This window comes from Carya illinoinensis, chromosome 8 (genome assembly GCF_018687715.1).
Source record: "Carya illinoinensis cultivar Pawnee chromosome 8, C.illinoinensisPawnee_v1, whole genome shotgun sequence".
Taxonomy (NCBI): Eukaryota; Viridiplantae; Streptophyta; class Magnoliopsida; order Fagales; family Juglandaceae; genus Carya; species Carya illinoinensis.
In genome coordinates, this window is record NC_056759.1 from 31,251,745 (window position 1) to 31,323,172 (window position 71,428).

Genomic DNA, 71,428 nt, shown 5'->3' on the forward strand with positions numbered 1-71,428 from the left:
GGGTGGAGATACCTCTGTGTAAAGCGATTGCAAGGGGAAGATTTATAAAGTTTAAGGGGCAGAAGGTTTGGGTCCATTTTAGATATGAAAAACTGCCAAAAATCTGTTTTTTGTGTGGATGGTTAGTACACAAAGAAGGGGGGTGTACGGGGGAGAAAGGGGACCAATCCCTTGAGTCAAACCAACTACCTCAGTTTGGTTCTTGGCTTCGGGCCGAGGGATACACAAGGCGAGGAGGGGATTCTGGTTATCCAGGAAATGGAATCGGGGGTAGATGGGATTGGAGGAAGGATCTAGGGGGAAACAATGAGGGAGGAATGGAGGAGGAGTCGGCCGGGAGCAAGGTGCAGGGGTGGCGATGTCCAAAATCTAACCAGAGGCAGGTTGGGGACCAACCAGCGTTGTCGACCGAAGAGGAGGGAGGGAAGGGAGCTACACTTCTCAAGGGCGGACTAGGTGGACTAGTTGGAATAGGTCAAAGAAGCTACTATCAGGGGACACGGAGGGGGCTGGGAAAGGACTGATGGGTGATGGTGTGGCAGCAGGGGTCTCATCAAAAGAGTCGAAGGATAGTAAGGGGCGGGAAGAAGATTTTAGTTCGAAAGAGGTTTTTAGCTTGAAAGAGGCTATTGGGCTAAGGAGAGAGTCAGCCTCGGGCCGAATTCAAAAGACAGGTCACGGGCCGAGTATGTTTTTAAGCCCATCAAAAGGCACTCGGGATACCTTGCTAGGGGAGGTGGATAGTGGGGGATGTATGAATCTGGGTCCCTCACCGAAACCAACCAAGCAAAAGGAAGAAGGCCGGTGGAAACGCAGAGCTCATAACAAAGGCCTGATCTCCCCGGTTTCAAAAGCCATATTGAGTAAGAAAAGGAGATATGCAGGAGATGAAAATGAAGCCTTTTCACAGAGGCGAGTCAAGAAGGGACGTGGTGGAGAAGTGCCAAGTAAGGTGTACACAAGGCTGGACATGGCAGAGGCTTCGAGTCAGCCCCGCCATGAGTCATGAAAATTCTAAGCTGGAACTGTCGGGGGCTTGGGAAACCCCGAACAGTTCAAAGCCTTTGCATGTTAGTAAAGGAACAAGTGCCTGACATGGTTTTTTTAATGGAAACGAAATTATTTTATGGTAGAGCTCTTAAAGTGGAAGAAAGATTTCGGTTTGAAGGGGTGATAGTGGTTGAGTCAGTTGGGAGAAGCGGGGCTCTTATGATCATGTGGAGACAGAAGGAACGTATTGTGTTGGTCAACTATTCTCAGCGACATATTAACGTCCTGGTGCAAGAGGAGGGACGCAGGGGGAAGTGGTTGTTGACATGCTTTTATGGCCAACCCGAGGCCAGGTATAGAGGGGAAGCATGGAGATTATTATCATCGTTTAGGCCTGCTGAAGGGGGGTGGGGAGTAATAGGCGATTTCAATGAAGTGCTAACCAATGATGAAAAGGAGGGGGGGAACCTAAGGAATGAGAAGCAAATGGGGATGTTTAGGCGAGTCTTGGAAGATGGAAACCTATCAGACTTAGGCTGGAAGGGGGACAAGTTCACTTGGTGTAATCAACATGAGGATGATACCTTTATAAAGGAAAGACTCGACAGGGTGGTAGCAAACCCAGAATGGAGAGCTATGTTTGATGCGTATAGGGTCGAAACTCTACCTGTTGTTTGTTCAGATCACAGGCCAATTTTATTAGAGTGTCTTTGGAGCAGGTGCACAGTTCGAAGCCACCATGTTTTTTTCAAATATGAGATTAACTCGGTTAAGGAAGAGGGGTGCAGTGAAATAGTGAAGACTGAATGACAGAGGAGCAAAACACGAGGAAGCTGGCTGGCACGGGTACAAGGGAAGCTGGAAGGATGCAGAAGGGGCCTTCAAAAATGGAGTAGATGGTTGGTAAAGAAAAGAACCGAGGACATCAAAGAGAAAACACAGCTTTTGGGAGTTTTGGAAAGAAATGAATGTAGTGAAAATATGGCCGAACAGAAAAGGGTGCAAAAAGATTTGGGATTCCTTTTAGACCAAGAGGTCCTCAGATGGAAGCAGCATGATCAAAGCCACTGGTTAAAAGGGGGGGACAGAAATACCAAGTTTTATCATGCATGTGTCAACCAACGTAGGAAAAAGAACAAGATTGAAAGGGTAGTTACAGCTGAAGGGGTGGAGCTTTCAAACAATGAGGCTATAGCATCTGGTTTCTGGGACCACTTCTCAAAGGTGTACGAGTCATCCCACCCGCCTCCTTTGGGCATTACAGAGTGTATATATGGGGTACATGCAAGAGTAACCGATGATATGAGAAGCAAGTTGGATAGATAATTCACCAGGGAGGAGGTGTACGTAGCCCTCAAACAAATGTCTCCGTTCAAGTCACCAAGACCTGACGGCTTTGGGGCGGGTTTCTTCCAAGATCACTGGGGTTCGATTGGAGATGAAGTATCAAAAGCAGTGATGGATTTTCTGAAGAATTCTAGCATGCCGAGAGGGCTAAACCACACTTACCTAACGTTGATCCCTAAGGTAAACTCTCGAAAATCAGTTCATGACTATCGTCCTATTAGCTTGTGTAACGTTATTTACAAGTTGATTTTGAAAGTAATGGCAAATAGAATGAAACAAATCCTGTCCTCAGTTATTTCTTGGAACCAAAATGCCTTTATTCCTGGTAGAATCATAACATATAGCATTATGGTAGCTTATGAACTTCTTCATACCATGCATTCGAGACAAAGGGGAAGGGAGGGTAGTATGGTTGTGAAGTTGGACATGTCAAAGGCATATGATAGGGTTGAATGAGATTATCTAGAGGCCATGTTACTCAAGCTCGGATTTGGGCAGAAATGGACAAGTTTAGTAATGATGTGTGTGAGGTCAGTGAGTTATGCTGCTTTAGTCAATGGAGTACTGGGGGAAACCATCATCCCTTCAAGAGGATTGAGGCAGGGTGACCCCTATCACCATATTTGTTCTTGATTTGTGCTGAAGGATTGAGTGCGATGCTACAAAACGCTGAAAACAGTGGGGCCATTAAGGGAGTAGCAGTGGCGAGGGGAGGCACAAGGATTAGCCATTTATTTTTTGCTGATGATTGTGTTATTTTTTGTAGAGCAAAGCAAGTAAAATGGTTTGTAATATCCAGCATATTGCTGCAGTTTGAAAGGGCATCGGGGCAAACTTTAAACAAGCAGGAAACAAACATCTGTTTCAGCTCAAATACAAGGGCCGAAAACAGGAGTACTATTATTCAACAAGTAGGAGGTCTGATGTGCAACAACTACAATAAGTATTTGGGGCTTCCTACAATTATTGGAAGATCAAAGTACAAGTCTTTTAGAGAACTGAAAGAGAAGATATGGAAGAGAATTAGTAGTTGGAAAACTGGCTTCCTCTCCACTGCAGGTAAAGAAATTCTGATCAAGAGTGTTTTACAGGCGATACCAGCATACACGATGAGTGTTTTCAAGTTACCTGGCACCTTAGTAAAAGAAATAGAAGCCTTGCTAGCTTGATTCTGGTGGAGACATGGAAACTTAGAGAAAGGAATTCACTGAAGAAGTTGAGATAAGCTGGGAAGGGCCAAAGGAAGGGGAGGATTGGGGGTTTAGGGACCTTAGTAGTTTTAATAGAGCTTTGCTTGCTAAGCAAGGGTGGCGGATCATCAAGGAGCCCAATTCTCTGGCGTCTAGGATCTTCAAAGAAAATTATTTTCATGACAGTGGGCTGCTGGAGGCGAAACTGGGGTCGGGGCCATCATTCGTATGGAGGAGCATCTGGTCCAGCCTCGGTCTAGTGAAATGTGGTCTGGTTTGGAGGGTGGGCAACGGGGAGAGCATTAAAATTTGGACAGATAAATGGGTGCCGAGGCCAACAACCTACCAGGTTCAAACACCAGTCAACACTTTAGGTGATGAGGCAAGAGTAGCTGAGCTAATTGATGCAGGAAAGAAATGCTGGAAGCGTGAGGTGATTGAGGCAGTTTTCTCCAAGGAAGAGGCACAAGCTATATGTGCCATACCTATTAGTTCAAGGGGGTCGAAAGACAAACTAATATGGTCGAGAACAACAAGTTGTGTCTTCACGGTTAAAAGTGCCTATCATGCGGATCTTGAGCAGAGTAGACAGGTGCAAGGTCAAACATCCAACAGGTGGGAGGGTGAGGATCAGTGGAAAAGGCTATGGAACCTAGGAGTTCCAAGGAAGACCAAACAGTTTTTGTGGAAAGCTTTAAACGACATTTTGCCTACGAAAGGCAACCTGTTTAAGAAGAAAGCTATCGATAATAACACTTGCCCAATTTGTAAAAGGGAGAAAGAGACGGTGGTACATGCCCTATGGTCTTGTGCTACATCTACAGATGTTTTGGGAGGGGGTACAAGTCCGGTGAGGAAATGGAAGAGGGATTACACTGACTTTCAGAACTTATGGGGGGATTTATACTCACGGTTAGAACAGGATAGGCTCGAACTAATCTCAATGATCCTCCACCAAATCTGGTCTAGGTGAAATGGGTTGGTGTTTGAAAGCAAGTTTATAAGTCCTATGATGGTTCTGGAGTTGGCCAGTAACGCACTTTGTGATTTTCAACTAGCAAACCTAAGGGATCTGTGTATACTAGATACGAACCAGTTAAGAGAGGGGGGAGGTAAGTGGGTACCTGCCAGGAGACCTTTTGTCAAAGTCAATTTTGATGCCGCTTTTGATAAGGAGAATGAGAAAATGGGCATGGGTGTTGTTATCCGAGACTGCGAAGGGGATTTGCTAGTGTGTTTGGTTGCTCCTAAGGTAGGTGTAAATTCTGCTTTCCTAGCTGAATGTTATGCACTGCTAAGGGCTATGGAGCTGTGTCACGAGCTGGGTTTAAATCTGGTGGTCTTCGAAGGTGATGCAAAGATGGTGGTTGATGCTGTCAATTCTGGTGGGGAGGATAACTCGTGGAGAGGACAAGTAACAGATGACATCCAGCAAATGATGGAGGGACGTAGACACTAGATGTGACGCCCCCAAAATCCTCACGCCCGAACACGGAGAAATTGAGACGTCCGGATGGTGACATCCCGGGTCACCATCCCATTGACGGGTGCCGAGTGTGTGCAAGGCAACAGATGTGTACAGAGAAAACACGCAGCGGATAACGAAAGTCATAACTGAGTACCAGAATTTTTCTTAACGTAATACAAGCTGTTTAAAACATACATAGATAAAATATTACAAAACACAAATACAGTTTTAAACAAATAAAAAAAGATAACATCAGCAACCCGGCGGAGCCGCATCCTCGGGCTCAGCCTCCTCCTCTTCGTCCTCTAACTCTGCACCAAAAGCTACGGAACCACGAATGGTACCGCAGGTAAGTAAAACCCAAACACTACCAGATAAAAACACATAAAACTCAAACAAGATGCATGAACCATGCCCAATGCACAAAGCCCAAAAACACCAGTTTTCCACACACGCCAAAAACCCTTTTTGGCCCAAAAACACATCATTTCTGAAAAACACGCCAAAAGTCACATTTGGCCGCCAAAAGTCCATTTGGCCCAATATCTCGCCAGAAGTCCATCCGGCCCAATATCTCGCCAGAAGTCCATCTGGCCCACGCCAAAAGTCCCATTTGGCCTCATAAACCATTATCCAATTTTTAACCGTATGCACTATGACCTCCCATAGGGGTCATCCGCACACCCTGGCTCCAGTGTCACACCGTAGAGTACCACCACGCATGTGACACCTAACGAGCGATGCCCAGTTCCGCGCCCCGCGCGTGCGTAGCCAAGCATCCTCTAACCCTCGCCAGCGAAGGGCCACGGAGTCGGTGAGTAGGGCGATGCCCGGTTCCGCGCCCGGCGCGTTCGTAGCCAAGCATCCCCTAGCCCCGCTCCCGTCATCTCTCTCGACAACTCAGGGGACATCACTCAGTTTATTCCGCTCCCGAGTGACCAGAGGAGCTCCACCGAGATAATAACCCATCCCGGCTTGGGCTCGTGATACACACGCACCCGTAAAACTACTCACGCCAATACACAGGCTTTTCACACATGAACAAAAACACACGTGCATGCACCATGAAATGCCATATCAATGCATAATAAAAATAACCAACCAACATAAATCAATTAAACAGACAACTCCGTCCTCCATCCATCCGACCCCCGAAACTCCTCGGACTCAGTCCGGAATCAACAACCAACAACAGTAAAATAATTGAATGAGCAATATATATATTAAAATTTGAAAATAGGGTTTGGAAAATACTTACGGCGCTATACGGCAATTTTAGAAAACAAGCGGCGTTGCAAACGGCGGAAAAACAGCAACGTCACAGTGAAAATTCACTGTGGCCGTGGGTTTGAAAAACTCACTTTTGAACGGGGATAAACTAGGACACGAGATTGATAGGGAATGGTCTAGGGATGGTTGTGAAGCTACTGGAAGTGACGAACGGCCGTGGGTGGCGGCGGAATGGCCGGAAATGGCCGGATTACCCAAAACGGAAACTAAGCTCGTAGGAGCTGTTCCGGTGGTCGTTGGAGGCCGGAAATGGGTGGGTTAGGACGGCAAGGAGTCGGTGATGAAGTGGTGAAGAAATGGTGGCCGGAGGTGGAGCGACGGCGGCGGATCGGAGCAAAATCCGTGCGCCCTTCTTGGAGCTTTTCCGGCCAAACGGCCGGCCGGTTGGGGGTGGGTTTTGGAGGGGTGGTGCACCGGAGGGAGAGGAAGAAAATGGGACCGGTGGGAGGCCGAACGGTGGCCGGACGGCGGCGGTAGGGTAGAGAGAAGGTGACGCCGGCGTGAGGGAGAGGGAGGAGAGAGAGAGAGCACGGGTGGGTTCGGTCGAGCGGGAGAGGAAAAGAAAGAAAAAAAGAAAAAGAAGAAAAAAGAAAAAGGAAGGAAAAAGAAAAGAAGGGAAAAAGAAAAAGAAAAAAGAGAAAAATGAAAAAGATGTGAAAAGAGATGAGGTCCAATCCTCACTCCGGGAAAACGAAACAAACCGTCAAAAAGATTAAAACCACAAAACAACTTAAAGAAATAAAACACAACTTCAAATAAATTAAATTAAATTAAAAACCAATTTTAAAAATGCAAATAAATTAAAATAAAATAACTGATATATTAAATAAAATAAAAACAATTATTTCAGTAAAAATATACTTAAAAGTAGATCATCACACTAGAGAGTGGTCTTCACCCACAGGTATGGCAACAGAGCTGCCCATGAAGCAGCTCAATTGGCAAGGCATTCGAATAGTGAAAGGATTTGGATCGAGAAGGTCCTACTGAACTTGTACGTGTGGTTTGGAATCATAAACTTGCTGTAACTGGTAGCGTATGAATGAATGACCATTTCAAAAAAAAAAAAAAAAAAAGAAAATTAGGAATTACAAAAAAGGTAAATTTTATAAGCCTTTGTTCTTATAATGGGATCAAGTGTAAACAAAATTCAATGCGATTAATGCATCCAGACGGTTGAATAAATAAATATTATATGTATTTAAGTGAATTTTTATGACTATCAGTAAAAGACAATCTAGAACATGCTGTCTATGTACCGGTAAAAGACACAAAAGTACGAGGAGACTTGGAGGGTAGTTCCGGAACTAAATACCAATTTCGATTGGTGTAAGCAGAGCCAGATATCGATAGTTCATACTTTGCGGTAAACGTGTCGGGCTTACGTTGCTTGCCGTTTCCTACCATATCTATGCCCATGCTTCCGGTGTCCGACCAAATCAGTTTCTCCGAACAAAAGCGCCCGTTTATTTCGTTGTGAATTTTATAAATAATTATTATTATTATTTATTATTATATTTCAACAAAAAAGAAATGCTTAGATAAATATATTTCGTGAACTAATAACTAATAAGTAGTTAAAATGTATAAAAAATGATGATCCTTAAATAATAATAATAATAATAAAAGAAAAAGAAAAAAGGGGAGCGTAAGCTACGGTAGTTCGAGGAATAACGGAGTCGTAGGCTGTACCGTCGGAGTCTTGCTTCTCGTTTAACGGGGGTTTGGAAATTTGTATCGCTCATTTTGAGCTTGACCACCTGAGGAGTGAGAAGATTTAACCATGGTTGAAAATAAATAGCTCGGGTTAAACTCTGGTTAAGCATTGTGTTCTGGTGCCTTTAAAAGGTTCCTCACCCTCGTCCATTTTTCCTCCTATCACCTTCTCATTTTCTCTTCCTCCATCAAATCCTGCAACTTTCATGTTCACAACCCCCCCTTTGTATCTCATTCACCTTTTCTTTCAATCTTCCTCTTCCACCATTTCCTTTCGAGCTACAAATCTCTGGTCTCTCTCTCTCTCTCTCTCTCTCTCTCTCTTCAACCATGCAAACACGTACCGCTAGCTTTAAACAAAATTTGTAGACAAGAAAAATACCAAAACTTTTTTCTCGGGAAGATTTTCAAACCTTAAAACATGCTTACGATCCGATGAATCCGAGAGATTATAATTCCGCTAAAACATGTTGAGAACCATGACGTAAATGTTGCGCTGAACTGGTTTGTCTTTTTTTTATTTTTTTTTATTTTTTATTTCTTCCTGTGTGCAGGGAAAAGAGATGGCGGAGAACGGAGAGTTCAGTTTCGAGACGGGGGCGGCGCAGAAAGGGCTGCCGAAGATAGAGACGCAGAAGAAGGAGAACGAGATCTGCCATGATGACAGTACGCATACAGTCAGGGCTCAGACCATCGACGAGCTCCACTCTCTCCAGAAGAAGAAATCGTCACCCACCACCCCTATTAAGGGGGCCCGAGGCTCCTTCACCGCCATCTCCGATGAAGAGCGCCATAAACAGCAGCTCCAGTCCATCAGGTTACAAACATGAACTTGCCGATCATGATTAATGCCTCGTATTATATATGATCACTAATTAAATTAGCTTAAAATATAAAGATGATTGCTATATACATATATACATAAGGAGATGGTATAAAAATAATTTTATAATTGACAAATTATATGAATATATATTAATTTATAAGATTAATTTTAAATAATCTATAGTTAAAATATTTCTCAAATATAAATGCCGTCGTTAATAATGAATTACGAATTTATCGTGACTATAAAATACATTAATAGTAAAAAGTTCTCGAAGGAGAGAGAAAAATCATGAAAGCAACTGGGATACGCCCCGCCCTTTGCTTTTAACACTAAAAACACCTATAAAAGGAATACAATTTATTAAAAAAAAAATTATATATTGAATTTTTATAATAAGTTAGATCTAATTTATCATAAAAAAAAAAATTCTATACTCTTGAATTATGGAAACACATCAAATTTTAAATTTTGTATGATTTTTTTTTCTTTAATCAGACATTTCTCCTAATTCATATGCTATATTTTGCGGTAGAAGGAAAATTTGAGTACGTTCAGAATTGACAGTGAAACTTTGCCTGTTTTGGTAATCTCCACGTTTGTTGTTGTTGTTTAAAACAGTGCATCTTTGGCGTCACTGACGAGAGAAACGGGACCAAAGTTGGTGAAAGGAGACCCGACACGGAAGACACAAACATCAAAGGACATACCACATCACCATTTCACACCGACCATTAACGTTAGTGACAGTTCCTTGAAGTTCACACATGTCCTCTACAACCTCTCTCCCGCAGGTATAAGTCGCCTTTTTGCTTCCATGCTCTACTAATATTCCTAAAGCATGTTTACCTATGAATTTGAACATTTAAGGAGATTGAAATCGGAATTGGGAAGGTGTGGTTGCGGAGTTGCAGTTTTTTTGTGTGCTTAGTAAACTAACAAAGTTAGCTTTTGGGACTTGGGGTTTGGTGCAGAGCTATATGAGCAGGCCATAAAGTATGAGAAAGGGTCGTTCATCACAGAGACGGGCGCCTTAGCAACCCTTTCTGGAGCCAAGACCGGTCGTTCTCCCAGAGATAAGCGTGTTGTAAAGGATGAGACTACTGCGGATGAACTTTGGTGGGGAAAGTAAGTGCCCCCCAATCCCTTATCCATGGTCCTTTTCTCCAATCCCTGTCTGCAATTTTGTATACCTTAGAGCTGCTTTTATCTTCTATTGACATCTACAAGATTTTATTTACTCGTCTATGACAGGGGTTCACCCAACATTGAAATGGACGCGGAAACTTTCTTGGTGAACAGAGAAAGAGCTGTTGATTACTTGAACTCTTTGGATAAGGTTGTCTTCTAATTAGTTAGCATCTTAACGTTTATTTACTTTGCTATTGCCTATTTTTTCTTTTTTGTTCTTCAGTGTTTATATTTTTTTAGATTGTATCATTTTTCTCCTAATCAGTTTTGATTTTGTTACAGAAAAATGTACTTACTCTAAGAATAAATGGACCTTCCTACATGGGGTGCAAAAGAAAATATAAAACATAAAGTTGTGGTCTTTGAAGCTTTTCCCTTTTAGGCACGATGATGTCGATGCTGGTATCTATTTTGTCGTTTTTTTTTTCCAGTTGATCAAACGGCCACTGATCCATTTGAGGACAGCAATTTTATCCTTGAAATATTATTGATTTGTCAGCATTTTGGTGTTGCTCTTTGTTTATTGTACTTATGTGTTATTTAACCTCACAAATCAGCAACTGTAACCCAGTGAATTATGCAGAACATATCTAAGTTTATAACTAATAATTCGATGAATTTGTACGTTAGGACTTTCAGCTATCAATTACCAGGTGGGTTGCTCATCTGTAGGAATCTGTGTCCTCTGTTGTGATAACAGAGTATCTAAGGTTGTTGGACTTTGAAAGAAAGTATGGAGTAAGAATAAAAAGTATTGACAATAGTATGAAATTTAATCTATTTTCAGGTCTTTGTGAATGATCAATTCTTGAACTGGGACCCAGAGAATAGAATTAAAGTCCGGATTGTCTCTGCCAGAGCTTACCATTCCTTGTTCATGCACAACATGTAAGTAGAGCATATGAATAATTAACCACTTACAACACTATTTGTTTCTGTCTACAGAAGTCTAAGCCTGCCAGATAAGTCTCCTTTAACGTTGACGCTGCTAATTTATTCTGTATTGAGTAAATTATCATCCCTAAATAGAATTACATGGAGGAAACTCGGGTGAAATGTAATGTTCTGTTAGCTTAGTGTACAATTCGATAACTGGATGGGTCTGGCAGGTGTATCCGACCCACTCCTGAGGAGCTGGAGAATTTCGGTACCCCGGACTTCACTATATACAATGCTGGGCAGTTCCCATGTAATCGTTACACGCACTACATGACATCCTCTACTAGCATAGATCTTAATCTTGCTAGGAAGGAAATGGTCATCCTTGGCACCCAGTACGCCGGGGAAATGAAGAAGGGTCTGTTCAGTGTTATGCATTATCTCATGCCTAAGCGACAAATCCTCTCCTTACATTCTGGCAGCAACATGGGGAAAGATGGAGATGTTGCCCTCTTCTTCGGATTGTCAGGTATAGTATCCTCGGAGTAGGGCATGATGTGGCTCTAAATGCTGGTATATGATATGTGCCTTCTAACTCTATCTCGCAGTCCTTAAACCTTCGCATATTTCCTTTGCAAAGGCAAAAAAAGAAGAGATTTGGCATACTTCCTTTGCATACTCTTTTTTGCCACTCACGAATTCTACTTTTAAATGTCTTTATGTTAGGTACTGGGAAAACAACTCTGTCTACAGATCATAATAGATACCTGATTGGAGATGATGAACACTGTTGGAGTAGCAGTGGTGTGTCAAATATAGAAGGTGGTTGCTATGCTAAGTGCATTGACCTCTCGAGGGAGAAGGAGCCTGATATCTGGAATGCAATTAAATTTGGGACTGGTAATGGATAAAGTCAAAGATACCAAAAGGATAGAAGTGCTGAGTAATTCTTTGAATTTTCCTTTGTTTGGGTGTGTCATCATTAAAATAACCGAGTTGTTTGTCAATGTCAGTGCTGGAAAATGTGGTGTTTGATGAGCACACCAGAGAGGTGGATTATACTGACAAATCTGTTACAGGTAAATTTTTTTATCATTTCAATTCTACAATTGAATATGGTGATCATTTTACCATCACTGCTTGAAGTTGACAAAGAAACGGGAAAAAATTCACTACTGATTCGAATATGATGAATGATGAACCATCCCTCCTGCTTTTTGACTAAGAATGGGATAAAGCTATCACATAGTAAAGGCAATGAACAGCTGAAATGGGTAATTGAAAGGGATTAAAAAGTCTCACCTGCATATGCTTTATGCTTATGTTTGACTCGCTAAGTCATACAACTTCTCATGAGGTTGCTCTTCTTGTGGGAACAGAGAACACCCGTGCATCCTACCCTATCGAGTATATCCCCAACGCAAAGATACCATGTGTTGGTCCTCATCCAAAGAATGTCATACTTCTAGCATGCGATGCATTTGGGGTGCTCCCACCAGTGAGCAAGCTGAGCATGGCACAGACTATGTACCATTTCATCAGTGGCTATACGGCTCTGGTAAATGTTATTGACATACTGTTCTTCTTTAGTTGTAATTTTGGCAATAAATGGGGCTCCAACTAACGAGAAAGGTGCACTTTCTGCTCTGAATTGGGAAAGGAAAATATTATGGCATGCATATCAAACTATTGGGCTACTTTCTATGGGCGACTGAATCTCTTTGATCAAAATTTCAGGTGGCAGGCACAGAAGAGGGTGTGAAGGAGCCACAGGCAACATTCTCGGCTTGCTTTGGTGCAGCATTTATTATGTTGCACCCTACCAAGTATGCAGCCATGCTGGCTGAGAAGATGCAGAAGCATGGTGCCACAGGATGGCTTGTCAACACCGGCTGGTCAGGTGGAAGGTATGGATCTTGAACATTACTATGGAATGAGCTTTTTGAAGTAAAATTTAGTGAGAAAAGCTAATTCCTTTTCCATTGCTGCAGGTATGGTTCAGGGAATCGAATTAAGCTGCCATACACTCGGAAAATCATCGATGCCATACACTCTGGGAGCCTCCTCGAGGCAAATTACAAAAAGACTGAAGTGTTCGGGCTTGATATCCCTACTGAGATTGAGGGAGTGCCTTCTGAAATCCTGGACCCCGTGAACACTGTAAGTTGGCCTTTTACTACTGTGACCCTAATTCTGCATTCATGTGATTTCCATTTAGATGTTCTGATACATTTGATTTTGGGTTGCAGTGGTCAGACAAGGATGCTTATAATGATACGCTGTTGAAGCTGGCTGGCCTGTTCAAGAACAATTTTGAAACATTCACCAACCACCAGGTTGGCCAGGGCGAGCTGACTCAGGAGATCCTTGCAGCTGGTCCGAACTTCTAATCCTAAGCAGAAGAAAAGCAATAGGCCATCATAAACTCTTGGGAAATTATGGTTGATGGAAATAAGAAATGGTGAGAGTTGGTATCAACATGTGGTTCAATAACCAACATGTAGAATGGTTTTTGTTAAGTTCATCAGAATTTTATGATATTCTGATGAAGATTGAGTTTTCCTTTCCTTGCATACAAAACCCGTGTTCTTTTAGTTTTCAACTTGATGTGACTTTATTCTGAGAGGAGCTTCATCCGATATTTCAAGGAATTCACTAGTTTTTTCCAAATAATCCAAAGACATCAGAAACTCTTTGCAGTCCATTTAAAGCTGGAAACCATGAAAATACATCGACAATTCAATCAATGCACACATTCTATTGCGCAATGGGCAGCCTTCAACAACCTCTATGGAAACATACCCCTCATCTCAATCCTCCTTGGCTCTTGAATTTTCACAGTGGCAAAGATCCACCAACTGGTCTGTAATATAAACCTTTCGCACTCTCATGTTGGTAATTCTGTGTGCATGAAGTATGAATGAAGAATGAAGTTTCAGAAAAAATAAAAAAATAAAATAAAGAAATCATTCCATCCCTAACAAAAGTAGAGAATAAATTTGTTCTGAGCTTAATAAAACATATAATAAGTACATTGGCAATGAATAAAATAAATTGCTAGCAATTTTGTTTTGACAATTTAAAAATAGATTAGCACTACATGTACTTACAATTTTACGTATAAAACTCCATTTGCCAGTTTTATTTTGAATTTAAATTTCTAATTTCATAATTTTCAACGTATCAATAATTGACAATTGGATAAGTTTCTTTATTTTTTTAAAAAATATAGTTAGTATTTTTCTTTAAAAGAAGTAAGTTTTTCTTAAGTATAATTAGCATTTTTCTTTAAAATATTCCAGATAATTTAAGGCCATAAGAGTAGTTTCTGAAATGGAGTAATCTCCTAGAAGTAATACTTGAACATGCTATTGATGATGGTACCAACAGTACGAGAAGATGTCTTAAACAATTCTATTATACATAACAACTGTAATACCATTTTGAAAAATCACATTAAAAAGAAAAAATTAACTCAAATAGATAACCAAGTATTGAAAAATTTTAAAGGCTTTGCAAGAATACATTGCCTTGTTCCTGGCTGGTTGGTGAGCGGCTTTTGGTGGATTTGGAGGCGGGAAGACAAGTGGAGGGTCATATGTGTGGCCGAGCTGTGTAAGCTACGACAGATCAAGTTTACGTCTTTTGACCCAGGAAAAAATGGAAAGAGAGAGAGAGAGAGAAATGGGAAAAAAGATGACAAAGGAGGAGAGGAAAGGAGAAGTCCTCTTACCAGGAGGAGACACAGGAAAAAGAAAAAGATGACAGAGGAGGGGAGGAAATGGGAAAAAAAAGTTTTTTCTTTCTTTTTTTAATGCTTGTTAACTCCAAAACGATGTCATTCCGTAGTTCTCTTTTATAAAAATTAAATATGATATAAAAGCACGTCGTTTCGAGAAGTACTTTTCAAATTTTTTTATTTTTTTTATTTTTTATCAACGAATTATATATATAATTTTGAATTAGACTGGTGTGAGTGGGCAGGGATGTAGGGTGTGGTTAGGGACAGGCCTGGGCCCAGACCAACCCCCACCCCGCCCCCCACATGGTGTAGGCGGGGTTGCCCACACTTCCTAGGTGGGCTGGGGCAGTAGATGGCGGAGTGTCAAGGGTGGTGTCCTGTTGGCTAGCCCTAAGATTAAGGTAGGAAATTATTCCAAATAAGTGGTTACTTTGTTATTCTAAAAACAAAAACAAGAGTACACATCATGAGGGAACACCGAAAAGACTTTCATATTGAAATAATACACCCATTATTTTAAAATAAATAAAAATTTAAAAACAGAACAATATAATTTTTTATTCATCATTTTTTTTCAGCATTCTCTCATTATCCTATTATATGGTATTAGATTATAAGTTTACAATTGAAATATAATAAATAGTCTCTAATAATTTAATGTCATATTATGAGATGATGAGATGATAATGAAAATTGATATGAAGAGTAGCATTACTTATTTTTTTTAGGAGTAGTTTTTTTTTTTTTTTTTTTTTTTTTTTTTTTTCATTTGAATTCTTATCATTCTCGGTTACACATTTAACTTGTTGATAGAAGAAAATCACGACACCACTGAAGACAATATTTTAAAATGAAGAGTAGCATTATTTTTAAATAGACTAAATATTCAGAATAAAAACTTCTTGAAAATAAAAGCTACAAAAATAGAGATTAGGGGCCAAGGAAGGATGGAATTTCTGCCCTACACCTTTACTCTGCTGCATTGTCAACGCAACCCCCTCAATTAGATACTATTATGGGTTATGCAATCACATCACATTCATTTTAGAAAATAGTAGAGTTTATTATTAAAAAAATTATTTTTTTATATAAATTTTATATTTGTTTAAAAAAGAATAACACTTATACACTATAAATTTTTCTTTACTACTTAAAGGTCTAGAGCCCCCTCCCTGGAGAGGATGGATCCCTCTCAATCGTTTCCTCGTGGTTTGATCCCATGCACCCAAGGAGGAAGAGACCTAGTACCCAACCTCACCACCCAGGAGGGGGTGACAAAGTGGGCAAACTCTGCCCTACTCGTTTTTTAGATGTTATTTTGTTTACTCTTATTTTCAGTTCTGAAATACAAACTTTTGTATTTTAGTTTAGAGTTAATATTCAAGACTGATTTAAGAAATTTGATTGTAATACGATTCCATTGGCCAACATGTTCAATTCAATTTATGACTTTATGCTCCCCGATGATTTACCTACTTTGTTAACATCAAATTGGAAGGTGCATCATTCAATCTACACAACACACCCACAGAAGATAATGCCTAAATATTTGGTGCAAGTTTTTTATATCTGCGCAATAGAAAAGCTGTGGAATATAACATGCAGCATCTGCCCTGTAGAACATAGTGCAGTTGGCAAGCATTGAATTTTGATGCATGCAGCCAACAGATTCTATGTTTAGAATAAAAGATCTTTTATAAGAGACTCGAAATAAGGATTTTGCTCAAACAAAAAATACACATATATACACGTTTATAACATATATATATATATATGTTTATAACACCACCACAAAAAGCAAAACTATGATTTTGTGAAATAAATTCAGCTACGAGAATACAAATCTTTCAAAAAGGTACAATCAGGACTCAAAACTCAGAAATCTGTGATGGTCAAGGAATAAGTTTCCAAGCCTGATGCATAATTTCATCGTCTATAAAGGGCCGCAAAGACCACATTAGGCAGTAGCTCTCTAATTCTCCTGACGATGATTTTAAGTTTAGTGCAGAAACAATTTTTTCCTGCAACAAAATATGATATTATACTCAAAAATTTTCAGGCACCTAAAGATATTAGATGTTTGTAATGCTTATCTAGATTGGAGGTGTGGCATGAAGGGAGTAAGGGAGGTTATTACCTGCATTATATAGTCGTGTTTAACCATACTGTAAATGATCCCCATCAGTGCAGCAAAGTCAGTTACTTCAGGTCTTCGAAGTCGAGATGATGCCACTTCCTCCTAAAGAAGTAGAAGTGTCACTATACTAGAGCTTAAATCATAATAAACATATATTAAAAAAATATGGCGCAACAATCCTGCTAGTCATACGATTCTCTGTTAGGATCTAAAGGCTTTAAAATAACTAAGCATTCAGCCAAGAAGAAGAAGAAAGAAATTGAGAAAACAAAACAGTTATGCCAAACTTTTGTTTTGCTTCTTCAAAATAATGCTCAACTATAATGGTGACCCAAAAGATGATACCATAAATTTGCTTATAAAAAATATTGGCCAAGAATTTCTTAGTTTAGGGAAATATATATATTTTTTTTTATAATTAGGAAAATTTATTGATCCTCATAATTAGGCAAAGCACAGTACACAGGTAGTATACAAGAAAGAAATACCTAATTACAGCCTACGTACAAGAAAAAGAAGCATAGAAGTTTACCCCCTCTAATACAATAGCCTTAGGCCAAAGTAACAAAGAATGGAAAAATAAGTCTCTAATCACCCCGAAATGAGTTTTCTCTATTCTCAATGGCTATAAAGATGCAAATCAGTAATTATGGATTAAACTGAGTTATTCACGAGAAAAGACAAGAATATTCCTAACAACCAGGCTTCCCATGTAGGGGATAAAGCTTGCAGGCATGGAGAGAGAATCCAGAGTACCAATAAATGAGTCCAGTATAAGAGATATCTAGTCATAGATTACATTTTCTGGAGTATGGATTTACATGTCTCAAATATCCATCCTACATAAGATCAGGAGAAATTTCAAGGTCACAAATCATCTGCCAAAATACTTAGAATGGAGACAATGTGTACCTCTGAAGTTATTCCAAACCGAATCAGATGGAATTATCATCTGGTTTCAAAGGGTTGAAAAGAGATCTGAATCATCTGATCTTATCCCCCAAAAAACAAGAGTAGAAGATTATATTTGCAAAAGACAAATAGACGAGTGCATGACAACACTTTAAAATACATATGATTTAACCAAATTTTTGATAAGTGAGAAATATTTTTTGATTTAACCATATTATGAGAATATAAAGACAATGGATAAGCATGAGAAATATTTTTTGATCAGTAAGGATAAGCATGAGAAATATGAAAAATATAATGAGCATCAAGTATTGACAATGGAAAAATATCGTATAATATCTGAAACAAGAGGAGAAAGCAAAGTGTTGGGGGGGGGGGGGGGGGGGGGGGGGGGGGAGCTACCTTATTACAACTTGCTTGTCCATTCAACCCATCACTGAAATCTTCATATCCAAAGGGTGATAAAGTACCATTCACATTATGCACTGCTTCAGTTACTTCTTCCAAGAGGCATTCAAGTCCACTAAGTATGTTTTTCGCTGCAATCCCATTACAAATTTACACAAAAATTTAGAACTACAAAAAAGAACAGAAATCTGCAGGAAATGATGACCTCTGAATGAAAATGACAGGATAATTTACAGGAAGACTTGCAGAGAAGGAAAATCTCCATGATAAACTACTGTGGAAACATAAAACTAAAAGAAAGAAGGGAAAAACAATTAAAGAGGATAGATGAGATATGTTACTCCTGGATTGCTAGATAACATAATCAAATCTGGTACACTTATAAATGGTAATGAATTTATTTTTCCCTTTTTTCCCTGGATGCAAGAGACTCATACTCAACAGTACTTGAAACACCACCACCCCATTCTTGTGCTATGCCTGATATATCTCAATGTTTGCAATGCATAAATGGTCAAATCTGGTACGTATAAATGGTCAATGCCGGTTTTTATTCATGTTGGGAAGGCTGGAAGTTTTCTTGGAATATCTGCAGATGCTACCTCATCCTAGAGAAATGGCTGAAAAGCTCGATTCCATTGTGACAATGGCTCAGGATTTAACTTATATGTGCAAGGATTTTTAAAAAGACTGAAACATGTGGAATACCAGGTGTACCATGACAAAAGATGGCATTTTAATGGCGCATTCAGGTTCATAAAGGCTTTTGCCAATTTTTTTTGTAAGTAATCAAGAGTTTTATAGATGCAAGTAATAGACATAACCAGTATAAGCAGGGCTATACAGGAGAGATAAAAGGTTTCCTTTAAGATCAAGAATATGTACAAGAATAGACAATGGGAAGTTTTGGAAGTTCACCTTTACTTAAGTGATCACGAAGTCCAAGATGGCATGTATGCACTTCTCTATGCAGCGTCCACAAACAATTATTGGTAGGTGAAAAGTATCACATTGACAAAGGAAAATATTAATTCCATCCGAAAAAGAAAAAGAAAAAAGAAGCTGAACTAGGCTCTGTATTACTTAAATTGCACTTACACTTGCAAATAGTATGCACACCATCATCGATATTGATACATCTAGCTTCAAAGTAAGATCTGAGCCTCTTTGTCTCATTGATTTCAAAAATTTTCCCAACCAATTCAGATTTTCGGTCAATAGGATACTGCCGAAGATACTCTACATGAAAATTTAAGTATATATATTGAAAATTGTGAAAAGAAACCTCATTGGTAACCAAATACAGCCATAATTCTTGTGAAAACTTACCCAGCCCTTGCTGGAAACCAATAAGAAACCTGTCTCCTACAGCCACCAATTCCTCAAACTTTGTAACCCTACAACAGGATTGCCATTCGAAATTTTCAAGAAACATGGCATGGACATTGGACACCAATAAATAGCAATTATAGTATCAATAAAACAACAATATATGAATTCCCCATAGTTTTCGTTTTATTGGTAATTTAATCACTCTTTCAAAAATCATTCAGAAAAAAACATCAGGTGGATTACCTGGCCAAGAAATCCTTATACATTTGGTAAATTTTCTCTGATTCCCAATTCAACATACCTTCTTCAGTTTCCATTCTGTGAAAAAAAAATACAAAATCTAAAAGTCACCTTACATATTTGAAAAGCTTAAAAAAATAAAGAGGAATACACCCATCCACAATACTCTTTTTTCCATCCACAATACTCTTTTTGACGCATTCTAGTTGGAAAATCTGATGGAATAAGAAGAGGCTAAGAGGAAAAGCTACAACAAAGAAACGAATTTGAGAAGAACATGTAATAATATATGCTTCAGATTCGCCTTCACGCTGCTATGCTTTCGTCTGCATTGATTCTACCAGATACGTAGTCCATTGCCAGCAAAGTAAGGTCTTAGGGTTTAGGAAGAGACCACTAGGCAAAGATTACCTACAAGGCCAGTCCCAACCTCCCAATACAGGATTATACAGCACCCAAGTTTCCAAATGACTGCCGGCTTGATCTACAACAACTCTCCACCACCTAAAACTCAGCCCCTAAAAATTTAACTTAAAACTGGTCTAACTAGACCGTATTCAAAATCAGACACAAAATCACAGTCAACTCTAATTGAACTTCAACACATTAGCCACTTGATCGAATTTTGTACATTGGCAGAGAGAGAGCATTACCAAACTTAGGGCGATGGCTGGCTGGGTTTGGTGACGAGGCAGTGCAAAAACGGAGCGGTGAGGAGCAGCTGGGCGTGAGGTGCAGCGGACTCTACTGTCTCAGTACCGGCAGAGCGGGGACTAACAGGGTTAGAGATGGAAAAAGAGACACGAAGCTGAGAGATTTGGAGAGGACTAACCAATGTGGGGTGCTGCAGTGCGTCTGGACGGCTAGGTGACGTTATTGCGGTAGGATCACTGCGGAGCCGCGGTGGAGTGGCCCTGAACAAGAAAACAACCACGGACGCGAAGAGAGAGATTCGGGATGAGAGATGGAGAGAAAATAAAACCGGGAGAGAGAGGAAACCAAAGGGCTTACCGGCGGCACTGTGAAGTCGACGGCGTGCGGCAGGTTGTTGGCGCGGTTGTCCGGGGCCTGAGATGAGAGGGAGATGCGTCCAACAGATTGGGGAGGGTGGCCTGTGAAAGGGGGCTTGCGGAGGTAGAGAAAAGAAAGAGAGGTTTTAGGAAATATGCTCAAAATGGCGTCGTTTTCCATTGATTTTTTAAATGATCTGGGCTTGGGCTTTTCTCAATAGGTTGGGCCTGGCTAGGTAATGAGATATAAAGGTTTGGAATCCATCTCATCTAAAGATCCGGCAAGCCGAATCCCTTAAATTTCCATCTTTTCTTTTCCTCCACTATGGTACTCATTTTGATCAAACCAAAACCAAACTACAATTCTTTATCTCAAAGTCCAACCATATTGAGAATAAACTGCCACTTTAATTTCGAGAGCCACGTGTTTTTTTATTTTTTTTATTAATTTTTGTCAAAATTTTATTAAAAATAAATTTAAAGAGACCAACAAGAATGTAGATCCTCACAATTCCTGTGTTATTATTTATTATAAATATTAAAAAATATATATATAAATATCTTTGATACTAGTTACTATGTTTAATGGATAAATAGACGGTTTTTTTTTTAATTACTAGCATATTTAATGGGTATATAAATGATTTTATTTTCATATTTTATGTTAAAAAATTATAGTTGATGAAATATGTTGGGCACATAAGAGAGTAGCCATTGGATTCTACAACAGGATATTTCTAGTTATTTTTGCAATAGGAGGCAAGTCTCCTCAACTAATCTCATCTCATCTCCTTTCTAAATATTTTTCCATTTCAAATTTTTAATTTTTTCGTCTAGTCATTAGTTAATCATTACAACTTTTTCAAAATTTCAAACAAAACATAAAAAATAATTTAATTTTTTCAAATTCTAAAACAAAAGTAATATAAAAACATATATTTTAACCTTATAATATTTTATTTAACTTTTTTTCTCATTTTTCAAAACCCAATAAAACATCTTAAAAAAGTGTACTTCAAGCTATACCTGCATACACGATTAGCATTTTCAAACTACCTGGTTTGCTATTAAGAGAAATTGAAACAATACTAGCTACTTTCTGGTGGAGTCATAAGAGATGAGAGAAGGGAATTCATTGGCAGAATTGGAAGAAGTTGGGGTTGGTTAAAAGCAAGGGGGGATAGGCTTCAGAGATTTAGACTGTTTCAACATCGCTTTACTTGCAAAACAAATTTGGAGATTCATCAAAGAACCTTCATCTTTAGTTGCTCGAGTTTTCAAAGGCAAGTATTTTCAGAATTGTGATGTTTTGCATGCAAAGGTGGGATCTTCACCCTCTTTTATTTGGAGGAGTCTTTGGTTTAGTCTGAAGCTGGTAAAAGGTAGTGTGGTCTGGAGGATTGGTAGTGGTAGAAATATTAAAGTTTGGAATGATAAGTAGTTACCATGCTCGATAACATATCAAGTGCAGTCTCCGATAAATCTGTTGGATCCTAAAGCTACAGTGGATGCATTGATTGATGAGGAGAGAAAGTGTTGGAAGTATGATATGGTGGATTCCATGTTTAATGAGACAGAAGCAAAGATTATTTCTGCAATTCCTATTAGCCATAGGGGGTCTGCCAATAGATTAATATGGATGGAATCTACCAAAGGCCAATTTTCTGTCAAGAGTGCCTATTTCAAAGCTTCGATGCAGTATCATAACAATAAGGATGAATCATCTAGTGATGGACAGAATAATGAAATGTGGAAAGATTTATGGAAGTTGAGCATTCCAGGGAAAGTAAAATAGATGATATGGAAGGCACTTAGTAAAATACTACCCATTAAAGCAAATCTTTTTAAAAAGAAATGCTTAAAGAGTAAAATATGCCCTATTTGTGAATTAGAGGAAGAGTGTTATCCATGCTTTGTGGACTTGTCCAGTAGCAGCTGATGTTTGGGGGCATGTTAGAAGTCAGGTTAGAAAATGGAAAAGGAATTATGACAGGTTTGACATACTATGGGCTGAGATGATATCAAGATTACCAAAGGAAAGTCTGGAGCATATTTCTACTATTCTACATCAGCTTTGGCAAAGAAGGAATGAATTCATTTTTAATAACAAGCTTAGGAGTCCTACTAATGTTTTAGAGGTGGCTATTTCTGAATTACTTCTCTATTCCAACAGGTGCACCAAGGAGATGATAGGGTCTTAGAAAGGGTCTAATCTAGGAGAGTTCAACAAACTTGGGTTCCTCTAATGGGGCCTCGGTTTAAAGTCAATTTTGATGCAACTTTTGATAAGGAAAATGGAACAATGGGCATTGGAATTGTTATTAGAGATAATGATGGGGGCAATACATGCAATTCTTATTGCAGCAAAGGATCATATCTATTCAGCTGGTCAAGTAGAAGGTACTGCTATGGTGAGAGCAATGGAGTTATGCTTGGAGCTGAATTTGGTTCAAGTTGATTTTGAAGGGGATGCCAAACTGGTAATAGATGCTGTTAACTCCAGTTCGGTGGATAACTCATGGTGTGGTCAACTTATAGAAGATATTAAGCAAGTGTTGTAGAGTCATCAAGAGTGGAGTCTTTCTTTTATTCCTAAAATTTGTAATAATGCTGCTCATACGTATAGCAGCTAAATTGGGCTTAAGAGCTAAGAATGAGATGAATTGGTTAGAAGATGTGCCTGTGGAGGTGATGTGCAAGTTTTCTTGACAGTAGATGTAATTCTCAAGTTATATGAATGAAGGAATTCTTTTCAAAAAAATAAAAAATAAAAAAAATCAAACTATATCACTATTATTCACAAACTATTTCACTATTATTAAGGTCAAGTTTAGTTAGCCAGACGAGATAAATCTGGTGCTATACGGAAGAGAAGTTTTACCTATCCAAACACACTATATATATTTTATCTCAAAATTTTAAAAACATCAACTTTTATAAACAGTAATGAACAATGAAACTGATAGTAAATAGTGTATGAACAGTGCACAATTAGGCTACTCTATAATATTGTGGGACCCACACCTTTTTCAAATCTAAAAAATTTAAAACTAGCTCATCTGATCATCTCATTATATCCAAACACACTTTTTTTACAAACTATTTTATCTCATCTTAACTAAAAAATTTCACTATTATTTAAAATATCTCATATAAACTGCGTAACTAAACGTAAAGAGAACATGAGATCTGGACTACTCCGTTAGAACTAACTTCTCTTCTCTCTCTCTCTCTATATATATATATATATATATATTTTACATCTGTTTATCTGTTTAGCACAAATATTTAAATACCATATCATACTGGCCACTAATCCGATACAGGTATTATAAGAATCTATACTATTTAAGTAAACAAACTTAATAGTTATAAGAATCTTTTTTTTTTCTTTGATTGGCAGCAGTGTCTGGGACTAAATAGTATGTTATGATTTTAAGGGTTTAAATAAATTTACATATTAAAAATTAAAGGGTTTAACTAAATTAAAATCCAACAATTTTAGAAATCTTGAATTACTGATCGATTGGGTTTTTAACAATTAGTATTAAAATAGGGATCATGTCACGAATTCCAGCCGTGGAGAGAATCACCAATAGGCTAGGTGGATTAAAATGTATTGATATTAATTTTGTTAATCTTTTAACCCTTAATTTATATCATAACATGACAATGATAGAAAAAGTCTATTTGCACCCGGGAAAGGGGAATCCCCGCGTACACGCCCCTCCACGTGTACAAACAAAACGCTGCGTTTTATATTCACCATCTCAGAGAGTCTTTACTCTCCCTCCCTTCCTACATCGCAGATTCGAATCTGCTTCTCACAGACCACGAGCAATCCCCTTCGGACAACCCGCGAAGAGCTTCTCACAGGTTCTGCTTCTCTCTCAGACATCTTCTCATCCTGTTCTTCTCAACTTCGTCTTCGCATTTTTCCCAACCCAAACCCCCTAACCCTAACTTTAGGTTTGAATTCTTTGGATTTTCTTGGTCGGTTTGAGAGTTAAAAAAATAGTAACTTTGGGTTTGTATCTGAACGGCTGGGTTTCTTCAGCTTTGTTTACGATGTGTGCTTCTTTCAGCTGTTTTTTCGTTGCATAGCATGAATCGGGAGAAATATTTTACATCATGTTCATGTGTGTTTTGTTGATGTTTTCAGTGAAGAATTTATCTTTGCTGGTAATTAAATTGGGCTGGGTTGGTTGTAATTGTCAGTATCCGAAAACATTTTTGGTGAAAAGTCTTTGTTTTAATTCCACAAGCTTTTTGTTTGTTTTGGTGCTTCAATACTTCATCTTGAATCAAGAAGATGCTCCAGCTCGCCTAGCTCTGTTTTTTTCTCTAAGCTGAAAATACCGAAAGCCACGAACAGAAATAGAAATCCCTGAAATGCAAACCAAAATAATTTCTCCCATGGTGCAAAAAAAGTTCAAATCTGGGTAAATTTCAGCATTTTTAATAAACATACAATAATTAGTTTAGTATGCAAACTGAATAAAACTCGTAATTTTAGTCTGATTGAATTGGTGAACTGGTCAAACTTAAAGATGACAGGCCTAGAACTCAAAAATAAAATTTTCTTCATACGCTCTAGTATTTTATTTACAATTTCATATTCAGGAACAAAAAACTCATAGAAGTCAGATAAGATATTAGCACTTGATGATAAAAAACAGTCTGGTAAAATGGCAACAATAGTGACACGTGATAGAATTTTCTCAAACCTTTGTTGAATCTTGGAGCCCAGGAACTCTTGATATGTCAACCTAAATGCAAGAAACGCATCAGGAATTCACAAAGAATGCAAAAAATACTTAACAATACATGCTTCTCAAAGAGCCTGCTTCTCAAAGCATGAAAAGCCAGTACCTAACAGAAAAACGTGCTTATAAACAACTTACCCACGACAACGAGGAGACGACGACCACCGGCGGAGCTTCGGTTTGGTTTTACAACTACCACCGGTGCAGATTCGGTGGCTTTCTTCGGTTGGGTTTGAATTCTGCTTCAGGCGATCTACTTCTCCTGAACCAAAAAAAATCTTTGCTTTCTCAATTCTTCAGTTTCCTGTTTTGGTTTTACACTTTCTCAGTTTCCCTATCATTTTGTGCTTTCACGTGTTTCTGCCTTTTTTTTTTTTTTTTAATTGACGTGGCATTAAATAAATTAGTCGATTCCTCACCGTGTACGCATGCCGTGTGCATGTAGAAGATCTGGACAATGATAACACCAATGCACATCATAGCCACGTTGAGACCAAAAAGGAAAAAAAGAGCACCGGTAAGATAAAGCGCGTGAATAGTTATAACACTATTTATGTTTTTGTCTGCGCGCATCAGTTTTGAAAAGAAGAATATATTGCAAAATAGTTTGCCAAAAATTCTTGATTTTGTAGACGATATGTAGAATCATATTCCTCTCATGATCATGTACATCCCAGTATAAGGAGATAGGAAATTAAAGACTTGGTTTTGTGGGTGAGATTGGGCGCTTTATCAATTGGTCAAGACCCATGGAATTTTATTGTGCATGGTAACATAAGTCCTATTTGATTGGTATATATATCGTAGAAGAACAAAGCATATATATTACAAAAATAATTTTTTGCGTCACTTACATTAGATGTAAAAAATATAAAATAGTTGTCAAAATTTTTTTTGCATTCAATTTAAGTGACGCAAAATATTCTTCTTTTTTTGTATTCAATTTAAGAAATTAAATGGTCACAAATAAATAAATTTCTTATAGTAAATGAAAAATACTATTCCCACAAACAATTTTTATTGTTTGCCAAAATTTTTTAAAATTTGTTTTTGCTTAGTGATTAAGTAAGTATAAATGAATATGTGATTTTTTTTTTAAAAAAAATGTTTAAATAGCTTAAAAAAATGGTGAAAGAAAAAGTGAACCAACAAAAAAAAAAAAGAAAAAAGAGTTGCACTTATCGGTAGAGGATCGATACTGTGTGTACGTAGCAGGCTCCGGAATTAATACATATATGTGGGATTTGGGATCGGGCCAATTAAACACCATTTCGAACGTGTGTTAAAAATACCAACTCGATCCTGATTTAGCTCTCAAGATATTGATTCCTTCCCTGATTTGCTGCAAAAACAAAGGCATGCTGCATGCATGCAGCTACTAACCCAGCTAGCGCCTATGAATCTGGGTTTATCAATCACACGGACGTACGGTGGTTAATTTCAGCGTAGATTTCCATCAAAAGTGGGGTGCCGTGCATGGCCTCGCAGTCGCACACCAATAACATCAAAGAAAATTGAAATACAGCGCATGCGCATGAACAGTAAACTCATTTTGGCATGTTTCATCCGTGCAATTATCTGCACATGAACTCTAAAGCAAAACGGTCACTTCAAACGTAAACAAGCTCACAGCCACCCAAAGGTCCCAAACCAGACAAAATAGCACTACTCGGCTCAGCTTGCTCTCTCGTGTTTGCATAGTGTATATTTGCTTCGATGTCCTAAATTTTCTTATTGGATTCTCCAGGTTGGCCTGCCTGGCCGGCCTCAGACAACCTCAGTGCTCCATTCGTGGGGATTAGATCAAAGCCATCAACTCTTTTCCATCGATGTAATACAACAAAAACATAGATATAGAGATCTGAACAAGATCCTATTGGATCATGTTTTCAATTTCCATGACTCGTTCAGTGGAACCCGGAAACAGTTTTACAGGTTTATTAAATTACGTACGTATGACCTGCACATGTTGTAATTGAACATAAACTATAACATAATTTGCCAATAACTATTGCAAATTGCTAAAAAAACTTTCTGAATTCCCACGAATCGTGCGCTTGATCACGAGGAAGACTATGTTCTCCCGTTTAACGACATTGACTGATATAAATTAAATGTGGTTTGCAGTTCACTCAAAATATGCATAGGTAAATGAATCTTCAATACTCATATGTATTATTATTAATGTTTTGTCCAGTACATGAATTTCGATTAGTGATCTCGTTTTCCTGCATTGTTTTGTCGTTTCTTTCTTTAATCTGCAGTTCATTTACTCTATACTCTAAACTTCGATCTTATTATCGGAACACAACCTATTCAAAAAATAAATAGATCGAAAAAAACATAATTTTAGGTTACAACAAATTTTTTCTGTTTACAGGCCTTTCTCTAGCTGTCATTCCTGTGAATTGGGTTGACCCCGAAGATCATGCAATGGATTACACCAAAATTGAAAATAATCCAGAGATCATGGAGGATCAATGGTGGTTGCACTTGCAGCCTGTAATTAATGTCTGAATATATATTTTCTTGAGGTACTATATATATATATATATAAATATATTTATATAAGACCGACCGGAGATGATCATTTTATATCCCAGCATAATCAATGATAGAAAGCTCCAATCGCTGAAACAAAACAAAACAAAGAAAGGTCCAACCAATCCATCATTCATCTTCATGCCTTAAAAAAACAGAAACTATGATTCATGATATATATTCCTATATATATTACCACTTTAATTATTGGGAGAAAAAACATTATGCAAGACAAAATTAGGTTGATAATAATTCATTTAGAAACAAAAAAACATCCTCATCCTTCCATTCGATCGGCCGACGAAAACATCCTCAAAGACATAGTTTGATTGATATATATATATAAACTAAGTAAGAAGCATATAAACTTTCTTTCTCTCATCCTTTTTAAATTGTTTCTTTCAACAATTACAAGTATAGAATTCTAATTAATTACTTAACAATTTGGGATGATTGTAACTTTTTAATATATTAAGCTCGAGTCATACATCTTAAATTAACAACATATCTAACTAACGAGATCTTGTCTATGAGGGAGAGCAACTGATTTTGATGCCACAACAACTTGGGAGCCCCAAGTTTACTTTGGTTGAGGCACATGTCGTTTGTCATTGTATGCGTGAGACAGATAATAAACATATCAAATAAATATCATATGATATAATTCCTATCTAACCCATCCATTATTCTGATCAGACGGCATCATCTATCACCAGTACTAATCAATCAATACCAAAGATATAGATTCCGAAAGCAGCTTGAAATATGCACATAGAAACAAAGATATGTACTGCCTCTCTTTCCAGATTTAAAAAAGACCGTACAGCTATTACACAAAATTTCTTATTCGCGTAGCAAAGTACTATATATGGCAAGCAGTCTTGCTATCGCACGTTAGGGAGAGGAGAGCTGTAATTATTAGATCTGAAATCTACATATGATCATGTAGAAAATAGCTGACAATTATTGCTTTCTGGTGACCGCGGGTTGCTTGAATTTGTCTTTTTCAAGTATGCCATACTCTTGGAATTGATGGTTTGACCAGAAACAAAAAGGCAATAATGAACGCAACGAGGGAAAGGGAGATAAGATAATATTTAAACATGTATTTATTAATCCCCTTAATGATGAAAACATAAAACAAAAAGAAACCATATGCATGCGTGCGAGAATGGCTGTAAGATTTGGCACAGGCGCTGCTAAAAATTTTGAAGAAAAATTAAGAATGATCGATTACATCCTAATTATTATCATCGCCTCGCTCCAGCTTTATTAATCAGCTTGGCGTTGATCCAACTCTAGTGCAGCACAAGAAAAGTAGTTTTGGAATGCAAAGGAAGCGGAATTCTCACCCCGCATTCTTCCACATGCACGTACGTCTTCTTCTTAATTCAATCCCAAGACTAAAGATTTACGTGGAATTAAAGAGCCGGAAGATCATGCTTAACCTCAAAGTTTACATGAGTTTAAAGGAGCTAAATACATAGTTGATTTAACAATTAATTAATTTCATCATGTTCGGCTTCTGGCTGGCAGACTAAGCCAATTGGAGGAAGAAAATATTCATCTTTAATTTCCATCCTAATTTCCGCAGATCCGCTATCCATTCGTTGATCAAGTTGCTATTTTATTAGTGTCCATGATTCCTCCTCACGTCGAGAGAGAGAGAGAGCTAGGAATTATAAGGTGGATGTTGACAAAAGCTAGCTGCACACGTGGGGGAGGAATCGCGGGATTAGGTACTCTAATATAAAAGGTGAAGGAGCTGAAGGACCTTATCATGGGCCACTTGGAAAAGGATAGCTAGCTCCTACTATACTTTGCTGTTGCTTTTCCCCTTCAAAATAAATCTTCAATCTCACCTCTCCATGCCAGAGCCCTATATTACGTTTGGAGCACACTACCTGCTCGTCCAATCCTATCGAAACTTCGAGGTTGAAATAAACTAGATAGATTAATTTGGTATCTTTATTTCAAAAGACTTTTAGGTTTCTCTGTAATCCTAGGTCTGATGTATATGGTGATCTTCCAAATTTGAAACTCTGTTTCTTATCTGCAACTCATATAGTTTGGAGATACTCTTTTCTCTGACAACTTAATCCCAGAAACCTCACATCTTTAGCTTTTCCTCACTGTTTGTCAGTCAAAAGCCTAAACGCGTATCTATTATTACCTGGGTTTTCTTTTCGTTTCCGTACCTTATACAGAGTTGTATCTGTTTCTTTCCTTCAAGGATTTAGTGTCTTCGTATTCAAGATACTTGTGCCTAGCCTAGACCTTCAAGGATCCACTTTTCCGAATCATACAGAAAAAAGAGGATTCGCATTAATGGAGATATCATCGGCCAAATGGCTTTCTGAACTGGTAAGATATTTATCTTTTGATTTAGAACAGATAATAATAGTGCCACTTAAAATTATCTTTGAACATTTCCTGATGCTTTTTTGGGTGTTCTTTTGTTTTTTGTTTTTTTTTTTTTTTTGGGTGTTCTAATTTTGCAGGAAATGGATGATTTCGAGTACATACAGCAATGCGACATGACCACTCTTGATGATGGGTTTGCCACCGCAATGCGAGAGAACTTTCAACACTCTCTCTCTTCTGAAAGCCACTCTTCTTACCCTGCTTTCAATACCAAAAACACAATCACCACCAACACCTTTAGTAATTCTTCTTTATCTCAGAACAGTTTTGAGAGGCCCGCCAAACAGACAAAGACTAACAATTGGAACTCTGGCATCACAGGGCATGGTTCAATACCAAAACCTTCTTCCTCCTCCCATATTCTTTCATTTGGGAACTCAAATTCGTTGCCAGCGGACTCTAAGCAGTTCTTTAGAACTCTCGACTCTTCTTTGAAGCCGAAGGATGAGGTTGTTTGTCAAGTAAAAAAACACCTACCTCTGATTTCCAAGGGTTCCGCAGAGAACCAAAACCATGGGACTCAGAAAACCAACTCAATGACTAGAACACACTCAAATGCTCAAGATCACATAATGGCAGAGAGAAAGCGTAGAGAAAAGCTCAGCCAACGGTTCATAGCTCTTTCAGCCATTGTTCCTGGCCTTAAGAAGGTATCCTATGTAGTCTCAGATTCAAATATTTGGTAGTCTTTAATTCCTCGTAGGATATTATTTTCCCTTTTTCACGGTTCAAAAACTAGATTTGTTAATATAATCTCTATTCTTATAGATGGACAAAGCTTCTGTCCTTGGTGATGCTATCACGTACGTGAAAGAGCTTCAAGCACGTGTAAACTTGCTGGAGGAACAGACGAAGAAGAGAACTATGGAATCTGTTGTTTATGTGAAGAAGGCTCAGCTCTCTGCTGATGATGACACCTCTTCATGTGACGAGAACTTTGATGGCCGCTCAGACGAGGCAGCACTCCCCGAAATAGAAGCAAGAATTTCAGAGAAGGATGTACTTATCCGAATCCACTGCGAGAAAAACAAAGGAGCTGTAGTGAGAACACTAGGCGAAATAGAGAAGCTTCATCTATCTGTTGTCAATAGCAGTGTCTTGCCATTTGGGAACTCCACACTTGACATGACCGTGATTGCTCGGGTAATTTCATTTTCTCATTTCAGGGAAAGATATATGAGCCTTTTTTATGCTGTTTACAATTTTTTTTTTTTTTTAATACACTCGGACGGTATCAAAGACGTGAATCCAATATAAAAACTAGTTTTCTCAAAGTTGAATATCCCAGCAGATTTTGATCTGTTTAAGATTATTTTGCAGATGGACAATGAATTCGACTTGACAGCAAAGGATATAGTGAAATGCCTACGTTTGGCTGTATTATAAATTATATGTGAATTCAACATGGTAGAACAAGATCAGTTCATGCACTGAAGACCGCATTCTAATTTGAAACTAAACATCAAGCTCTGGAGAAGAGAAGTCAAGGCATGCGGACATACAGCTCCTTTCTTTTTCATTTTGTTTTTTTCTTTTTTGTCCATGTGCAATTACCAACGCTTGTAGTCTTGTTGGCAGGTTCTATGTTCTTTGTGGAGGGTTTTTTCTCGTTCTAATCGATTTTTCCGCGGTTGACTTGTTGACTACGTTCGATTACCGGCCTCACGCTCTGAACAGAAAACTCACGGCTGTACTTTTATTTTTTTGAGAGATTTGATGTTTTGCTTATAATCCTAACGAATTTCTTAGCTTTTTGTTCGCAAATTACGCTTTCCCAGAAGGCAACAATAACTGGAGTTGAGATACATGACTTGGCTTTTTGTTAAAGAATCACCAAACTGATCATTATTGGTAGGAACATCCAAAGTAAAAACTTCAGTAGTTGAGATCCCAAATACACTTAAAAGGGGGTGAATGGATGTTTTTCCAATTTATTTGACTATTTAAATTAATAATCAAGCCAATCAATGGACCAGATCATAAGAAATAATCAACACAGCAATCAAAACTACTCCAAGTCACTACTAAAAACTCATTATAGAAATTGAGTTCATTACAACAAATTTAGAAACATTTACAAGACTTGTGAAGTGACTAAATTTAGCTTGTAACATCACGGGTATTTCATTTATTCTCTGACATATCTTGGCAACTCTGGATTACCAAGCCTTTCTATAGTTTACCATGAGCATCAATTTGATCTCTGCACCCATGTAGCTCCATCCTTTAGGCCAAAGAACACGTCCACACCAATGGACTGAACATTGCTCAAACACAAGCACAATATGATTGAAGTGTGTTTATTAAGAGAGAATCGATTTTTAATCATTGAATCTCTTTAGGGTTTTCTCTCAAGAATATAATGAATATATATGGCAACATTGACCTCTCTCCACATCCCAAAAGTCATGCATATTGTTCGATTATATATACTTATTGTTTGAGAAGACCACTTAAAGAGTCCAAACCCTAGTAAAAAATAAATTCTTAGAATTTTTGCTTGAGCAAACATTTTGTCTAATTTTTTAACCCTTTAAACATTAGAAATTGAAGTTTCTTATGAAACATGGAGTTGTAGATAATTGAGTTACCTTTCCATCGACACTAATATCACCTCAATCCAATATGTCAATCAAAATTTATGACTAATTTACTCCGACTAGATCAATCTCATCAGATCTCGCAATTTTGCAATCTTTGTACTTTTTGTTCCATTTGCAACTTAGACTCTACTTAACGTATTTACAACTCAATTGGACTAAGATTTCCCATAAGAGCATATCAGCATATTATTTTTATACTAACACAAATTATAGATGATTTACTCGGCTTATACTTCTCACAGACTATATGATAAAACAATTTTAATATATTACAAGGTGAAGAAACAGATGTCTTAATATCTTTTTAGTTTTAGAGAAATGCCTTAATATCTTAGGCAGACTGTTTCAAAATTAAGTGGTAATCTAGAAGATCGAAGAAATGTGGCAAGGGTTTGGCTTGCCTCCTGTGCCAAAATAATAAGAAATCTCTTGTTAAAGAATTAACGGCTATGATCGGCTACTAACAAGCAATCCTACTATTCAAATTCTTTCTTATTTTCTTTTCACTCCATCTGCACTTGCACTCATTTCGGTCTATTCAAAATCTTCCATATTGTCACTCAATAATTTTCATATATATATGAAGTGCCCAACATATTTCATCCCCCTCTAACTTTAAAAATAATATTTGCCGTGTAAAAACAAATTATATTACTCTCATTTGAGATTTATTTAAAAAATTATATTTTTAATTTTAAAACTCATTTTTTTTTAAAAAAAAAATATGTGAAATGTATACACTCTAAAATATACCTAACATTACTCATATAAATGTTTTGTCAAAATTTTCTTAAAGGTAAGTTTAAAGATATCAATGGGAATGCACTTGCATTTGTTAGGTTATTTATTACGTGCTTGTATATAATATATTATTTATTATAAATATTATAAAATCAAAATATATAAATATTATAAAAGTAAAAGATATAAATATATTTATTACAAGTTATTATATTTAGGTCTAGCTTGCCTCCTAACGAATAAATATGTTAAATGAATATTTAATGAATAAATATGCAAGCCAAACCCTTATATTTAATGAATAAATATGTTTAATGAATAAATATTTAGAAATGTTTAAATATGTTGGACATATAAGAGATAAAAGTTATTAAATAGCTAGCTGGATTATTAACAAATAATCATTAATTCTTTAACAGGAAATGTCATGTTATTTTGGCACAGGATGGAAGCCAAATCCATGTGACAATATACCAAAAATATGCATTTACTATCTATTTTTTGTGATTCACTGTAGAACTCTACAATAAATAAAGGATGATGCTATGGCTACCGCTCTCAGCTCCTGCTGTGAGCCACTGTTAGTGTAATTTGTTTTTTTCATATATTTTTAGATGTATTTTTTTAACACTATTAAATATTTTTTTAAAAAAAATCACAATATCATTCAAAAATACTTTTTTAATCATTAAGTAAAAAAAAATAATTAATTAATTAATTATTTATTTATTTATTTTTAACAGCTGGCTCCCAGCGGCAGCAGGGAGTGGGACGCATAACATTTTCCATAAATAAATGTATAAACCGGCCAGTTTACTCGGCCACTCCAGTTGTCTTCCATGAAGATATATATGGAAAAAAACAATAATTCAAGATGAAAGTGAGAGATCAATGAAATAAGGCTTGAATTAGTATGCATGCTTTTTTTTTTTTTTTTGAAAGGATTCCTCAGAATTTCATTAATGAATAACTCTTCTATACAGCTTGTCTGATTCCAGCTCCTTCACAATGAAGGCTGGCATATCTTCTATCCAAACTTTCTGTTCTAACAAGCCTAAAGCATTTCTAGCTAAAGTGTGTGCTACTATATTGTTTTCTCTATGTGTAAATTGCAATTTCCAGTCTGTATTTTGTTTAAAAAGAACCTTTACATCTTCAATCACAGAACCAATGCATGACATATCCTCTTCTTCCCTGTTAACTGCCATAATAACAGTTTGTGCATCCCCTTCAAATATAGCCTGCCTAATGTTAAGATCAATGCATAATTCTAGAGCTTTACACAGGGCTAAGCATTCTGCCACCATGGGGTCTTCCACATGACTCTGTTGATCACATACAGCCACCATCGGATCTCCCACTTCATCCCTTATAACTATGCCTACTCCCATTTTTTCCTTTTTTTTTACTAAGGCAGCATCCCAATTCACTTTGACAAAACCACCCACTGGTTTTTTCCATTTCTGTTTCTCTCTTGCAGGCCTTTGAACTTGAATTTCCAGAGTTTGAGGGGCCTGAGCATTCTGGTATTCTAATAATGCTTCCTTTGCTGCCCTTATTACTCCTTTTGGACATAGCATCTTTTTTTCAAAAACAAAGGTATTTCTACGCCACCACACTCTTCTGAGTATCATAACTACCTCCTCCATTTGGTTCTTATTCAAATTCTGCATCATTCTTTCCCATAACCCCATGAAGTCTTCTTCTTTTCTGCTCCACTTGTGAACTAAACTTTCTGGTTCAGCCCATATATCATTTGCAGCAGGGCAGGTCCAAAGCACATGCATTAAAGTATGCATTTACTATCTATTTTTTGTGACAATCTCTTTAAAGTAGCCAAATCCATGTGACAATATACCAAAAATATGCATTTACTATCTATTTTTTGTGATTCACTGTAGAACTCTACAATAAATAAAGGATGATGCTATGACTACCGCTCTCAGCTCCTGCTGTGAGCCACTGTTAGTGTAATTTGTTTTTTTCATATATTTTTAGATGTATTTTTTTAACACTATTAAATATTTTTTTTAAATAAAAAATTCACAACATCATTCAAAAATACTTTCTTAATTATTAAGTAAAAAAAAATTAATTAATTATTTATTTATTTTAACAGCTGGCTCCCAGCGGGAGCAGGGAGTGGGACGCATAACATTTTCCATAAATAAATGTATAAACAGGCTAGTTTACTCGGCCACTCCAATTGTCTTCCATGAAGATATATATGGAAGAAAACAATAATTCAAGATGAAAATGAGAGATCAATGAAATAAGGCTTGAATTAGCTCATGCTTGCTGACATATATGAGATTAAAAGAGAAATTAGAAGGTACACAAATTAAGATACTATATACGAAGAGTAAGAAAATCTGAAACTTTGTCGTTAATTTATTAATATATAAGTTATTTTATTTTTAAACACATATGTATAGTACATTATACATTACAATAAGATTTTATATCTAAGATTTAAATTTTAAAATTAAATTATACCATATAATCATTTTAATTACCAGGCATGACACTCTTTACTGTGACTTGAGAATATAATTTTTTTTATTATATATATATATATAAATTCAGAATTTTGTAATTATACGAAGACGCACATTGAAAATCAGTGTAACAGTTGTTAGTAAGGAAAATGGAGTGACCACGTGGCTTAGTTCATGTGCATCTGCAGACTGCAGTGTCAACAATTTAAGAAGATACGTACGAATTTGTGTACAACAGAAGACGTGGCTGAGAGGCTCCGTTTGATTCATAATTTAGCTCAGTTCATTTTATTTTATTTTATTATTATAATTTTTTTTAAATTTTTACAAAAAATTTAAAATAATTTAATTTTTTTAATTTTTAAATAATAATAATATAAAAAAATTAATATTATAATAATATTTTATTTAATTTTTATTTTAACTCATCCTACCTTATTTTAATTCACTATTTAAACCCACGTTAATAATTGAGTTACACTTCACATATCAGCAAAACGTAATGATATGATACAAGACTTAAAAAGTTAAAAATAATATATTATTTAATTTTTAATTTATTTTATCTCTAAAAGTAAACGAAATCTTTGACGGTGGAATGTGACAGTAGGTAAAAAATAGAGGAAAAAATAAAATAAAATCCATTCACCTGCCCCCACAATCCTAGAAATCAAAATAATCCACTTGGAACGGTGACTTCCAGGCTTCCAGCTGCCAATTTGTGGTTATTATATAATATATATATATACATATATAATTATATATATGTTTGACTTTTACCATTATGGAAGACAAACAGCCTTGCTGAGTGATCTACCACTGCATGATATCCATGACAAGCATTAACTATAACTCTAGTAAAGCAAAAACTTCTTGTAGTCAGAATTACTGTTGAAACACGAATTACTATATTTAGAGGATGAGCAGAATCAATAGGTTATAGGGTGTAAGGTGAAATTTTGAGTGATACCTTTTACGTTAAAAAGATAAAATACAATTTATTTATTTTTATTTTTATTTTTATTTTTATGTTATATTTTTATTTAAAAATCACTCCTGTCATAAATCTATTTTTATTTAAGATTTTTATCACATTCTTAATTAATAACCGACTTAATTTTTATTAAAAAATTATCGAGTTAGAAAGAATTTTATCAAAATTAATTTTATAATACATGTTTTTAATTCTCAAAATCAATTATGTCCATTACTATAAATAAAATTCTATAAACCCACACATTTGGGGGAAAAAAAAAAAAGGGCTATTGTCTCTTCAAATGAGTATATTAAAATCTTTTATCAACACTTAAAAGTAGATTTTCCTTTTTATAATTTATATGCTATATATGAAACTAATAATAACAAAAGGAAAGTGTACCCCTACAATGAGATTATGTGAAATAATTATTTTGTGGAGATAAGATGAGAATTTAGATCTTTTCATGTCTCAGTACCAATACCAAAAATGAAAAAGAAATGGATATGAGAAAAATTTTGGTCATCATCAAGTGTACTCAAACATAATAAAACTCTAAAAAAAGAATTTCAATATTAACATATATATTTAGAAATATAATTATAAAGATTCAAGAATAATCAAGCCAAAAAAAAAAAAACTCAAGCCAATGAGTAAGTTTTTGGTAATTAAGAGAATTACTAACATTTTTATGAATTACTTAATATGAAAATAAAAGTTTTGATGGTGAGTTGAAAATTTCTAAAAAAAAAAAAAAACTATAAACTAAGAAAAGTTTAATAAAAATTGAGTTTCTAGAGAAAATGAAAAATATGATAATCTAGAAAGAGAACCAATTATATAAGATTTATTTGATACTTTTGATATTTTTTCTGTTGACTTATTCAATTGTTTCTAATTATGATTTTTTTTCTTTTAAAAAATTCTACTTAAAATATTTTTAGGGGGCCTTCTTCCACTAGGGACCTAATTAAGCAATTTCCTAAATCGTCTAATAGAAGACTCGGCCTTGAAATAATAATGAGTTGAGTTGGTGGAGCAAGTTATATATGATCTATCTAAAATGAGTTTAAATGTGTTTGGATATTAGATAATTTTAATATTATTTATGAGAAATTGAAAACAATTGTAGATCCCACGTATAGAGGTATTAAGTTGAAAAATATTGTGAGTCCCACATGTAAAGAGGTTTTGAGTTGATATAAGTTGAGTAATTTAAGAATTGGATATTTGGATGTTAGTAGGGTGTAAATCGGTCCGGTCTCGGGGGAGGGGGTGATGGAAAGAAAATCCATCATTTTCCTCAGATCGGTAGCTATCTGTCTGGTTAGTTTGTTTTGTTCGGCCCAATTATTTATATTTATTTTTTCTTCTTTTTTTTAAATAAATTAATAAAATAATTTATTTAAATTACTAAATTAAAATTAAATGAATTATTAATATAGATTATGTAACTAACTCATTAAAAAATATTTTATATAGTTAATAATAACAAATTAGATTAAAATTACATTATTAACTTATATAATTACTATATAAAAATAATATATTAAATTATTAAAAATATTTTAAAATATACATAGGAGTTTGGTCCATTCGGTCTGGTCCGATCCAAAATATATAGACCCCAGGATCAGATCGAATGGTGTTCGTCCACAATTTATAGGACCTAGAGAGCCGGCCGGTCTAAAATTCGGTCCGGTCCTGACCGACTGGCTTACAATCTTGGATATTAGATTCAGATTAAAATTAAACTGAATTAAATTGATCTCAATTGAACTTTACAACCAAATAGGGCCAGAATAATTGAGATGTTGCAGTTGATAAAATTCAATATAAAGTTAGAGTTGGGATCATTACACGTAACTGGCCGGGAGGGAAGAGTTGTCATGGGCACAAAAAGAATGCAAAGAGATCTCTTTACTGACCCCCTATTAGCAGAAACATTTGGTGTTCTTCACGTTACATTAATATTTAGTGCTGAGCTTGGGCTAAGGAACATTATTCAAGAGGGTGATGCACTTCAAATATTCTAAGCCATAACAAAATCGGAAGCTCCTTGGAACAGCACAAGAATGATTATCACTGATGTAAAACAAAATCTTTTAAACTTTGATGTTCGTTCGTCAGTCGTTCAACATGTTAGAAGGAAGACTAACCATGCATGTTGTGGCTGATCATGTTCTTGCAAAAGATGCTTTAGGACTTTCCAGTGATATTGTTGATAGGGAGGAGTTCATTGCTTTTTATAAAGGACATCATCAATAAAACAGGTTGTTTTCAAAAGAATAAATAAATTAAAGAAAAAGAAGAAGAAGATATATACATAAAATAACTGTATAATAAACCAAAGCCAACCCACTGCCACCCAGGCCATTCTTCATATGTTTATATATAACCGGACTAGTTTCAAGGTGTTGAATTCTTAACAAGAGGAAGCAGCTTATACGTACGTAAACATTTACCTCCTGGATTCAAATTTCTTTTTTAAAGTTTTTATCCAAAACTTCTATAAGCTAGGTCGTCGCATGGGTACACGTACGTAATATATTGGCATGAGCTGCCAATGCACAGGAGGAGTATGATTAAATTAAGAAATTAAGAATAAAAGAAAACGCAGTAAGTGGAGTAGATTAATTAATTAGTTATGATCTAAGCTAAAGACAATTAGTGGTAGTACTGCAGATGTGATCGATTTGAAGTCATAAGTCTGAACGATCATTAATTCTGTATTAATTAATCCGGTATTCATGTTTTGTTGGAGAGAATCTCTTCTAGATATATATAAGTCTGCACACAGGATATGAAATAGAGGAACGCTTCTAACAGGTGTCTCCTATATCCTCTAATTATCGGAGACCAATAGGAACTCGCCACGTAAGGGATTTATTAAAACTCACGGTGAAACGCGCAACAGGTGAGTTGAAAACACACCCCACCCTCTGTTTAATTTTTCGAAAAAAAAATCCCTAACTTCTCTCTCTCCTGCTCTCTCTTTCCCCTCTCTCTGCTCTCAATATCTCTCAGCCCGAAATCTCTAACCTCTCTCTCTCTCTCCTTCCCCCTCTCTACCCTCATTTTCTCTTGAGAAACCGATTTCCCACTGTTGGCACATATTCATGAATCCTCTCTGCATACAGCATACATATGCTGCTTTGAAGTTTGAAACAAGACTACTGGAACTAGTTTAAAAGTAAAGCCTGGTACTTCGGTATGGGAAAAAAAGGTAGGTGTTTTCTAGATTCCATAAATGCAAACCCCATCTGCAAAGAGGGACCCAAGAAATCATATCATTCAACCTTTGCATCTAAAGCGTACGTACTTGAGGACATCTTTCAATTATTATGTTGGAGTTTATTATTAATTAAGATAAGTGAATCAATTCATGCTAATCTTTCATATGCATTGCACTCCTGATCAATGATTGCAGTAACCATACTGCATATGTGTAACAATCAATCTTTGACTAGTCTTTGCATCAAAACTGATCGAGCTTTCCAGATTTTGAAAAAAAGATGATGCTCTCGGCTCTGCAAGTTGGTGAGATATATATGGTACTAGCTAGTTATGGAGTTTAGGAATAGGAATTTGGGACAGATAAAGCATACAAAATGCCCTTTTCTATATGGTAAGAAAAAAGGTATAAATCCATAGCGAATATTCTAATCTGCAGAAAAGGTGAGGACGAGGGTCGAACCTTCTATATATCCGTAGCTTTGGATAGCCTGAAGTTTGAAGCAGAAACAAAGAGAAAATGCAGAGCTTCGATAGAGAGACACAGAGGGGGGGTTTGGGAGCGGGTCTCGACTGGGAAATAATTTTTTGTATTTTGATTCCCTGCAGCGCGGCGATGAGGAGGGGAGATAGAGGAGTGACGTGTCACTATTTTATTGGTCTCCGATAAATACAGTTTATAGGAAGCTCCGGTGGAAAGTTTTTCTCTATGAAATATCCATAACACTTGACACGTACGTGAATAATTAAATTTTTTATAATTTTTTTTTTTTTAAATACAGTTAGCATTTCTCTTCCTAAATATGTAACAATTAAGGATGAGAGGGGTGGAGTTTCTCTCAATAATTAGCTGGCTTCGTTGATTATTGATAAGTGCGTAATTTCTTTATTACACGATAAGCCTAACTGTCATTATGGAAAACTCGGACCAGGTTTGTCGTCATATGATGTGGGTTACAGTAGTATTAATTTGAATTAATATTGCAGCTATGTTTCAAACACGTTTATCATATTATTGCAGTACCCAGCTCAGGTCTCCCCCAGTAATTATTGTTGGTACAATAAACTAATGTAGTTCTCGAAGCCTTGGTTACGACTTTGACATCTTGGTATGTGCGTAATTAAGCCAAAATGGGTCTCGAATATTATAATAATAAATGTCACCATGATATATATATATATATATATATATATATAGTGCGTGCCACGTCATCTTTCTGATTTGGGTTAATTCCAAATTTGGGTAGTTCTAATATTGTCTTTGCTTTCCTTTCTTCTCCGCGTAAAGACCCTTACAAATTTAACAAGCAATACAATATCATATATGGATCGTTGATTAAAGGTTACTTGATACCTAAAATTATATATATTAATTGTTTACTTTTCTACAACTTGGAAATGTTTATCAAAGTAGACACGATAGCGTCTTTATTGTGCCTTCACGATCGTGACTGCTGGTAATAATTAGAATATCCTCATAATTCCCCTTTAATTAATCATCATTTGCTTCTGAAAACTACATAAATATTATGTAAAAGACAATAATATTTAACTGATCTTGAAAAAAAAAAAAAAAGAGAGAGAGTAATGGTAAATGTAATTTTAAGGGATATAACTCTCAAGTACTTATTTTTGAAAAAAAAAAGATTTATTATTAAATAAATTACTTTTTTTATATGGATTCAGAATTTACTTAATTTTTTTAAAAAGGGGTATATGCTAGATTTACTTATTTTAAGATTATAAATATTATTTCTAAATAATAAATAAAGAAAAATAACGACAAAAGAGAGAACAATCCAAAGGGTAGCTGGACTGGTGGTACCCTTTTTGCTCAAAGGAAAATTGATAGACGGCCGGCTAATCCTGATCCATTAATTCGTAATAACCTATTGTGTAATTCTATATTTTTTTCATTGTTATTAGTTTTTTGTTACGATTTTTTTTGAATTTTTAAGGCGACTTTTGGGTCGCCTCAATAGTTTTTATTTCCTTATTACTGTGCATTAATTTTCCCATAGACCCATTTTTCCTCTCTCTCTCTCTCTCTCTCTCTGCAATGATAATACGGGGATTTCTGTTCATTGCTAGCACCGTCATCTTCTCGCCGCCGTCTGCTCGCCGGTGAGTTTCTTTTATGCTCCATCGCTCTCTCTCTCTCTCTCTCTCTCTCTCTCTCTCTCTCTCTCTCTCTCTCTCTCTCTCTCTCTCTCTCTCTGTAGCTTATTCGATTCTCTGTGATGCTTACTCTCGGTCTTGTTGCTTCTAATTTTGTGGTTGATAGGTGTAAAAAGTTTAGTTGTTTTACGTTTTTGTCTTTGATTTTAAAATGTACCTCTCGAGATTATTATTGATAGGATTGTCTTGTTTGCTTGTAAAAGGGGAAAAAATGGAAAAACTTATTCATGGATTTGGTTCTTGGTTATGCTTAAGCACCGATTGTCCTGCGACCATGGGATCCATGTAATAATAATATATATTTTTAATATATAATTTAAAACATAAAGATATGATCATGATCATGTATATGTTAATTAAAAACTTAATCAAATTAATTACTAAATTGATGAAAAATTGTAAGAATATTTATTCATTAAGAAACAAGTACGGATGTACTTTCATTTGTTTCTAACAATTTAGAAAAGATTTGGACAGTGAATTGAGATGAAAGTTAAAAAAAATATTATTATAATATAATTTTTATTTTAAGATTTAAAAAAGTTAAATTGTTTATTATATTATACAAATATCCGTATACTCTTTTTGAAAAAAATGAATATACATGAGACTTATATTAAAAAAAAATTATACAATTCTTTTTCAAAAAGAATACCCGACACTAATATAATTTATGACTAAAAACATCTAACATTACTCTTCAAAACAAATACTACGTATATACAAAACCTTTTGATTTGATCTCCTACGTACCTCTATTATTAGTCGACTTTAATTTGTTTCCTTTTCTAGAGGAGACAGAGATCATGAGGAGTAAGTTAAAAGAGTTTTTAGACGTATATTTAATTTTATCAACCTTTTTCTGTGTAAAACGTGCGTAAATATTGCAAACGTAAGAGTGATATGGTGCATTAAAGGTAGCAAACAAGAAACGCGAACCGTGTAATTTGACTCCCATCGATTCTACGTACCTGCGAGACCGGTAGCTAGATATGTAGATGCTAGCCATCTTATAATCTAAGGAGCCATCTTTTGACCCCGAAATTAAGTACGTTGCCAAGCCTGCTCCTTCGCTCAAGTTACTTGTCTTCTGCCTTAGTTGCAATCTTGCATTGCAGCACGTTTATAATTCAAAAGGCCACGTATGTGAGAGGAAAGGATCGATGCATGGTTATAATGCAAATTTTGCACGAGTGGACTGTTTGGTATGTTAACAGATAGCCTAGCAAATAGTTTTAATAATTTTGTTCGAAAATTAATTTTAAACTAATTAATGAAAAATATAATTAAGTTTAATAACAAATTAATTGATATTGATCTAACATATATAGGCGGCCATGTCCTACATGGATTAATTGGACTACTATATATGGATAAAGAGAATTAGATCTAGACAACATCATGGAAGGTATATTTGTTTGTCCCTAGATGAGTAGGAATGAACGAGTACAAGGGTTGCGTACCTAACCTAATACATTGCGAGTTTAATAAGGGCCGGACACAACGGGACGGTACACACAACGTACCCCACCTTGCACTGTCCATACATGAATACTTGTAATTTTATCAATCATGTATCTACGAAAATTAATTCAGAATGTTGTGCATGCAGCATGAGATCTGTAAACCTAATCGACATCATATGATGTTTCTCTTTATCTCATGTTCATTGCAAAGTAAGCCATCGTACGTATTTTTTTCCCACTAGTACTTGTCTAATGGCCGATAAGAATTTTGTACGAGACAGACTACAGAGATGATAATTACTGTTTTGTACAAAAAAAAACAAAAATGCACGGGGCCTTAGCTGGCGCGAACTTCGAATGATATAAACATAGAAGCTGACTTGGCAATTCAAATTCCAGCAAATTAAAGGAGGAACTCATAATTTGACCAAACGAGGGAGAGAGAGAGAGAGAGAGGATTGCATGAACAGTAAAGAGAAAGAGCATTACTTTCACACGAGCAAATACAAGTTATAGAATATTAGTTATCAAGCGCGTACGGTGCACTTATAAAACACTCGAAGAAGTTCTTCACTATGGTGAATCGGCAAAGAAAAATTAAGCTTCGGTCTTCTTTGAAGGTAATTAACTTTCAACTATCTTTTCCGCAGAGAAAAGAAACAAGTTATCGTCTCCAGTTCTTTTGGAGGCCAGTCATGTTATCAATGGTTCTTATAATCCAATAAGATTTTTGAAAATAAAAACATCCTTCATAGGTCGTGTTTTTCAGCTTCTGCCTCCTTTCGATCTTTTTTCATATTAGTATGTGTTGTTTTCGGCTCTCAAATATTCTAACTTTTTCTTAGATTTTTGGTGGGTGTTCATTGGATTGAAATTTAAGAAGTTAATGTAGATTCTTGACTTTTAGCTTTCGTTTGGACTCGTGGATGCTTTTCCTCCCCTTCACATCAGTACGTCTTTGTTGACATTTTCATCTTTTCTGGGCTTTTTTCTTTAAAATTCTTACTTCTGCACTACTTTGATGCACAAAGTGATGCATTTAATGTTAAAAGGAGTTTAAATTCCATTAGATCTATAAACTTCCAGTAACAAGCAAAGATAATGCATTCTTGGATCACAGTCTGTTATCAATATCTTAAAATCTGCAAAAGTTGAAAGTGCTTTCATTTTTGCCTTCAAATCTAAAGATTTCGGTCGCTCGTTCAATTTTCCCAGGATCCTACAGTTCATCTTTTAAAGGAAGGAAAAGGGTGCTTTGATGGAAATCTCTTCTGGGAACTGGATATCTGAAGTGGTAGGATTAATATTTATATTGTCCCCTTTTTAGTTCTTTTTTTTTTTTCGAATTCATTTATGTATGGATAAATATTTAATATATTTTTTTTATTTTAAAGGGAGTGGAGGATCCCATCTTTATGCATCAATACGACATGAATTCTTTCGATTACTCAGTACTCGACGAGCTTAATTTCGAATCTCTTTCTGCTGAGAGCTACTCATCATACCCAGATCTCAATCCCAAAAGCGTCCACAGCTTCAATGGTTCGGCCATCGAAAATCCTCAGACCGGCCTACAGAGACCGGCTAAACAGCTGAAGACTAGCAGCTGGAACTCCTGCACCACTGACCGTATGACTTCAATGGCTGCTTCTTCCACCTCCTCGCGGTTAATTTCTTTCGAGAACTCGAACTCGGTCCCAGCTACTTCTCAGAAATTTTTAGACTGCACCGTGAAACCTAAAAACGAGGCGGGCTCTGATCTTAGAAATATGAATTTCCCGACTTTGATTTCTGAGAGTTCGTTCGAGATCCAAAATTGCTCCTCAAAACATGAACAAGTTCCCAAGAGGGCTGGTACAATGACTAGAACTCCTATACATGCCCAAGATCACGTGATGGCAGAGAGAAAGCGCCGAGAAAAGCTCAGCCAGCGGTTCATTGCTCTTTCAGCAATTGTTCCTGGCCTAAAGAAGGTATCATTTTATCAATCTGATCTCCGAGTACTGGTTCTTAAGGGTCTATTTCTCTTACGCATTAATCCTATGATAGACGATAGATTATTTTTAAGGTATTGCTTTTTCCTACTGCTATGTTGCTCCATCTCCGTCCATGTTGCCCCTAAAAAACATAAACTAAGTTCGATCGAGTTCTTGTTAAGAAAAATGGGCTATGGAATTGTCTGAAGTTTAAGGGGTTTATTAATACGTTAGGTGGAAAACCTTAATTGGAATATTATTATCATTAGGAATATTAGTTGCTATCGGGAAAACATGACCCATTGAGTGTGGAGATAGGCCATGAAAATTTAAGAAAACCTGCATTATGTTGGTGAAACGGTTGTTCATATATTTTCCTTAACCAGCTTCACTGTAATTTAGTGTAGTTCTTCAAATTTAGCAAAAAGGTGAAAAAATTTTATATTGAAAAGTAATACAAACATTGTATATCATCCAATGTTTTACTTTTTATGCAGATGGATAAGGCTTCTGTCCTGGGGGACGCTATTAAGTACTTGAAACAACTTCAAGAACGTGTGAAGATACTCGAAGAGCAGGCAGCAATGAAAACGACGAAATCAGTGGTTTCTGTGAAGAAGACTAGGCTCTCGGAGGACGATGACATCTCTTCGTCCGATGAGAACTCCAATAGCCGCTCCGAGCACCCACTCCCTGAAATTGAAGCTAGAGTCTCGGGAAAGAATGTACTCATTAGAATCCATTGTGACAAAAGCAGAGGATGTGCTGCAAAAATACTAGGCGAAACAGAGAAACTTGATCTAACAATCATCTCTAGCAACGTCTTGCCATTTGGGAATTCCACACTCAATGTAACTGTTGTTGCACAGGTAATTACGTTTATCAAACAGATTCAAATTTTGGGAACCTGGACACGTTACAATTAAAATTAAACTTGGTATCATTTTGTGCAGATGGACGATGATTTCTGCATCACAGCGAAAGATCTGGTGAGGAACCTACGACGGGCACTTGCGTGATATTGCCATTTGCAAAACATTAAAGGATTTTCTATCTTTCCATTTACACTCTTCACATCAATATTGCTAGGCGTGGGATGACGAATAAGCTCTATCTAGTAGCAGATCACTTCTCTCGTTATTTTTTTTTTATTTTCCATTTTTTTCTTAGCCCCTGATGGCTGATCGATCCTGAGAGAAAGGAAGGACTGCAAGTCTCTGACAGCAAGCGAGATTCAAATTTGGTAGCAGGGTTTTTCACTTCTTTTGTGGCTTTTTGCGTGGTTAGCCAACTTGACCACGTTGAATTACCCTCGTGTTGTGAACAAAACTGATGCTTTTTGGGGGAGTTTTCTTATTATTTTTTTTAGAGGCTGTGACTTTCCAATATCACCTCTTTAATTCTTCCCTCCTTAATTAGGTAAAGGCCCTTCCTTTTCTTCTACAGTGTAACCAAGAGAGTCGAGACAACTAGACAAGCCGACGTATTCTTCCAGAGAGGTTTGCCTTAATATGGTGCCATCTTGTCTTTTCCGAGAAAACAAAAAGAATAAATTCCTCTGAATCGTAATGTATCTATGACTCGATGATTTTGTAAGAATTGTTTTTGTTGGACATTGTTGTGCATGTTAATGTTTTTAGTCCAGAAATTATTGAGTTTATTTATTTATTTTTCTATTTGGAACACCTTAATCCAACAATGGTGGCTATGTTTTGTTTTATTTTATTTTGTGTGAAGATATATTTTATTTGCTTCGGATGCGATACACCAAAGATGGCGGTTGTTTAATGAAATTTATTACTTATCATCAATATACTATTTATTATTTTATTTTTATTTTTTTAAATTAATTGAATTATTCTATATATATTTTATTCATTTGATAGAAGAGAAAAAAAATTTAAAAAAAATTATACATATTTTATATATAATACGAAAATGATAGAAGAAATTTTCTCTGTCTAAGTAACTGTATGAACAGTTGAAATTACTTTGGAGGCACATCAACGTAAGGGTCCACGTGGGTTATTATATCTATGTTATAGGTAAGCTCAGACACAAACCTTAGACCCACGAGATATTAAGCGATCTTAAACCTTTGACCCTCTCCCTCTCAGTTTAATTTTTAGTTTATATAACCCACCTTGTTTTAATTTTATTATTTAATTAATACCACTATCTTAGCTTGTTAGAGAGAAAAAGGGCCCCAGAAATTAAGCACATCTCTCACCCTTAGCTTCATGTATAAACATCATTTGGAAATATTTCCCAAGAAAATTTGGGGAATATTTGATGAATTGTATTGAAAACAGTTGATGAATAAAGGAGGTAATGTTTTTTATGAATAAAGGAGGTAATATTTTGATTTAAAAAAAAAATACTTTAATCATTAAGAAATTTAAAAAAAATAAATTCAGAAACAAACGTGATTTAGTTTAAAATGTTAAATTATAAAATTATTTTAATTTAAAATAGATCGCTAACGTATCATATAATTACGACATGTTAGTTTATGACATTATTTTTATGAAATTTTTTTATAATCATAATACTTTTCTAATTTTAATTGGAATGATTACAGGAAAATTAAAATAAAAAAGAAGCTTAATTTTCTTCCTTGGTGAAATTATACCTTTTTGCATGGTTTAAAAAATTGTATTGTAATTTCAGACGGTCTAAATATTATGATCCATATGTAAGTAATTACTTGATCAGAGTACTTCTTTTTGTAATATTCATTTGTAAATTATTGTTCGGTTAGAGCATATAATATTTTTTTAAGTACTGACATAAATTCAGGAGATATATATATTGCAACCAAAACAAATTAGACTACTGTACGAATTACCGATACCGTCCAACATTTTCCATGGCGGAAAATGCATCATCTAGAAGATGAGGATTCAGGTCGCTAGTCTCTAAGATCTTTAATTAATTAATGGCGGTGGATGAGACGAAAACAACCCACAACCGACCAAATAAGGAGGCATTCGTAGACGACGAAATGAGCAGTAGTACAGGATGGAGCCTGCAGCAGGGGTTTCCCCTCATTCCAGAAAGTATTCCTGCAATCATAAAGAGATGGTCATATACAGATAAGATAAACACGTGTTATTTGGATGAACAGACATCGGCCGGAGTACTTTTGACCTGAGTGTGTGTGTGTATATATAGTCCAATTTAATTAATGGTCGGTGATAATCTTAATATCGTTAGTACATCATCAACTATTTTTTATTCACCTTCCACCTCTAAATTAAAACAACAACAAACTCACTAAATGTCATTAATTACATCAACAATCTTGGTCGATTTCTTTTCTTATTATGTTTTTCTTTTCTCTTTTGACCCTAAAATTGGGTTGTTGAACGATGCTAGGACATAAGACCTGTGTCCATATCATTTCTATGGTCGATGAAGCCCCGACGGAGGTTCTGATCAACCGAAAAGAATGTTTGATGTGACTTCTTAGTCGGTAAGAAAAGTTATAAAAGATTTTTTAGTTCTAAAATAAATTATTTTGACATAAGAGTACAATATTTTTTTTTTATTTAAAAAGAGATAAATTTAATTTTTAATATTATATTTTTAATATTTTTTTCAGGTGTAGATCAAATTCATTTTTAATAAGTAGGCCTAATATTTATTTAAAAAATCTAAAATATTAAAAAGAGGTCAATTTGATTATTTATATCATATTTTTCACACACACACACACATATATATATATATCAAAAGATTTATTCTTTGAATAAATCTATCCAACCCCTGGTTATCTATCCAACCCCCGGTTTTCCAAACGCGGGTTTACTTACATTCCGGTTCAGTGGCTAAATCCCCATCCTCTCTTTCCCCCGTGAATCCCTAAGGAAAAATCTCTCTCTCTCTCTCTCTCTCTCTCCCCATGACGATTTCATCTTCCTCATCTGAGAACTACTTTCCGCATGAGTCTCTAATTTCTGTTTTTTTGTTTTCAGGCTATAGCCATGGGAGCCATAGGAGCTTGGATCCTTCTAGACTGCTGCATGGTTTTTTAGCTGAAGCCCGCATGGTTTTTTAGTTGGAATTTGAGGGCCATTCACTCCATCTCAATGGATGGATCTAGAACACCAGGCGTTGACCTACAAATGCATAACTGCAAGTATGCTTGTACCATCTAACCTGCTCATCCCAATTAGAAAATCCCTTGATTCTTTTGAGTTCTCTACTTTTCAAGGGGTACTTTTGAGACCCAGTACACGTAAGTTCTTTGAACCTTTGCTTATCATTTCTATGTGATTTTAAAGGTGATTTTCTGAGGTGGGTTTGTACGTTTTTCGACCCTTTGCTTATCATTTCTTTAGGTCGGTTCTTATCCTTGTCGACGGCACCAGATGGAAACGTTCGAAGGACGAGCAGGGCGATGAAACCGAGCATTTCAATCGGAGGAGAGGGGGTGGGGAATAGGATCTGGTTCTTGTGGCGTGGAGGAGGACGGCAATGAAGCAAAAGTTCTCAATAGAGAGAGAGAGAGAGAGAGAGAGAGAGAGAGAGAGAGAGAGCTTTATGGGTATTGGCAATAGTGGCAGAGATGGGAGAAGAAGGAAATGGGTTTATTAGGGAAAATAAGCTATCTTAAAACCCTAGAACTAGGGTTTGCCATGTGAAGAGTCTGTTTGAAGTTCAAACAGAGGAAGGAGAACTCAGGAAGATGAGAATCCGTGACCTACCTTCATTCTTGGGTCAAAACGCATGTTTCATGTTTAAAAGAAAAAAAAATTAAATGCCACGTAGGCTAGGTGTGCAGAGGTTGCAGAACAGTAGGTGGTTATGTAGAAGAACTCTTATTCTTTCTTCCAAGCAGCTGGTAAAGCAAGCCCTATAAGGTGACTTTTTGAACCCGTCAAAAGACAATAACAAGGCTATTTGTACATGCTCACTTTCTTCTCGATAAACTTTAGTTAGGGACCTACTTATGGAGACAATTTTGCATATTATAACCCAACGTGAGATTCCTTGAGGATCGATGAACATGGCCCGTTTGGGTATTTACCTTGTGTATTTTCATAATACTTCACTATTATTATTATTATTTATTTACTTTTTATTACTATTCATTATTTTTTACTATTATTCAATATTCTATTATTACTTTTCACATATTTTTTAATACTATTCACAACATACCTCAACACCCAAACTACCATAGTGGATGGACGCTATATTCACATCCCAGCATTTTTTCAAACGCCAAGACTTGAAAATTTTATTCACAGAATTTTTTGAAATGCCATTAAATTCCCTAAATTAAGAGCGCTTATCTAAACATCGCTACTAGTTTGTTACCATCTCATTGCATAAAATAGCGACGTTACAATAAACGCTGCTGCTAGTACATTTCTGGTGCATCATATAAATTGGTGGCATTTATTTAAACGCCATAAATAGTATGCTGGTGACACATTGAATAAATTAACGACGTTTATCTAAATATCGTCATTAATTAAAATAGCGATGTTACCATAAACGTTTCTACTAGTACATTGCCGCCACATTATATAAATTGGTAGCATATATTTAAATACCACTAAGAGCATGTTGGCGGCACATTGAATAAATTAATGACATTCAATATAAATGCTACTACGAATACGTTGCCGGCACATTACATTGATTAACGGCGTTTAGAACCCACCACTGATATGATATACCACAATAAAATATATATAATATAAATTAATAATAAATATGATATAATGGGTCATTATTCATATAATAAAAAAAATTACAAATCAAATTACATGAAAGTTCTTCATGGATAATTCTTCTTCTTCACATTTATCCAATAGTTCTTTAAAATTGTTATGCAATCATTGAGCATGGAAAAGATTAGAAAAGTCATACTATATTAATAGATAGAGTAATATATGTTAAAGGAATAATAGATGAAGTGGCAAATGTGATTAGAAATGAAGCGGATATATATGTTAAAGGTTCTAAAGAGTAATATATGTCAAAGGAAATCAAGAGCAATATATGTTAAAAGGAAATGAAGAGTAATATTTGTTAAAGGAAATGAAGCATATATTGTGCTGCAAAATGAAAACAAGAAATCAATACAATGTGCACATTGCTTAAAACACCAGATTCACTAATATGTTCTTAGCTGAATAAGCTAGCTAGGATGTAAGGGAAACTCTCACCTCTACAAAACTTCAGCTTAAAATCAAGACTTGCAAATCTCTGAGTCAATTCGAATTCATCTCTAAGATATTCACATTTTTTAGCATATTTTGCATCCTTCTAGGCAATGGACATCGTCCTCACACTATTCAATATGGTTATCACAGTCATGTTACTAACAGCAACATCCAAGGGAAAGAACAAACAACAATAAAACAGGGACAATGCCAGGCGGTAGCCTATGATATAAAGCATCCCTTGTATTTGGAGGTACAAAACTTGATTGAGACTCCTGATTATAATTTGATGTTAAAAAAAGAAAAGCCCCCATATTGAAAGTAAAATGAACAGAAATTGATATAAAGCATTAGTTCTTATTTGTTTAGTTGAAATATAACCTCTAGATTGCAAAGTGAGATTCTTGTGCTATTAACACAGGGAATCTATTACAAAGCAATCTATTTCATCGACGATCAGCTTCCTTGCAGAAGAATAATGAAAAATAGGGACATTATTCAAATGGTGCTTGCAACTCTGCCACCAGTGAACTACTCAACATACCCATCTAGAAGTAAGAGCAAATATTATAATTTATACCAGATAAACTAATCAAGAAGTTTGTCCCAAGATTCTAGACACCCTCAAGTCTTTGCCAATCATAAACTCAGATACTTCCCTATAATCCTGCCATAAGACTTTGAGGCTTGCCATTCAAGAACATTAATAAATCATTGTTGATTCAGGCTTGCCATTGAGGAAAAGGTCATTCCATATAGCACACACACGAGCACACAATAATCATTGCTGTATAATAGACCAATCTTGCTATTTGGGCAAAGATGTAGTCTAGATTTCGAAGGAATACACAGACCAAACAATAATGCGAAGCTTACCTAGATTTCGAAGGAAGGGAGACCTAGAGAGGCAGTCTAGGGCAAACACGCAAATGTCGATTTCCTCTGCCATATCAGTAGACCTCAAATCGCAATTTCCTCTACCCTATTGTCATTCCTTCTTGATCTCATATGTTGATTTCCTCTTTAATTGAGAGAGAAGAGCGTTCGGCAAGGGAGAAAGTGGGAGAAAGTGAAGAGAATTTGGGGGAGAAAGTGAATGTCGTTCGGGGGAGAAAAGGAATTTGGTAGTTTGCAGCATGTTAAGCCATGAGAGGGAAATTTAAATTTCCTGAAAATTTGAGATAGCATGGAGGAGCCAACTTAAGTTTTCATTAGTTTTTGTTTTGACAATATTTTGAGGAAAATTATATTATGCTTGCTCAGTACTATATTAAGTTTTTGTTTTGACTAATATTATGCTTGCTCAGCACTCTCTTATCCAAATATTCTAATCCTCTGTAATTGAAATGTTAATGTAATACTTTTTATATTATATATAATTATATTATATAATAATATTTTATAATAATAACATAATGTTATTATAATTTTATGTCAATATAAAAAATATATATAATAATGTTATTCTAATCTTAAATATGAATATTTATTTGATCATATGCTTTAAATATAATATATATTAATAGCATTTTATTATATTATGCTTAATAAATTTTTAATATATTCCTTTTGATAATTATATTAGTACATTAGTAATACTAATATACATTATTATATAATGTATATTAATTATAATTTATACTTTATGGTCTTATACTAATTATAATTTATGCTTTATGGTCTTATACTAACACTCTATTACTATTAGTAATATACTTTAAGTCTATATATAAACTATTATATAAATCATTATAGTATACTAATACTATATCACTTATGATAGTACTATTAACTATAGTGATAAAGTAATATTAATACTATCAGCACTGCTACAGGTACACGGCCATGCATACCCATTGCGGAATCGGCTGACGTGGCATGATGCCATGTCAGCCGATATATTAAAAAAAAAAAAAAAAAGAAGCGGAAATCGATTTCGTTTTAGGAAGAAACCAGAACCCTTAATATTCTTTCGCCCATTTCTTTCTGTTTTCAGAAACCAGAACCTCCGATAAACTCCACGAGCGCCGAAACCCATTTTGAGACCACACTAACGTTGTCGTCGCTGTCGCCGTCGACTCCGGAAACCCAGAACCTCCGATGATAAACTCCACGAGCACCGAAACCCATTTTGAGACCCGTTGCTTCCTCCTTTGGGCGTTTGCTTCCGCCACGGTTGCTGCAGCGTATCTATCCTTCCTCTCGCTCTCTCCCTTTCTCTCTGTTTTCATGCTCCTCTTTACTTTCTGTCTGATCGTTCTCACATCTGGAAATTATGCGTGATTAGCTCCATGATCAATAATAATAATAAGATTTTAAGAAATTCCGCTTTGTTCTCAAGTCCACCGATGGATAATCCTGGCAGTTCTGTATTTTTTTTTTGGCGTAAAATCTATTTGTTTTTCCCTCACTTTCAATGGAACGAAACAGAGGCTGAAGTTCTCCATTTTTGAATTTTGCAGGTTGAGTTTTGCATCTGCTTGCTCCTGACAATTCTAGGTTACGTACCAGGAATAATCTGTGCTCTCTATGCTATCGTGTTCGTGGATCGCGACCAGTATTTCGACGAGTACAGGCGTCCCCTTTACTCTGCCGTCGTTGATAAATTCCAGAGAACAAGAACGATATATTATTCGATTCTACGGGACCTGCGAAACAAGAATGATAGCGAAAGCTACCTTTTGCTCGTAGAAACCCAAGTATCCCAACATACGAAATGAAAAAAAGCCTAAATTCATGCCGTGTCACTCAGACTTCGAATATTTGACGAAGATTCAATGCACCCAAAAAAAGAAAAACAGAAAGACAAGTAAATAAAGAAGGCTTTAATTCAGATATATTGAGCCAAGATTTACATTTGGCAATGGAATCTCAGGCCTTTATCCCTCGCCGTTCTACGTAAAGAAAAAGATTTAAGGGCAGAGCAGGAGAGAATTCTGAGAAGGTGGGGAGAGAGCGGGGCGAAATCGATTTTCCCTTCTGCTACGATGGCCTAATCCTGCACTAATTTCATCCGGGTTCAAACGTGAAGGGGGGAAGGCACGACTGAAGAAAGGGGGATCAACGTGACTGGACAAAATCGAGGGAAGGTTCGCACGTCCCGCGACGCACCGTTTCATTAAACATACCACGTGGGACTCGTGTACGCGGCGGGTACTCCAAGCCGTGTGTAAAAAGCATTTCTCTAATACTATTAATTCATTAAAATTTTCTAGAACCAATTACCAACATATAATTGATAAATTACCAGCCTTTTTTTAAATGCCGCTAAAGCTATATATTATTACTGGCGTAATAATATAAACGCCGGAAAACTCAATAATTTATCGACGGATAATTGAACAATTATCGGTATTGTTTTAAACGTCACCATAACTATATATTATTACCAGCATAACAATATAAACGTCAGCAAACTACTAATTTATAGGCATATAATTGTTCAATTGTCGGCTTTTTTTGAAACGCTTCCAAAACTATATATTATTTCCGGCTTAACAATATAAGTGCCGGCAAACACAATAATTTACTAGCATGAAAAATAAGCGCTAGCAATAATATATTTTTACCAACTCATAGACAAATGTGGATAATATAAACGCCGGCAATCCTTAATTTTTTTTGTAGTTAATGGCTCTTGTATCTTACAATTTGTACTCACATTGGTTACTCGTGAATATCATTCAATCCTAACCAACCATAAGCATGAATGTATGACGTAAGAGTCATCACTATGCTAATTCGAGATTAATTAAATAAAGAAAAAGGCATGTTAAATTTGAAATGTAAGCATCCAAAGAGAAATTATCGTTGAGCAGTATTCGATGAGCAATTGTGAATATAGATAGCTTCCACAAGTTTAATTTAATTAGTGAATTATAATGATTTGAACGGTAGTTTGTTGCCCCTTAGATGATTTATTAATTATAAGTTCAACATTGGATGAGCGAGTGTTGAAAAAATGGTTGTGAAAATGGGTTGCAGGTTGAAAAGTTCTATATGAAATATTTGCAAGGTGGAACAACACTACTACGTACTTAATTATAAGGGATCAATATACGGAGCTTTTATATATATATATATACACACACACACACATTTAGTTGTAAAATGGTGTTAGAACTGATCATGTCATGCCAAGACTAGATTATGTACTCTTAGATTGTTAATTAGGTAAAGTCAAAGTACAGCCCCAAAAGTTAAAATTCCTCTCTAGAGAGAGAAACTCTCACATCTCTCTAAAACCAGCGAAAAGAAAAAGCTCCCCTCGGAGGGAGGTGGGAGCTTCGGCTCCTCCCTCCCCCCCGTTTCCTTTTCCTTTTCGTTAGTTTCTTTTCCTTATGTTTTCCTGTCCATTTTAGTTTATTTTCTGGTGTGGCGCAGGGTGTTTAGGGGCTGAGGTCCAGATGTTTTTTAAGGGAGAGACGCCTATTTTCTCGAGGCCACAGGGCGGCGTGAAAAGGCACGATCTGCTCCGTCCTGAGCTGGTGAAGATGAAGACGAGGTGGCCCACGGCATCCAAGTTGGTGCTGGTCAGAAGTAGATGAATCGCCGGAGGAGTGCATGGAGATGGAATGAAGAGGAAGTTGCCCTGTTTCTTATCTTGGTCGAAGTATACCGGAAAGCAGAGCCTTCTCTATGGCCTGCGGGAGACCGCTGGAGAGCATGCATGGATCCGGAAGGTTTCAGACAACGGGAAGGAGCCTGGAGCCGTGCGCAGTCCTTGTATTTCGGAGGCATGAGTAGTCCGTGAAAGGAGTTTGGAGCCGTGAGCTTGGAGGAGAAGTGGTGTCTCTGTAAATGGTGATCCCTGCACCTGGCTGGAAGGAAGGCGCCGCACGAGAGGATGCAGCAGCTGTAGGAAGCGATGAAAACCTAGTGGCTCTCCTAATGGGCTGGGCTGTACTTTTGTTTGGGGCTGGGCTATTCTTTTGTCTTGGGCTGGGCCCAAGCTGCTTAAGTTGTGTTTTTTGTTGTATTTTGCTTTTTTAGTTTGTTTTAGTTAGTAGTATAAAACTTAGTCTCTAGGACCGAGGGTCCGTAGAGTTTAGTACTCCACTCCTTGGGAGGGGGAGTCGTGTGGGCTGTCTTAGACGGTGGTCTAAGACAGAGTTAAGTCTCTCAGACAGTAGTCTGGAGGTCTGTCTCTCAGACGTTTAGTCTGGAGTCGTTGGACAAGACCCTGTCAGCCGCAAAGAAATTTGTGGGTTGAAGAGCGTGAAAAGGATAGAATTTGACTTGTTTTCGCAGGTTAAAAGTTGTAATTGTCCGCCTTTATGATGAATGAAACTGTGTTTCACTTTCAAAAAAAAAAGATTGTTAATTAGGCCCATATTGGATGTGGATGGGTGGGTTTTGAAGAGTGTTGCAAAGAAATCTAGCTAGCTCTTACATTGACCACTTTTAGGCCTATTTGGATAGTGAAGGTAATTCATTTCATTACAATTTTTTTAATTCTTATATAAAATATAATGAATAATTTAATTTTTTTAAATTAAAAAATAATAATAATGTTAAATAATAATATTATAATAATATTTTATTCAACTTTTATCTAAAACTATTTTATCTCATCTCACTATCCAAACCGCACCTTAGTTTCACCACATTGCTCTGTCACATCTGCAAATTAAAACCTTAGCCCTATCTGAAAAGGATAAATTGGTGACTAAATTTATTTTGTTTATTAAGAAGAAAGTAATCAAGCTAGGAGTATATAGTAGATATGGTCACTTATAGTGAGTCAAGGAGCTAAAATATATTAGCTGAGATAAGCATGTTATGCATGGTTCTTTAGTATCACCATAGTATATTCTAGAATATGTATTGTTTTTATTATTATTTTCCTACTGGTCAAGTTGTAATAGAAAATATTCTCTTGTAAAGTGTATAAAAAGGGACAATCATTCAATGAAAAGATGGGATTCAGATTTCACAAAAACTACCTCTCTAACTGGTATCAAAGCTGCTCGACTTGTGGTACTCTTGATCTAGGGCTTCGCTCATACCCTCCTCTTCTTCCCCTCCCAATTCTTATGTTATTTCCTCATTTTCCCATGTTGTTACTCCTAAGTTAACAACAGAAAATTTTTTACTATGGAAAGTTCATATTTCGGCATACCTTAGAGTACAGGATCTCTATTACTTTGTTGATAGAACTCTTTCATGTCCTCCAAAATTTCTACCTGCTACCTCTGATACTCCAGCCAAAACAAATCTTGATTTTCTCTCTTGGACATGCATAGATCAGTTAGTCCTTAGTATCCTTTTTTCATCTCTCTCTGAATCCATCAGTGGGCATGTCGTCTTTACTGTGACTGCTTGGAATCTATGGCTTTCTCTCAACTCCATGTTTACCTCCCATTCTCAGGCAAAAGAATTTCAAATTCATTTTCAGCTCACTAATCTTTCCCGTGGAGAACAATCCATCTCTGAATATTTTGGAAAAGTTAGATCACTAGTTGATACACTACCCGCAACTAGGAATCCACTCCCAAATAAAGATTTTGTGACATATTTACTTACTGGTTTAGGGCTAGCTTATGAAACCTTTGTCACCTCAGTCACCACTTGCGCTGAGCCACTTTCATCACAAGAGTTGTACCAGCTATTACTCATCCATGAAAATTGATTCACTCATATCTGTAAAACTATTATTAATCCTTCTATTAATTTCAGTGTTAATGGAGGTAGAGACAATCGTGGACGTGGCTTTTTTCACGGTGTTAGCCAAGTTCGAAGCAAGGATCACTCCAATTGATGTGGCAAAGCTCCTTCAAATGTCTTAGGCAACAAGTATCAAACACCGGGTAGGACTTGACCCAAATGCCAAGTATGTCACAAAATTGGTCATGTTGCTTTTCAGTGCCATCATCGATTTGATCACTCCTACCAGCTAAATGCTCCCCGTTCCTGCTCAGCCGATTATACCACCCCAAACACCATCACAGATAATATACCCGGTTCCCTGACTCCACCGCAACCCACAACATAACCAATGACTTAAGCAGCTTGGATCTTTCATCTGAGCCGTATATTGGTAATGAAGTAATCTGTGTTGGAGATGGGTTGTGCCTTGCAATTCAACATCTCAGTGATTCTTCTTTTCACTTAAACTCTTCTTTCTTTCGATTACACAATTTACTTCATGTTTCTAGCATCACTAAAAATCTTGTTTCTGTCCTTCAATTCTGTCAAGATAATGCATGTTTCTTTGAGTTTCACTTTACTCATTTCTGTGTGAAGGACAATCGGACCAAGAAGACCCTCCTCACAGGACCCACCCGTAACGAGCTTTACGTGTTTCCTTCATCTCCCCATACTTCTTTGCCTCTTCCCTCGCCACCATCTATCTCTCTCAGTGAACTCAACTCTCTTGCTCATTGGCACTGATGCTTAGACCATCCTTCCCTCGAGCTTGTCTCTCAGATCTTGCACTCCAACCATTTGTCTTTTGTTTCAAGTAAATCTAAATTTCAAAGTCCTTAATGTCCTTTGGCAAAATGTCATCAATTGCCTTTTATTTCTAGTCAGGCTTTGTATACACGACCCTTGCAATTAGTTAGTGCAGACCTTTGGGGCCCAGCTCCTATTACTTCAAGAAATGGTTATAAATACTATATATCTTTTGTGGATCACTACACTAGTTATTCTTGGTTCATTCATCTCAAATTAAAGTTAGATGTATTTTCTATTTTCTCCATATTTTTCCCTCAAGTTGAGCGACTTTTTAATGCCAAATTGATTACACTTCAAACGGATGGTGCGGAAGAATTCAAACCTCTCACAACACTTTTTCAAAAACATGGCATTTCCCATTGATTTTCATGTCCCCATACACACCAACAAAATGGCTTAGTTGAACGTAAGCATCGACACTTTATCGAAATCGGGCTTGCTCTCTTAGCCTATGCATCTCTTCCAACTACATGTCGGGCCGATGCCTTTGAAATCTCTGTTTATCTAATCAATTTACGTCCCACAAAAATCCGAAAAAAGAGTTCTCCTTACTCACTTGTTTTTAATCAAGCTCCAAATTATAATTTCCTCAAAATATTTGGTTGTAAATGCTTTCCCAATCTCAGGCCCTATAATAAAAACAAACTTTTTTTTCGGTCCACTCCATGTTTGTTTCTGGGTTGCTATACAACTCACAAGGGTTATAAATGCCTAGATATTCAATCTAATAGACTATACATCTCAAGAGATGTTTTTTTTTTTCACGAGGCTTCATTTCCCTTTCAAAATTCTAAGCCCACTACTTCTTCTATTCTAGCTAAAATGGCCCAACTCTCTTCTACATAGGTCCATCTTCCACTTTTTCCCAACTCCATACTTGGCCCAAGCCCAAGCTCAATTCGGTCAGCTCTTCAAGTCCTCATCCTCCGCTTCTTCCAAACCCTAATTCCCCTTCTCGAGCCCCTGCACCCTCCTTTCTCGATAATCCACAACCTCTTCATCTCTCCACCTTTCCATCTCCACCTTTCCAAGAGCATTCGTCTCTTCCTTCCACCTCTCCGTCTGGAATCTCTCCTCCAATCCTTTGTTCACCACGATCTCCAATTATCACTAGATCCCTAGTTATCACCAGAAGTCCCACAAACTCATCACGACCTAAAATCTCCAGCAACAACACTATCCCATATCCATGGTGGAACTGCCTTCTTACCACGACCATGACTCCGGATGATCTTTCAAGCTTCTCAATAGCCTTTAAGTTCCCTAAGTGGCATGATGCGATGACCCAAGAGCACACTACCCTCATTTAAAACAACACCTGGAGTTTGGTACCCTCTAATCCCTCTTACAATGTTCTTGGGTGTTGTTGGGTATTTTGTACCAAATTAAAATCTGATGGTACTTTTGAGCATAGGAAGGCCAAGTTGGTAGCCAAAGGCTATCATCAATAACCTGGTCTTGATTATCATGACACATTTAGTCCAATAGTGAAACCAACTATTATTTGTTTGGTAATTTCTATTGCTGCTAGTAGTGAAACCAACTATTATTCGTTTGGTGATTTCTATTGCTATCAGTCATGGCTAGCCTCTACGCCAATTGGATATACAGAATGCTTTCTTGCATGGTTCGTTGTCTGACACTGTTTACATGTAGCATCCTCAGGGATTTGTTGACAAAAAATTTCTAAATCAAGTGTGCAAACTTCATAAGGCCATTTTTGGTCTGAAATAGGCTCCACAAGCTTGTTTGCACAAATTAGCTCTTGGTTAATTGGGTACAAATTCACTGCCTCACAATCTGATCCCTCTTTATTTATCTTCCATAATGGTGATCTGCATATGTTCTTACTGATATATGTTGATGATATTGTCATAACTTCATCCAAACCAAGTGTTATTGACAATTTTCTGCATGATTTGGATCTTGCATTTCCTATTAAAGACCTAGGCAAACTATCATATTTTTTTGGCCTTGAGATTGATTACTTTGATTTTGTATTGTCTTTATCTCAACGAAAGTATATCAAAGATTTGCTTACTAGAAGTAATATGCTGCATGCTAAACTGATGACCTCACCAATGGCAACTTCAATCCAACTATCTAAGCTTGATCCTCCATCGTTTGATTACAGTACACTGTTTAGAAGTATTGTAGGTGGCTTACAATACTTGTTCTTTACTAGACCTAATATATCTTTCTTAGTGAATAAAGTATGTCAATTTATGCACTCTCCCAAGTTCTCACATTGGTCTGCAGTGAAGAGGATATTGCGGTATTTTAAAGCCACGATCAACTATCACTTGATGTTCAGAAACATAAAGATGACAGACGTTCTACATCTGGCTTTTGCGTGTACTTGGGCAATCATCTTACATCTTGGAGTGCCAAGAAACATAAAAATGTTGCCAACCACAATTGTTGAATTAATTTGGTTGCAAACCATACTTCGTGAGTTAGGCATCTTTTTATCTAAATCACTAATTTTGTAGTGTGACAATATTGGTGCAACTTATCTGTCTGCTAACCTTGTTTATGACTCAAAAATAAAGCACATGAATATTGACTACCATTTTGTTCGTGATCATGTTGTTGCTAGGGGTGAGATTTGGCCGATCCGGTCCAAATTACATAGGACCGAATTTATTCGATTCAATCCATCTAGGGGTTTTTCATCCTGGACAAGACTGAATGACAAAAAAATGTGTATATATATATTTTATTATTTATATATTTTGTTTATATAAATAATTGTATGTAATTAATTATTAATATATCACAATATTACATAAGTATTATATTCTTTGATGTATAACTATAATTTATAGTACTAATATATATTAATATATTAACATATTATAAGAGTTATAGTATAAATTATAGTATATGTATAAATATATAATAATATTAGAATAGTTACTCAATATTTTAGTATTAAATCACTATAACTATATAGAATATTATTTAATATAGTATTACCAATTTATCATTAACATAAAGTATATTTGTAATACTACTAGTATAGTTATTAGTTATAGTGTTGGTACTAAATCTATAACTATATATATATATATATATTTGATAGAAATCAAAATGTCATTAATCAATGGAAATAACAATTACAAACAATTATCAAGCCATAAGGCTTGAGAAATACAATCTGGAATACAATCTCACCATAAAGCAATACTGTCAACCCTAGAAACATTTCTAGCCAACAAGTGAGCTACCATATTACCCTCCCGATAAACATGAGAAAATTGACAACATGCAAAACATGATAAAAGTTACTTAATTTCATAATATATATCCCCAAGCAAAGAGTTATGCATACTGTTATCCTGAAGAGCTTCAACACAAATCAAACTATCACTTTCCACAATAAGCTTAGGGATTCCCATTGTAGCACACAATTGTTGTCCTCAGAAAATAGCCATAAGTTCTATAGCTTCCGAGCTATCAATTTCCAATTCAGCTTTACTAGCAGCCATAAGAACTCTACTTGAATTATCCCTCAAGACAGCACCAACTCCAATTTTTCCCAACTCTGCAAAAATTGCCCCATCAACATTTAACTTCAACCAGTCAGTTTGAGGATCCTGCCACTTATAATGGTGCTTTAGTTGTGCCCTTGGCTACTTTTGTACCTGATTAAAACTTTGCAACATAGCAAGTGCATTATTTGCTACATGTGTCAGACTGAGTAACAACTAATTATACATATATTTGTTTCTACGAAACCAGAAACTCCAAGCCAAATCAAAGAAAAAAAGATAGTTTGTCATGCATATTCCTCTCACAGATTTCCAATGCCATTTCAAAAACTTTTCTACTACTATCAAACAGCAAATCAGGAATATAAATATGTATTAGGCTCTGCAGAGTAGTAAATGTCATCAAAGCACGAGAAATATCTTCATGGTCAGCTAAGCATAATTTACTAGTGGCATCTGTCAAAATATGTTTCTGCACTAAGTTGGTCCCCGTAGGTAGCCCATTTTCATATGCATGCCATGCAAAAATTTTAATATTATTTGGGACCTTCATTTTCCACAAATGTTTCCACACTAATTGTTGCCTTTGCACGTTTGAAGTTTCTGGAAGCTGTGAGCCAAGCTAATCATAAATCACTTGATAGCAACTTTTAACGCTAAAAATACCATTTCTTTCATGGGACCACATCCTCTTATCTTCCATATCAATAGAACAAAATTGTACTTTGAGGATATCTGTTACCACATTTGGATTGAAGAGAGCCCTTAGCTTGGTAATATTCCAGACTTTTTCATGTTGCAGTAACAAAGAGTCCACTGAAGCCAGCCTATTTTCTTCCCTCACCACTACCCCTCAGCAACAAGTGAACTATGCCTAGGAATCCACTGATCTGTTCAAATGTTTACAGAGGTGCCATTTCCAATTCTCCACTGACAACCTGTCACTAACCATTTTCTTGCCTCCCAAATACCTTTCCATGTGTAAGAAGGGCATCTACACAAACCAGCTTGAATGAAACTAGTATGAGGGAAATATTTTGCCTTTAGTAATTTGTGCAGCAAAGAAGTCTCATCTTGATATAAACGCCACCCTTGCTTTGCTAATAATGTCAAATTAAAATTTTGTAAATCTTTAAAATCCATCCCACCTTTAGATTTCATTTGACACAAGTTCTCCCAACTCAACCAATGTATCTTCCTCTTACTCTCCTTTTGACCCCACCAAAACCTTGATATCATTCCTTATAATTCAGTACATAAACTAAAGGGAAGAAGAAAATAGCTCATAGTATAAGTTGGAATTGAAAGTGCTACAACTTTCAATAAAATTTCCTTTCCACCTTGTGACAACAACTTTTTTTCCAATATTGTAATTTTTGCCACACTCTCTGCTTAATAGACTCAAAAGCTGGGGTTTTGGATCTCCCAATGACAAGTGGCAGCCCAAGATATTTCTCATACTGCTGAATCTAGGAATTAGACAACAAATTTTTAATCTCAGTTTTAGTAGCAGCACTTATATTACCGCTAAACACAATAGCAATTTTTTCTCCATTGCCCCAAGACAACTTCATTTCCCTCCCACAATTTTTGTACTCTTTTATTCTCATCTAAATCAGCTCTATAGAAAATAAGACTATCATATGCAAATAGTAGATGGTTGATGTTAGGAGCCCCCTATAGATTCGTAGCCTAGAAATTTCCTTCTTCCTCCTAGCAATACTCAACAGAGAAATTAAACCTTCAATACACAGTAAAAAAAGAAAAGGGGACAATGGATCCCCTTGTTTCAACCCTCTAGTTGGTACAACTGGACCCTTAGGCTCCCCATTAATTAGCATAGAAAAGAAAACAGATCTAACACATCACATGATCAAACTAATAAATCTATGATGAAATCCCATAACTTCCATAACTGATTATAAGAAGCCCCATTCAACACGGTCGTAGGCCTTACTCATACCTAGTTTTAACAACATAAAGCCCTTCTTTCATTTCCTTTTCTGTTTTAGATAGTGGACCAACTCATATGCAATCAAAACATTATTAAAAATAAGGTACCCGAAAACAAAGACACTTTGACTTTCACTAATGACACTTGGTAAAACAGTTTTCAATCTATTAGAAATGACCTTTGCAATGAGTTTATAGGCCATGTTACACAAACTGATAGGCCAATAATCACCCATTTGAATAGGACACTTCTTTTTAGGAATATGTGTAATATGAGTGAGGTTCAAAGAAGATGGAAAGGAAACTGAATTCAAAGCCTGTAGGACTGCTGAGGTAATTACCGAATCCCCAACCACATGCCAATATTTTTGAAAAAATATTGGTGACATGCCATAAGGGCCAGGGGCCTTCGTAGGATCCATTTGATGCAAAGCTTCCTTGACTTCATCAGCATGAAACTCCCTTGTCAAATCCACATTCATCTCAATAGATACTTTCCTAGTTAAAGGTTCTAGAAAATCCAAAGAGTCCCTAGAAATAGTAGGAGAGGAACCAGGAAAAAAATTCTAAAAATGCTCAAGAATGACCCTATCCCGTTGAATCCCTTCTTGGCACTGTCCACTCTCATCTTTAATCCTCAAAACACTATATATATTTAGATCAATGTATTATTATATTCTTTAATGTATAACTATAATATATATTACTAGTATATATTAATAATTGTACAATTTATTATGTAATTTTCATTTAATAAGTCACTTAATTTTAATTTAGTATTTTAAATAAATTTTTTTAATCATTTTAAAAAAACAGTGGTCTAGTCCCTAGGGATGTTCGGTCCGGTCCAGAAAAAATGACGGATCAAAAATTTCGGTCCATCACTCGGATCGAACCGGACCGTATTCACCCCTAGTTGCTGCTAAGACCTTGACAATTTCCTTCTGCAATTCTAAAGATCAGCTGACTGATTTGTTTACCAAGCCTTTGGTTTCAAACAAATTTGTAAATTTTAGGATGAGTCTCACTGTTGTAGAAATCCCATTGGACTCGAGGGGATGTATTAGCCAAGTCTATTATGCATGATTCTTCAGTATCACCATAGTATATTCTAGAATATGTCTTGTTTTATTATTATTTTCCTATTGCTCAAATTGTAACAAAAAATATTCACTTGTAAAGTGTATAAAAAGGGACAATCACTCAATGAAAAGATGGGAATCATATTTCACAAATGCTGGCCCTCTAATAAAATATACCCAAAATGAGTATTTTGGGTGAAAGAATGGAACCCACAAATTGGACGCAAGAGAAGAGTTACAAAAGAGTTTTCATGAAAATATTGTAAATAAGTTGCAGTGAACAGCCTTTAATTTTTCTCCTAATAGTTTTAAATTCCATTGAAAATAAATGCAACTTAGTGTTTATCGTTAGAATTACTTTTTTGTGACGATAAATTTTTCCTTCAAATAGTTATTAGTGAATATAGTTAATTCGCTACAAGAAATTTAATATAATGGAACAAAAGATTTAGATATCTACAATTTGTTGCCAAACAAATCCAACATAATGTTTGTATTGTTATAATTAGTCAATTCAAACACTATATGCACTACAATTTGTGCTAGTTATTCACAAACTAAAATGGTAGCCAAGTTACACCTTAAATCCCGAGCCCAATTTGGCCCGAACAAAATTTTCAAAAGAACAAAACCCAAAGAAAGAATTGCATGCTAAAGGTCAAGCAAACAACTAGAAAATTAAAATGCAACACATCATCCTTGCTTAATGTCTATGCATTTTGCCATAGTGTTTTGAAGGGTTTTACACTATACAACATTGACATGTCATGATTTCATTTATAAGTTTTAAATTTTTAAATTTATTTTTTAAAACATTCAAATAGAATTATTCTTTATCCCTTGAGTTCTTGTCAACATTGGTAACATACTGCATGCAAGTCTTTTTCTGAATCCATCCCAACAGCCTTTGATTCTATGAATGCCTCATACCACTTCATACCATATGACTGTACCCAAAAATAAAAAATAAAAAATCGCCTATTGAAATCTTGGAGCAGTATTAACAACCGCATCAAGCAATTGAGCTTTCTTATTTTAGTTAATTATGTATCGAGAACTCATAGTGAAAAGTAAGAGCGGTTCAATGTGAATATTTAGATCAAAGATAAAAGTTTAGAATGATACTGTTAAATTTTAACATGACATCACCTAATATTTTTTATTTATTTTATTATAAAAGTGCCTATCACTTTATGAACATTTTTTTCTATGTCATACCCTTGGGTAAGATGTTTTTTCTTTCGTTTATCGTTTTGGCCACAGAGGCTTAAAACCCTAACATTTTCTTCTTCCCTCTCTCTCCTCCTTCCTTCTTCTCCCGCACGCTACACCCCCTTCCCCCATTGCTCTCTCTCTCTCTCTCTCTCTACATCCCATGAGCCGTGCGCCCTCCCCATGCTGCCACCACCTCAAAGCCATGCGTCGAAGCTACCCCACCTCCATTCGCAGCTACACTCTCGCATACCTCGACTTCTATTTCCCCTTCCTCTCTCTCTCTCTCTCTCTCTCTCTCTCTCTCTCTCTCTCTCTCTCTCTCTCTGTATTTTGCCACAGTCGACTCCCTTCGAGAAACCACCAAATAGCAACACCAAAGCTCAGCTGTGCCTGAATACCAAAAACCATTTGTCATAGGTTGTCATAGATGCGAGGAATTAACAGTAATTTGAAAGGGATGAAATGGTGCGTTACATTTAGTGAAACGGTGAGTTGAATTCTATTGTAATTGGTGTAAAACTAGTTAATGAAATGGTGGGTTTAGATAAGTAAAACGGTAAGTTTGTAATAATTCGAATGTTGAGTTAAACGGTGCATTTCATAGGGTATACTCTTGTAATCTGTCTGGGCATAGAAGGGGTGGGAAGTTTGAGTGGAAGGCTTACAATGGGCTTGATTGTTGATCCCTTTGGAGGTGGGATTTACCTCAAATAAATCCATTCTTTACTCTCCATGATTAAAATTATTGGATTTCTTGAATTCTTGTGTTCATTACTTTACATTCTAGAGTAATTGTTGTTTGGGTTATTAGCTGTTTCTTGACATTGGTATCAAAGAGGACAATCCTACAATGATGAATGGGATGAGATCTGCAGCTTCAAGACAACCTTCAAGACACATGAAAGCCATTATGAATTTTGAGCGATTCCTTTTAGGTTTACTAATGCGCCAGTAACATCGTAAAGCCTAATGAATGAAGTCTTTAAACCTTTTTTGAGAAGGTTTGTATTGGTATTTTTTGATGAAATATTGATGTACAGCAACAATGTTGTGGAACATTTACAGCATTTGAGAGAGGTGTTGGCTATAATGAAGAAGCACAGTTTGTTTGCTAAAAGATCAAAGTGCAGATTTGGGGTGGCTGTGATAGATTCTCTTGGCCATATTATTTAAAAAAAAGGGTGTTAAGACAGATCTAGCAAAAATAGCTTCGATGGTAGACTGGTCAATTCCTAATTCTTTAAAGGATTTAAGGGGCTTTCTTGGTCTTACTGGTTACTACACGAAGTTTATTAAGGGATACGGCCTAATTGCAGCTCCATTGACTGATTTGCTTAAGATGAATTCATTTGATTGAGATGACAATTCTATTGCAGCTTTTGAAGAGCTTAAGAAGGTTGTGACTCAGCCACCTGTGTTGAGACTTCTAGACTTTACTAAGAGCTTCACAACTGAATGTGATGCAAGTGGGCTGGGCTTGGGTGTTGTGTTGATGCAGGAGGTGCTGTGTGGCTGTGCTGTGTAGATTTGCTGAGAGGGCAAATAGTAATTTTGAAAGCTAGATGCCAAGGGATAGAGTTTGCTTTTAACCTTAAAAGGAAAAATGAAAGGGCAATAATACCTTTATAATTCCTTTGCTATTATTTTACTACTCTGTTATTTTTTATTTTTTTTTCTCCTCTTGCTTTTTTAATCTAGACCAGAAACCTCAAAACATAATCTTCTTGTATAATCTACCAGAAAATAAATTCAATCAACCAACAAAAATATTATGTAATTTAATTAAAAATAAATTCAATTTTATAAAAAAGTATTTTATAAAATTTTGCTGAGAAGGAATATCATAACAAGCTCATGTAATACAGATTTGACGTTTTAATTTTATTCATATATTTTGCTGAAAAAACTATTACTAGAATATTCGAGGTCTTTTAGTTTCTATTACTCATAGTACCGTAACGTTTTGGTTATCATTATCTAGAGATGCTTGTTAAAATTTGTTTTCTGCTCTTATGCATTAAATTTTATTTTATTTTAAAAAATCCATATTATTTTTTCCCTTTGTGGACATTAGTAATTTCAAAAAAAAAAAAAAATCTTCCAATTATGTAATTTGGTGTTGCAAACCTTTTAAACCATCTTATCCCATCTCTCAACATCTAAACACCATTCAAATACAAACATTTTTCAATTTAAAATTTTCATCTAATTATTATAACTTTCATAAATTTCCAAATAAAACACAAAAAGTAATTCAACTTTTTCAAATCTCTAAACAAAAATAATGGTAAAAAATTATATTCTAATACTCTTTTAATTTTATAATTTTGTTATTCAAGTTTTTTTTTTCTCTCCTTTCCCAAAACCCAAACAAGGCCTAGGGCATTTATAATTCTTGGGGGCCTTGCTCTTTGGAACACCTTAGACAATTGTGCTCGACTCCGTTTGGATACTAAAAGTATCTCATATGATCTTTAAGTAGTAGTGAAATAATTTACCAATAGTAGTGAAATACTCTGACAACATATGAGAAAAGTCGAGCTCAAGCTCAGCTCGTTTATGGGCCGAGGCGAAGTTAACACTCGAGCTCAACTTGTTTACATGTAATCAAAACTCGAGCTCGGTTCTATTAACGAACCGAGCCCAAGCTCTACTCAAGCTCGGCTCGTTTACCTATATTTTATTTACAGAATAATAAATATATAATTAAAATAAATGCATCAGAATAATAACAATTTTTTTTTTTATGGAGAATAACAGCAACTTAAATTTAAATTTACATCATGAAGGGTTCTAGAGATACCCTTTGCATTATTACATTAAATGACATTTACTTCCTAATAGAACTAGTGAATGAAAAATAACTTTACAACAATAAGAAATGAAACTTGGTACATTAAACTTTAAAACAAAAAATGGGCTCTAAAATTAAAATCAATGAAGTCCTCAGCCTACATGAATGCAGCCCAGAACCAGATACATTGTTGCCCTACTGTTTGCATACACTAATACACAAAAAAATTTGTTAACAGATTCTTAATCGCTTGCTCAAGTACTGTTAACTTAGTATACTGTCAAGGGATGTCTAACAGGAATGCAAAACTTAATTTGCAAGAAAAATAAATAGCATATCTCTACAGATATTAGATAAACCAATACCAAAATCATATTTCAAACAGGTTACCAAAAAGGTTGATGCAGGTAGTAGGATTAGAACTAGCATACTGTAATACCACAGGCAAACAGGCACCTATCAAAAAAGTTACCAAAACAGCCAGATAAGTTGACAACAAAATCATATTTCAAACAGGTTGAAGCAAGTTACCAAAACAGCATAGAAAAAGTCACACAAGAAGAATTGAATCTGCCAACTAGCAGGCAGCTCAACAATAGATTTACACTAAACTGCAATACCACCGACAATTACCAAACAATTTGTCAAAACAGCCAAACAAGCCATACAGATTGAACCAAGTTACCAAAACAACCAAAAGAGCATGATATAAGTCACACAAGAAGAATCAAATTTGCTAACTAGTAGCAACAATCCGGACTCAAATTCATCATTCAAGTGAAATATAAGGCATACACTAATAGTTCACATGCAGTTACCAAAACAAAATCAACATGACACACGAAGTCATATATAAAGCAGCAAGCTGCAGTAGCAATAAGCATACAAAAGTTCACTAATTTTTGTTAAATAAAATTAGCTTAGTTACCAACAAAATCACAAATGACTAGAAGTTACCAAACTTATATAAAATCTGAGTTCACCAAGACAGAAGTCAACAAATTCCCAAATTTGAACAAAATCACCATGACAACCCGCACACACTAATACAGTAAAAAACATTAATATAATTTTTATTTACTTGCAAAATTACTTAAATACTTTTAATTTAGTAATATTGTCAATGGATGTTTGCAATGCAAAATTTAATTTTCCATTTAAAGAAATTTAGG

At 35.9% G+C, this 71,428-nt stretch overlaps 6 protein-coding genes across 10 annotated transcripts; 4 read left to right on the forward strand and 2 right to left on the reverse strand.

Annotated features, from left to right (window-relative positions):
- Positions 1 to 1,005: 1,005 nt before the first annotated feature.
- On the forward strand, positions 1,006 to 1,800 carry LOC122274610. Its single transcript, XM_043083634.1, has one exon. The coding sequence runs from the start codon at positions 1,006 to 1,008 to the stop codon at positions 1,798 to 1,800; it is 795 nt and encodes a 264-aa protein (XP_042939568.1).
- A 6,330-nt stretch (positions 1,801 to 8,130) lies between these two features.
- LOC122317952 (phosphoenolpyruvate carboxykinase (ATP)-like) lies at positions 8,131 to 13,570 on the forward strand. The gene is made up of 13 exons (XM_043135038.1): positions 8,131 to 8,293; positions 8,556 to 8,818; positions 9,449 to 9,621; positions 9,802 to 9,955; positions 10,082 to 10,166; positions 10,806 to 10,906; positions 11,128 to 11,426; positions 11,624 to 11,797; positions 11,911 to 11,976; positions 12,277 to 12,455; positions 12,635 to 12,804; positions 12,889 to 13,057; positions 13,147 to 13,570. Exons 2-13 carry the CDS (start codon positions 8,565 to 8,567, stop codon positions 13,285 to 13,287), a joined length of 1,965 nt encoding a protein of 654 aa, XP_042990972.1. The 5' UTR covers positions 8,131 to 8,293; positions 8,556 to 8,564; the 3' UTR covers positions 13,288 to 13,570.
- Positions 13,571 to 16,315: 2,745 nt separating this feature from the next.
- On the reverse strand, positions 16,316 to 20,821 carry LOC122274312. Of its 4 annotated transcripts, XR_006228274.1 has the most exons (11): positions 20,680 to 20,821; positions 20,501 to 20,582; positions 20,322 to 20,415; positions 19,672 to 19,746; positions 19,426 to 19,493; positions 19,195 to 19,335; positions 19,015 to 19,056; positions 18,091 to 18,227; positions 17,689 to 17,728; positions 16,777 to 16,878; positions 16,433 to 16,660 (listed from the first exon to the last, which is right to left on the reverse strand). XR_006228274.1 is itself a non-coding variant. In XM_043083352.1 (10 exons), the coding sequence occupies exons 4-10, from the start codon at positions 19,743 to 19,745 to the stop codon at positions 16,532 to 16,534; spliced, it is 693 nt and encodes a 230-aa protein (XP_042939286.1). In that variant the 5' UTR covers position 19,746; positions 20,322 to 20,412; positions 20,501 to 20,582; positions 20,680 to 20,821; the 3' UTR covers positions 16,316 to 16,531. The 4 variants fall into 4 exon arrangements, 3 of the variants coding, with proteins under 3 accessions (XP_042939286.1, XP_042939285.1, XP_042939288.1); XM_043083352.1 differs by lacking the exon at positions 17,689 to 17,728 and having other exon boundaries at positions 16,316 to 16,660; positions 20,322 to 20,412; XM_043083351.1 differs by lacking the exon at positions 17,689 to 17,728 and having other exon boundaries at positions 16,316 to 16,660.
- Positions 20,822 to 29,779: 8,958 nt separating this feature from the next.
- Positions 29,780 to 32,055, forward strand: LOC122318300 (transcription factor bHLH25-like). 2 transcript variants are annotated; one of them, XM_043135535.1, is made up of 5 exons: positions 29,780 to 30,349; positions 30,487 to 30,649; positions 30,731 to 31,059; positions 31,178 to 31,552; positions 31,730 to 32,055. In XM_043135535.1, the coding sequence occupies exons 1-5, from the start codon at positions 30,314 to 30,316 to the stop codon at positions 31,793 to 31,795; spliced, it is 969 nt and encodes a 322-aa protein (XP_042991469.1). In that variant the 5' UTR covers positions 29,780 to 30,313; the 3' UTR covers positions 31,796 to 32,055. The 2 variants fall into 2 exon arrangements, with proteins under 2 accessions (XP_042991469.1, XP_042991468.1); XM_043135534.1 differs by having other exon boundaries at positions 30,487 to 31,059.
- Positions 32,056 to 34,712: 2,657 nt separating this feature from the next.
- On the reverse strand, positions 34,713 to 35,540 carry LOC122274612. Its single transcript, XM_043083635.1, has one exon. It carries the CDS (start codon positions 35,538 to 35,540, stop codon positions 34,713 to 34,715), a length of 828 nt encoding a protein of 275 aa, XP_042939569.1.
- Positions 35,541 to 44,528: 8,988 nt separating this feature from the next.
- Positions 44,529 to 47,757, forward strand: LOC122318310 (transcription factor bHLH18-like). The gene is made up of 5 exons (XM_043135551.1): positions 44,529 to 44,725; positions 45,321 to 45,399; positions 45,500 to 46,078; positions 46,579 to 46,950; positions 47,035 to 47,757. The coding sequence occupies exons 2-5, from the start codon at positions 45,364 to 45,366 to the stop codon at positions 47,098 to 47,100; spliced, it is 1,053 nt and encodes a 350-aa protein (XP_042991485.1). The 5' UTR covers positions 44,529 to 44,725; positions 45,321 to 45,363; the 3' UTR covers positions 47,101 to 47,757.
- Positions 47,758 to 71,428: the final 23,671 nt, after the last annotated feature.

What these genes read in the sequence shown, in the direction of transcription:
- LOC122274610 (XM_043083634.1), top strand. Translation starts at nt 1,006, where the DNA reads ATGAAAATTCTAAGCTGGAACTGTCGGGGGCTTGGGAAACCCCGAACA.
- LOC122317952 (XM_043135038.1), top strand. Translation starts at nt 8,565, where the DNA reads ATGGCGGAGAACGGAGAGTTCAGTTTCGAGACGGGGGCGGCGCAGAAA. An exon ending in ACTTGAACTCTTTGGATAAG is followed by an intron (nt 10,167 to 10,805) that starts GTTGTCTTCTAA and finishes ATCTATTTTCAG; the next exon opens with GTCTTTGTGAATGATCAATT. An exon ending in TCCTGGACCCCGTGAACACT is followed by an intron (nt 13,058 to 13,146) that starts GTAAGTTGGCCT and finishes TTTGGGTTGCAG; the next exon opens with TGGTCAGACAAGGATGCTTA.
- LOC122274312 (XM_043083352.1), bottom strand. Translation starts at nt 19,745, where the DNA reads ATGGAAACTGAAGAAGGTATGTTGAATTGGGAATCAGAGAAAATTTAC. An exon ending in TGGTTTCCAGCAAGGGCTGG is followed by an intron (nt 19,336 to 19,425) that starts GTAAGTTTTCAC and finishes ATTTTCATGTAG; the next exon opens with AGTATCTTCGGCAGTATCCT. An exon ending in TCGTGATCACTTAAGTAAAG is followed by an intron (nt 18,228 to 19,014) that starts GTGAACTTCCAA and finishes ATGGGATTGCAG; the next exon opens with CGAAAAACATACTTAGTGGA.
- LOC122318300 (XM_043135534.1), top strand. Translation starts at nt 30,314, where the DNA reads ATGGAGATATCATCGGCCAAATGGCTTTCTGAACTG. An exon ending in CCAAATGGCTTTCTGAACTG is followed by an intron (nt 30,350 to 30,486) that starts GTAAGATATTTA and finishes CTAATTTTGCAG; the next exon opens with GAAATGGATGATTTCGAGTA. An exon ending in TTGTTCCTGGCCTTAAGAAG is followed by an intron (nt 31,060 to 31,177) that starts GTATCCTATGTA and finishes CTATTCTTATAG; the next exon opens with ATGGACAAAGCTTCTGTCCT.
- LOC122274612 (XM_043083635.1), bottom strand. Translation starts at nt 35,540, where the DNA reads ATGCATGTGCTTTGGACCTGCCCTGCTGCAAATGATATATGGGCTGAA.
- LOC122318310 (XM_043135551.1), top strand. Translation starts at nt 45,364, where the DNA reads ATGGAAATCTCTTCTGGGAACTGGATATCTGAAGTG. An exon ending in TTGTTCCTGGCCTAAAGAAG is followed by an intron (nt 46,079 to 46,578) that starts GTATCATTTTAT and finishes CTTTTTATGCAG; the next exon opens with ATGGATAAGGCTTCTGTCCT. An exon ending in ATGTAACTGTTGTTGCACAG is followed by an intron (nt 46,951 to 47,034) that starts GTAATTACGTTT and finishes CATTTTGTGCAG; the next exon opens with ATGGACGATGATTTCTGCAT.